At 42.8% G+C, this 65,929-nt stretch overlaps 2 protein-coding genes across 2 annotated transcripts; one reads left to right on the plus strand and one right to left on the minus strand.

The window, feature by feature from the left end:
- Nucleotides 1-8,453: 8,453 nt before the first annotated feature.
- On the minus strand, nucleotides 8,454-11,524 carry RPL7 (ribosomal protein L7). Its single transcript, XM_045398386.1, has 7 exons — nucleotides 11,491-11,524; nucleotides 10,540-10,645; nucleotides 10,101-10,267; nucleotides 9,607-9,744; nucleotides 9,386-9,495; nucleotides 8,875-9,084; nucleotides 8,454-8,519 (listed from the first exon to the last, which is right to left on the minus strand). The coding sequence occupies exons 1-6, from the start codon at nucleotides 11,502-11,504 to the stop codon at nucleotides 8,876-8,878; spliced, it is 744 nt and encodes a 247-aa protein (XP_045254321.1). The 5' UTR covers nucleotides 11,505-11,524; the 3' UTR covers nucleotides 8,454-8,519; nucleotide 8,875.
- A 974-nt stretch (nucleotides 11,525-12,498) lies between these two features.
- On the plus strand, nucleotides 12,499-42,693 carry RDH10 (retinol dehydrogenase 10). Its single transcript, XM_015454959.3, has 6 exons — nucleotides 12,499-13,475; nucleotides 15,432-15,667; nucleotides 36,515-36,613; nucleotides 38,317-38,462; nucleotides 40,065-40,196; nucleotides 40,298-42,693. Exons 1-6 carry the CDS (start codon nucleotides 13,187-13,189, stop codon nucleotides 40,419-40,421), a joined length of 1,026 nt encoding a protein of 341 aa, XP_015310445.1. The 5' UTR covers nucleotides 12,499-13,186; the 3' UTR covers nucleotides 40,422-42,693.
- The last annotated feature ends 23,236 nt before the right edge of the window (nucleotides 42,694-65,929 follow it).

Here is a 65,929-nt window from a genome sequence, read left to right on the forward strand (position 1 = left end):
TTCTCCATACTTTCTCCTTGCCTTTCTGCTGACTGGATTTAGACAAGAGTGAAATGCTGACGAATGGCAGAGTCTGGGTCCTTCTACCAAGTGAAAGCAAGCCGCTTGCTGACCAGGGACGCCTACCTTGAAATTGTTACGTGAGCAAGAAATAACTTTTCTACGTTAAATCAAGAAAATGTTGGGATCTGTTTGTCACTACAGCTAGCAATAGGCTAATACATGTGACTTTTTATTCTCAAATAATGTAGTAACTCACTTAAATATATTCACTAAGCATGTACGATATACACATCAATGTGTCAAGTGCACAAAAAAACACAAAAATAACTAAAGAGATTCTGCCTGCACAGAATTTCCAGTCCAGAAGAAAAAACAGTAGCCACTTCTACAACTCTAATACAAAGCAGTGTGTATAAATTAAATCCTTAGGAGATATATATAGTAGTAGAGGATTTAAAAGGAGGGAGATATTACTTTCAGGGGGAGGTTCAAAAAAGACTTTGAAGAAATTAGAAAATGGCATTTAAACAGGATTTAGATGGCAGAAATGTAGGTAGAGGCATTCCAGAAAAAGATATAGATGGGAAAGATGTCACAGAGAATGTAATGTAAGTACTCTGGATTGCCTGGAGGGAGGGGTTCAGATAAAGGCAGTGTGAGAAATAATTAAATGATAAATTGGATGAGATTACAGACAAATCTGAATGCTGGACAAAGTGGTCTGTATTTCCTTGAGTAATGTGGTACCACAGAACAGACGTATGGTATATATTCTGAACAGAGGTATGGTTTCTATTCACAGTTATGCTTTAGAAAAATTAATATGGCAGAGACTGGAACCCAAAAGAGAAATTACAAGGCAATCATAATAGTCCAGAGTACTTAAGAGTGGTCATAGTGAGAATGCAAGATTGATTATTGAATTTGGGAGATTCGGCAGCAAAAAAGGAGTCAAAGCTGACTGAGGCTGGGAATTGAGGTAACTGAGAGGATTATGGAACCATGAATTAAATTCAAAGAGGACATGCTAGTCTGGAGGTGGAGGGCAACAAGGAGTTCTGTCTTAGAAAAAAGTGAGTACAGGACATCCAATGGAGATATATAATCTGGATCTATGCAGTAGGAATTGAGGTGCACAGGTCTGAAGATGAAAATGTTAAGAGTTATCTATTTACACGTGAGAAATAAGGCCAGAGACTGTAATAAAGTTGGCAAAGGAGATTTGAGAGAAAGAAGAAAAGCCAGAGATTTCTTTAAAATATATGCAAGGCAGGTAGAACAAAAGGCAGAGAAGGAATGGAGAGGCAGGAAGTTCAGGGGAACTAGCATCATAGGAAGCATTGGATCATGTCCAATTCTACAAGTTATTGGAGAAGGGAATTATTAATAACATTACTGTAACAGCAAATGCACAATCCAATTTAATCCTCAGGTCACCCAATCAAACACAGATTCCAGTCAATGACCAAGCAGGGATTCAGACCCTGCAAAGAACCCAGGCACTCAAGTAAAATGAACTTGGATTCTAATCTTAAATGTGCCCCTCAAAAGCTGCAGAACCACAGGGTCAAGAAAAAAATAATCCTGCCTCTGCCTCTCATAAGGTGAGGATTAAATTTTAAAATGCATGTGAAGTGTTCAGCACAGTACCTGACATTATAAACACTAAGTGGAAGCTATTCTCCTCTTTTGAAGAATAAATACAGATTTTTCTCAATACAGTCTGTTGAAAAAAAGATAAATCATTCAAGATTCTTAAAGGCAAGATTCTATCAACATTTTTAAATGTGCGTACATCTGACTTAGCACTTCTGCTTCAAGGAATTTATCCTGTAGAACTGTTCCCATGTGTAAGAATGTCTACTGTGGCTGGGCGTGATGGCTCATACCTGTAATCCCAGCACTTTGGGAGCCCGAGGCAGGCGGATCACCTGACGTCAGGAGTGAGACTACCCTGTCCAACAGGGTGAAACCCCATCTCTATTAAAAATACAAAAAAAAATTAATTACCCGGGCGTGGTGGCATACGCCTATAATCCCAGCTACTCAGGAGGCTGAGGCAGGAGAACTGCTTGAACCCAGGAGGCGGAGGTTGCAGTGAGCCGGGACTGCACCATTGCACTCCAGCCTGGGCAACAAGAATGAAACTCTGTCTTAAAAAAATAAAAGAAAAAAAAAAAGATTGTCTATTGTTTCATTGTTTGTAACAGGGAAAAACTGAAACCAATCTCAATGAGGAATGGTCACATAAACTGATACATCTGTACTATGAAATACTCAGTGTGGACCTAAGTAAATTGATATGAATGGTATTCTCCATCAAATCTTTTTTTTTTTTTTTTTTTTTTTTTTTTTTTTTGAGACAGAGTCTCACTGTCACTCAGGCTGGAGTGCAGTGGCACGGTCTTGGCTCACTGCAATCTCCGCCTCCTGGTTTCAAGCGATTCTTCTGCCTCAGCTTCCTGAGTAGCTTGGATTACAGGTGCACACCACCACGCCCAGCTAATTTTTGTATTTTTAGTGGAGACGGGGTTTCGCCATGTTCGTCAGGCTGGTCTCAAAACTCCTGACCTCGTGATCCGCCCGCCTTGGCCTCTCAAAGTGCTGGGATTACAAGCGTGTGCCACCACGCCTGGCCCTCTCCATAAGTGAAAAAAGACATTTCTTGAAATAATTCATATATGATTCTGTTATGACCAAAAAATAAAAGGAAAAAAGTGGAAGAATGAACACCAAATTAATTCTAACAAGGATTAAAAAGTAAAGAAAGGCATAGACCTCTCCTTTCCAACTCCATATACTTCTGTACTGTTTCAATAAGTACTAATACATTATAATGTAATTTGAAAAATCTACGGAAGAACTTAAAAAAGGAAATGTCAGAGTATTGCTGAAGAAACACCATTGTAACAAGAGATTAACTCATTAACAATGTACATAACAAGTTAATAAACAGGAGCAAGAATTCTTCTGCTTCAGGGATTATAATACCCTAAAAGTGCTCACAAAATTGTTTGCATTTGTCTGGAGAGAAGTTCCAGTTTTTATGATGTCTATGACCCCAAAAAGGTTGTATGGGAGGGAAAATGACCAGTACAACAGAAAAGACTATCTATGTTACACAAATAATTTCTAGTATTTTTAACTGCTGGTGAGAAAAGTAACGCACACACAAACTATACGTAAATCAGAAATGGTTCAAAGTGAAGTTGGCAACAGAAACAGGGTTGTAACAATCTAACTGGGTTGGTTTCCCATGTCCCACTGCATGGCTGGGTGCAAGTGTGGGAGAAGGGAGACACAGGGGTAGGCAAGGGAAGAAAAGTAAACACATTCCCCCCGCACTCCAGTTTAAGCCTGGGAGGGTCAATCTGTAAGGGTGTGTCCACTTAAGGGATAGATATAAGTACTTACTTACCAGAGTAAGGGGTGCAGAAAGAATACACAGATCCGGCAGGCAGACCCGCTTCCCTCAATCTCATCCCCCGACCCCGCCTGGTAGCCTTCCTCAGGTCCTCATGCCCAGGCCTTTCTGCCAGCTCCCATCATAAAGTGCATCTAGAGCATCCTCAGAGTGACCCACGTGCCTCTCTGAGCCTCAGTGTCCCCTTTGTGGGAGGGAGTGGGACTAGATGACCTGCGGACCCGACCTCCCATTCAGCCCTGACCTGGCAAGTCCCCTGGCCCTCCCGCTCCTTGGCCAGGGCTCGTCCTGAGACGGGCCAGCCGTCCGCACTCACTGTGCCCGCAGCTGCACCGAGGGGAGGGACTTCTTTGCGATCCTGGCCCTTGGGGCCCAGGTCGGAGGCTCCGGCAGCAGCGGTGGCTGGGGAAGCGGGCACAGCGGGCAGTGTGGCAGCCAGCGGCAGGCTGGAGCCCACCCAAGCCCCCGGCCCAGTCCGGCCTTGTCGCGGGGCTGGCCACGGAGGCGGGGCTGGACAGGCGGTGCAGGTGGCCGCGAGCTCTCACGTTCACCGCTCCTGGGGTGAGCATGCCCCGCGGCCAGCAGCCCAGCGACGCTGGGCCCGGCCCGGCCAGCGTCTCCCGAGGCTGCAGCCCTGCCTGCCCGACGCGCACCAGTTGCTAGGCGCCCGGGGACTCAGGCCTCAGTTCCATAGGGCAAGGGGCCTGTTAGGGTTCAGGGCCATGATGGGTGCTTGGACAACTTGGGCAGCGGAAGCCACTGGGACCCCTCGACCAGCACTAGTGCCTCTGCCTTCAGGTTACTGCTGCCGGAGATGGGGGTGAGGTGGGGGAGCGAGCAGAATCAAGACTGGGTGAACACTGGTCAGTGGTGACACAAGGTGAGGCGCCCAATGGCAAACAGCACCAGGCAGCATGTATAGGGCGCGGAGGGGGCAGTTGGGCCAGTTTGGTGTAATTCAATTTTCTGGGTTGTTTGCACATCAGCTTGTGTCAAAGACTTATTTTTCAGGTTCAAAATAACCACGCTTTCCAGAGTACTGATGAGCTGTACCTTTCAAATGTTAGCCAGTTAATAATACCTGACTAGCCCAAATTAGGTAAATGACAATGACGAGTTCCCTCACCAGTCCGCCCAAATTCCATGTTCTGACTCCTTTGTTTTGGTTCCTTTGTAAAAGGCTAGGTGTGTGTGCCCTCTGGCTTGGACATCTAGCACCTTTTGCACAGTGGGTCTTAGCATCTCTACTCTTGCCAGATAAAGTTATCATATAAAGCCTCTACCTTCATGACTTGACTCCCCACTAGAGCTGCAAGCTTATCCCTGGTTAATATGGTTTCAGATCCCACAAAAACTCCTGCAACTGCTCTCAACACACTTTTCTCCATTCTTATTAAGCTCTACACTAACCTTTCCTAGGTCACTTGGTTACTTTTTTAACACTCAAATTAGGCCTGGAATTGTTAACACTGGCCCCACTACTTAGTTATGTGATCCTGGGTGAGGGAAAGTTAACCCACCTAACAAGGTGGGTTATTAAAATCACATGGAGTATGCATATTAAAAATCACATGAAGTACTTAATTAGAAAAAAGTCTAGGGCTCATCCCAAAACCAATTACGAATTCAGTTCTGGGGTTGCAATCAAAGTGGAGAAACACTAACCTAGGATTATGTGGATCAAGTGATACACTGGCACTCAGCAAGTGATCAAATGTTTATTAAACAGTCTCCTCTTTAGTTTTGCTATCACATCTCTACCTGACACTTCAGGTGACCAAATTCTACCTCTTCTGTGAAACTTTCCAATCTTCACAGCATGAAGTATCTACTGTACTCTCCTAACATGGTTTTCTAGTATTACAAATCGTTATTCATACAAAATGTAATTTCTGAGTCCTCCAAAGTAAATTATATATACAGACATATATCCATAAATCCACACTTTACCCCATTCCTCCTTTTGCCATCCCCCATCACCAAATACTCAAGGACTACAATATGCCAGTAATTGAAGTCTCAAGATTTTAAATGGCTATTTTGCTGATGAGGTTAGATTCCCTTAAAAAAGTGAAGTGCCTACAATGCACCAGGTATTGTTCTAAGTGCCAGAAAAGAGAAAGCTAAGACTCAAACCTTACATTGGAGAACGGCTGGGAAAAGCAAGTCAACAGTTTCAGATAGCAATTAATGCTATGAAAAACAGTGATATAGGAAGACGTGTGTCAGAAAAGACCTTTTTCCAGAATGAGAAAGCCAAGTACCCAGACCTGGAGGCAGAAGTCACTTTTGAACAAACAATATAACTGGGGAGCCAGAAATAAAATATCAAATGGGCCTCCCAGTTTCCATGCCCTAATTACAGGGACCTTTAAATATGTTACCTTATGTAGCAACAAAAGGGACTTTGTAGATGTGCTTAAGTTAAGGATTTTGAAAAGGAGAGATTATCCTCAATTATTCAAGTAGCCCAATGTAATCACAAAAGTTTTTATATTAAGAGGGAGGCAGGAGGAAGATCAAAGACGATGTAAGCAGAGATGCCACCAGCCAAGAAATGCAAGGGGCTCCTAGAACTGGAAAAGGCAAACAAGTTTCTCTAGTCTTCAGAAGGAACACAGGCCTGCTGACCCCTTGATTGGGCTGTGAAACCTGTTTTAGATTTCTGACCTCCAGAAAAGTTAAAACAAATTAAGTCAATTAAGTTTATGGTGATTTGTTACAGCAGCAAAAGAAAACTAATACATTCATTTAACAGTGAGTACCTACTACGTGTCAGCAAATGGGCAGAAATTAAAAGGCCTGGCCTTAAAGTATACTACCTAACAGAAGGGAGGTACACCTATGGGAGGAATGTGTTAGCTCGTTGACACCAAATCTGTAAGGAAAAACAGTGGGAGCAGAAAGCTGTCATCTTCACATGGAGGTGGGTCCAAAGATACCAGACACCCGCAGGAGGCTCTATCACATCCTATACATCCCCAAGGCACTCATTTCACTGTATCTGTTGCCTGTCTTCCCACTAGACCCACAACTGAAAGCAGAGGCTATTTTCTGTAATTCACTGTTATATGCCCACATTAAGTGCTGAAGCTATACTGCACAGCAGCATTGAGCACTTTCGAGCTAGGCACTGCTCTAAGCCTTTTACATGACCTGTAACATTTAATCTTCATTAAAATCCTATGAAATTAGGCACAATTATCTCCATTTTGCTGATACGGAAACCGAGACAGAGATTATTTATTGGCCCAAGCTAATAAACAAGTGGAGACTGAATATGAACCCAAGCAGTCTGGCTCCAAAGCCAACACTCCTAATCCAGCCAACCACAAATGAACCTTCAAAGAAGTTACTAGGGTAACACTGGTTAAAGGACACTGAGTCCAAGACAACTTTATAAAAAATGAGATAGCTAGGGGACGATCCACTAGAGAAAGCCAGACCTTAGAAGGATAAACAGGAAACAAACATATATGAGGTGAAATCTTGTAGAACCTACTGGGTGCCAAAACCCCTAAGGTTGGTTAGGCCTTCCAGAGGATCCCTTGAAAGTAATGACATTTATAAGAGGTGAGTTTCCCAATCAGGTGAATCTGCTTTTGAATAGGTTCCACCAGCTCATGAACATTTTCATACCTATTACTGTTCCTAACAATCCTCTTATAAAAGCAGATTGGTTATCCCACTTTACTCTCAAGAGTTCTCTATGGGAATCCCGGTTCTCTGCAACCCCTCCCACATTTCCCCATCCTCTCTGGCCCCAGGCCACACAGGCTATACAGTCAATACTTTGCCCACTTCATTTTAGGTATTCTTACACAATCTTAGCCCTCCCTGACCAGCTAAAACAGTTTTAAATACTTTGGGTGATAATGTATCAACGTAGGTTAATTGACTGTAACAAATGTACCACTATGGTGGTGAGGAGTCAACAGGAGGTTGGGCACATGACAACTGGACATGCAGGTTGGGCGACACTGGGCATATGGGAACCTTCTCTACTTTCCAGTTTTACTGTGAAATGAAAACTGCTTTAAAAAATAAAGACCATTAATTTAAAAGAAAAAAAAAAGCTTTGCTAAGTATCACTCTGTATATGAAGTGCTTATTCCTATCCCAAGACTTGCCACATTTCATGCACCCACCCATCTGCACCTAGATTAAGCAATATGCCATCTGTACAACTTCATCCCATCATTAGTCTTAATTCTGACCCTGCAGAGGCCACTGATGAAGAACTCAAAGAAATTCTATTTGTCTAGCAACTTTCGAATATTAAAAAGCAATAAATGACTATGGTGCAGTAGTACCAAAATATTTACTAAGGGAGCTGTTTCACAGTGCATCAGACCTTTGACACAACTAAATGAGGACCACAAAAATTTTTACTTTCATTCTATATACTTCATGTTACACTCTACATTGTTCACTAATCTAGGTGAGACAATACATGAAATATAAAGGAGTTATTTATAAAATACCAAAACCCTCAAGTTTTTGCCCATTAATTTCACCAGATGCTCTGAAATAATTTGCATCCCTGGGCACAAATTTCATTTTTTCCTTCATAATACCCACAGTATGTAACAATTATTAGTAACTCACATAAGTATGGCAAAAGATGCAAAACAAGAACACAAAAATGGAAGGCAAAAGAAAAACAACACATTTATATGGTAGTTTATAAACAAGCGAAGGCCCAAGAAATAAATTTTAGAAACTGAATTCAATTTTTTCCATAAACCAAGGTTGGATTACTGTACCTACAAATTATGTACAAATGCTTGTGAAACAGGCTTAGAATAAACCCATTTTGAATCACTCAGCACAGTTAAAAACAAAATCTTTTGTAGAGAAAAGCCTTTTAAAAACCTAAGAGATGTTTTTCACAGACTCGACCCTGATTTTGCACAAAACGGGCAGATGATTTGGCTTAGTTTTATCACACACCAGACTTACCACAATAGTTAAGGGAACACAGAGGCAGGCTAACCACCAAAAAAATCACAAATACAACAATGTATTTCATTTTGAGAGCAGGCACTGTTTATTAAACTGACGAGACTCGAAAAATAATCATGGTAGACACCTGAAAGGAAAAAATAAAACCATTAGAAAACACTTTAGCCAGCTAACAATTAACATAACCTAGACAGTTAAAAAGTAACGATTGAGTTTACATTTTTAAGATCTCCCAATTTCCATCTTTAAAGACTCCTCCAAACAGGCTTTTCCTTTCCTCCAGAAAGGTCCTCAAAAGCTAACCAACTGTAATCATTAAGTAAATAAACCAACTGTAATCATTAAGACAGTTGATCTCGCTCCCCACAAAAGCACTGATTAAAATTCAGAACCCCCTCAATATTTAATGGGAAAAGTATTCAAGATTACCAGCACTTGCACTCTAGCGTTAACTCGACCTTTCTCAGGATGAGGTCTCTCACCTTAGTTCATTCTTCTAATAAGCCTGTTGATCTGGTCCTCCCTGTTGCCAGCATCTCCACCTTCTACAAAATGGGTGGTCTTTTTCTTCATTCCACCTCGTGGAGAAGATAACTTGAAAGGCCACAGGAAGTTATTTGCCTCTTTGAAGCGTTTTCCAACAGTATAGATCTCATGAATCAGATCCTCCATGCAGATGATGCCATATTTACCTAAATATTTTAAGGTTAAGATTATTAAAGTTGCAAAAAGTTTTGAATTAATTGATAGACTTTAGGACACCCAACAAGAGCAACTGTAGGCTGTGACATAAAAACACACCAGGAATAAACAAGGTAAATGCATGGCTTTATGAAGATAAGGTTCAAGCTAATGAAACCATGCCTTACGTTTTCTTTAAGCTTAACCAAGAATCACAGGGAATATATGAAGATTAACAATAGTGAGAAATGTACAGCCACAAGAGGATAGGAAGTTATCGCATGGTCAAATTTTCCCCCAAACAGAACCTACCAAGAGATCGAGCAATCAAAGCGTTATCTGTCAAAGCAATTCGCTTCTTATTGATTTTGCCATAACCACGCTTGTAGATTAGCTCATTTACTGACTTCAGATTGGGGTACCTGAAGTGAAAAAGCAAACATAAATAAGGTGACCACTGTTAAAACATCTAAAATTCATGTTGACACACAGCCAATTTACCAAACAGAAATCAAAGGAGAAAAGAGACTTACCCCCATGCAATATATGGCTCTACAATCCTCAGCATGTTAATCGAAGCCTTGTTGAGCTTCACAAAGGTTCCATTGAAGATTTGACGAAGGCGCAAAAGCTGCAATACCTTTCGGACCTTTGGGCTCACGCCATTGATACTATGGTGAAAAGGGACCAGAAATGCATTTGCCTTTCATCGAAATTTTTATTAATACTAACCATTATAGTTTGGAATATCGAGTCCTACACCTAAACAGACAGGAATCCTCTCACGTTACACACTGAACTTCTGTATTCGATTAAGAGAAGGGATAGGAGCGTGAGGAACATGGCTTGCAACTAAACCATTAGTGATCACCACCCTCCTTGTTCTAGCTTCCCCTAAAATATTGTTACTCCAGTGTTTCAGAATCAGGGCTCCCAGAAGTAATGTGAAGTTTTTTTGTTTGTTTGTTTGTTTTTTACCGGTGCTAACTCTCCCTTTCAAACCTGAATACAGTAAAACTGAATTTACCCTCTGATCCTGATGACAAACGCCAATTTGGGTTCAGCAGGTACATAGAAGTTGCCAGCTTTTCTTGCCATCCTCGCCATTCGAATTTCAGTTCTGTACATCTGCCTATATTCCTTGTGATAGTGCTTCGCTTTTTCATAGATAAGCTTCCTCCTTGCCTTTCGAAGCTGAAAACCAATCATCAGTTATTCATGATTTTTAGCTCTCAATCACAATTAGCAATGCTAGTTATTAAAAAGAATACGAAAACGCGTTTCCTTTAAATATTTTCTTGCCACAGTATGCAATCACATCCCCCACCACCTTCAGATTGTAACATTAGGAAGCTAAGCAATTACTCGGTACAGTTACGAAGTAAATCTTGCCAAGAACATTCACCTCATTCTCAATCCCAACAAGGCGTCTCCTTATGTGCTAGTGCCTCAAAAAGTTTACTTACCATCTTTTGGGCAAACTTCTTTCTCAGGCGCTTTATCTTCAGCTCTGCGAAATTCCTTCGCTTTTTCTTAAGGGTTTCTGGCACAGCAGGAACCTTCTTCTTCTCTCTAACGTTAACAAGCAAAAACCTTATCAATAGCTCAAAAAGCTCACAGTCCTGTATTACTCCCGTACTGAGCAGTGTTGTTTAACAGAAATGCTGTCACTGACTTTAGTCACTCGTATAACTTTACTTGCTCTGGCATGCTACAGTGTAGGATGCACATTTTAGCTCCATGTCAGTAACTTTTAACACCAACCACGTTGCCTAAAACCCAATCACAAATATGACACAATAGCAATACGCTTTTACCTATTTCAACCAAGAGGCCCGGCCTCCGACGACTAAATTAAAAAAAACAAAAAACACACCAACAGCCGAATAACAAAATGTTCCTCCCCATAATGTTCCCAGGACGAGCCTCACGGGGACGAACTACAAATCCCAGCTTAAAGACTGCTGCAAGGCACTGATCCCCGGACTTTAAGCGCAAAAATAAAAATAAAAATAAAAGGCAAGCCACCATCACCCTGGTTCAATCAGGATCCACATGTTGAAAGCAAAGGCCTAGCGGCAGGGACGCCTGAGCCAAGCACCAGCCAAGGACGAACCCAATTCTGAGGTTCTGCGCCTACCCCCAAAGACCCTCTACCGAGGACTGGGCAGTCAGCCAACCAACGGGTTCCACACACATTCCAACTCGACATCTCGTTCCCGAGATCTCCAAAACCTCTGTCCTATAGCCGCCTGCATCCCCATCCTAGCCTCGGGTCCCCACTGGTGTCACAAAGCGTCACAAACAAGCAGGAAGGTGGGCAAAGGTGCAAGCTACAGCCAGAGAGAGAAAAAGTGACTCAAAAAGTATCTGGCTCTGGAGATGGAGAAGGATTCTCGAGAGGACGTCAAACTTACTCCGCACCCTCCATGGTTCCAGCCGGGAAAAGAGGAAGTTGGCGCATGCGCACTGTCCACTTAAAGACTTCGAAAGAGAAGCCCCACGACTCATAGGTGTCTTAGAATAAGCCGGAAAAGAATCCAGAACTAAAAAGCCTCCTTGCAGACGCAAAATTAACAACTCCCTGATTTAGCCTCTTTCAACCAACTTTCGGGTAAAACTTGTTTGAAGAAAATATATGCATTTGATTACACTTTTTAATCAATTCAAGAGCAAAGGATGCTGACACCTCGGCAACTCCGGGTCCTAATCTCCAGGCTGCGCTGACAAGATTAGGCTCGGGTTCCTCCCCACAATGTTCCCAGGACTAGCCTCATGGGGACGAACTACAAATCCCAGCATGCAGCACTCCTCGCCCGCCCGGCGGGAGGGCAACGCCTGACCCGGACCGCAGGCAAGCACCGCGGCGGCGGTTCCAGCCAGGAAAATGCGAGCCTTTTGGGCCACGTTCCAAACGGCTAGCTGCAATTCGAAGTCACTTTTGGCCGCCCTCCCAGCTCCCTGCCGCGGTAGTAGCAGACTACACCCCTTTCGCCGCGCCGCGAGGTCCTTGTCGTCTCGCCAGCCCACAGGGCTGTCTTCCGCAGCGCCTGATCGCAGGCGGGGCGGTCCGGAGTGCCCTGGTTAACGAAAAGTGGCGAGCCAGGGAGCAGCGGGGACTGGACGGCCGGAGGAAGATGGCCGGGGCTCTGCTGACTGCCGAGATCGGCAGGCGGAGGCCGGGACACCCCACGGGAGGGGGCGTGAGCTGCGAAGGGAGGTGCGAGGAGGGCTGAGGTTGCGGCCACCGCCGTGTGAGAGGGGCTACCCCGCTTGGCTCTGCGGACGCTAGCGGGCGGGGGGCTGGGCCGGGGGCGGGGTGCGCCCGGGGGCGGGGAGGCCGGGCGGAGGGAGGGCCGATGCCGAGGCTGGCGCGGGCTCTTCCCGGTCGCGGGGTTATATAGCGCGGAGCGTGGAGCCCGCTCAGAGCCGGCCCGGAGCGCTCCGACTTGCAAGCGGGCTGTGCTGCGGAGCCCGGTGCCCGAGTGACAGCCGCGGGGAGTTCAGGGCCGGAGGACGCGAGCCCTCAGGGGCAGCTGCAAGGCGTTGGGCAGCGCTCGCCTGCGCCGAGCGAGTCTCCTCTTCCTGGCGCTCCGCCGCCCCGCACCCCACTCTCCCACCCTCTCGCAACTTGGGTCGAGTTGACAACTCCCGCGGCGACCCGCTGGCCCGTGCCGCCTCCGCTGCGCACCCCTCCCCGGGGGTGAGAGAGAGCAGGCTCGCCAGCTCCGAGGACGCTCGGGCGGCAGCTGCTTGGCCATGAGGGCAGCGCGAGTCGTCTAACTCGCGGCTGTCACCGCCACTGCAGCGGAGCCGGCCGGCTGGGCGCTGCGGGACGGGCGGGCGGCTGCCGGCAGGAGGCGCCGAGCCGGGTGACTGCCGCGGCGGGCACAGTCCGGGGCCACAGCGCCGAGCCCGGGCGGGAGTGGCCCCGCGCAGGCGGGGAGCCGCGCCGCGCACTCCAACCCTGCGGGCACATCGGGGGCGGGCGCGGGGCGCAGCCTTCTCGTCCCGGCCTCTGTGACAAGTGCGCCGGGGCCGGGAGCCCGACTGCCGGGCTCAGGGTGGGCGCGGACGCAGGCACTGGGCTCGTGCGGGGCCCCGGGCGTCGCGATGAACATCGTGGTGGAGTTCTTCGTGGTCACTTTCAAAGTGCTCTGGGCGTTCGTGCTGGCCGCGGCGCGCTGGCTGGTGCGGCCCAAGGAGAAGAGCGTGGCGGGCCAGGTGTGCCTCATCACCGGCGCCGGCAGCGGCCTGGGCCGCCTCTTCGCGCTGGAGTTCGCCCGGCGCCGGGCGCTGCTGGTGCTGTGGGACATCAACACGCAGAGCAACGAGGAGACGGCTGGCATGGTGCGCCACATCTACCGCGACCTGGAGGCGGCCGACGCCGCCGCGCTGCAAGGTAACCCGGACCCGCGCGGGAGCATTGTTGGGTCAAGCCTCTTTCCACCCCGCGCCCTACCACGGCAGGCCCCAAACCCCGCTGTGGGGTCAGCCCGGCTGCGGAGGAAAGCAGCACCCCACCGGTCTTTCGGGAGACGAGTGGAATTTGCTCCCTGATAAAGGAACGCGATCACCTCTGTATTACCAGGGAGAAGGTGCCCAGTCCTCGCGGAGGTTCGGTCTCTTTGGGGACCACGGAGGCAGGGGCGGGTTCCTAAGCCCTTTGGGGTAGGGAAGGCGGAGGGAACTTGTTACCACAGGTTTGGATCCCAAAGAAATGTCTCGCTCCGACTTAGAAGCGGCGCGATGGGAAACTGAAGTGTCTTTGGGAAGTTCTGACTCGACTGAAGAAGTGTCTGTGTTACTGTGGTCTGAACCCCTTAAACGAGAGCAGTATTGACGATTTACTATAAGTTTAGCCTGAGGAACATAATTACATTGTTTCGCCAGCGATAAGTGCTTTAGTTACATTCCCTGAGCGTGATTGAAAGACGCCTTGCTTCCTAAGAGAAAGCTCTTGGAGAATTTAGGCTTCGTTGTAAATTTCTTGCATGTTTTTGGTCACCCCAGGAAATCTGCATTTCTGGATACTTATTAACTAACCTGAATCTGAGTTTTTTGTTTTGTTTTGTTTTGTTTTTTTAAGCCAAAGCAAAGTCCATAACCAAACATAAATATTGGTCCAGGAAATTTGATAATGGCTCTTGCTTTTTAACAAAATTTTTCATTTTTAGGGAAAACATTTACCTGTACGGAGAAAATTGACTTGGGCACTTCTCCCCTGTATTGATAATTTATCACCAAACTTATTGATACCTGCGTTTTTAATTTAAGGGTGAAAAGGTACCATTTTCATTGGTGGTATGGAGGGGTAGCAAATACAGATTTTTGTGCTCCCTGCCAAAACCTAAAAGATAAGGGTATTCATTTTCCAGGATACCGATTTTGGTTTTTAAATTGTCAAGTTCTTATGTGGTAAAATTGCATATTTACCTGTAACTTGATTTGTGAGAGTACTTCTTAGAGGAGTCAGCTAGCCCAGTTAGAACAAGTCAGTGACCCCTACTTCTTCATTAAAAATGGTGGATTCATTTCTTGGCTTTGGATGAATTTAGATTATTAATTGCAGTTTTGATTTGTGAGTCTTGAAGTGAGTTTCTATTTTGAGGGTTCTCTTTTTTTTTTTTTTTTTTTTTTTTTTTTTTTTTTTTGAGACGGAGTCTTGCTCTGTCACCCAGGCTGGAGTGCAGTGGCCGGATCTCAGCTCACTGCAAGCTCCTCCTCTCGGGTTCACGCCATTCTCCTGCCTCAGCCTCCCGAGTAGCTGGGACTACAGGCACCCGCCACTTCACCCGGCTAGTTTTTTGTATTTTTTAGTAGAGACGGGGTTTCACCGTATTAGCCAGGATGGTCTCGATCTCTTGACCTCATGATCCGCCCGTCTCGGCCCTCCCAAAGTGCTGGGATTACAGGCTTGAGCCACCGCGCCCGGCCTGAGGGTTCTCATACTAAAGACTAAGAGCTGTTTTTCTTGGGCCACTGTTTCCCCAAAAAAGAGGAGTGTGTAGTGTGTGTGTGTTGTTCTCTGAGCTCTGGGCTGAGATCAGTTCTTTGCAGGTGTCTTTAGCTCCAGCAAGCTGATCCCATGTGGTCTACTTGTATTGGGCTTGTCACAATTACATGGCTTTCCCCTAAGCAAAGTTATCCAGTAAATTGCTGTAATTCCCAAAGACTTCATGGGAGGAAGGCAGCTGTAAAGCTCAGTCGTTGGCAAGCCTTGCAGCGTTAGAAATCTGAAGCTCACTGTAGTATTTTTGTTTTGTGTGATCTTTGTCCTACTGATCGCCATGTGACTCACTTTCTGCACTCCCTTCTCTTTTGCATGTTTTCTCCTCATCTGGACTTCTGAGGACAGCTGGGAATGGTGAGGAAGAAATTCTGCCCCACTGTAACTTGCAGGTTTTTACGTACACCTGTGATGTGGGGAAGAGGGAGAATGTCTACCTGACGGCTGAAAGAGTCCGCAAGGAGGTTGGCGAAGTCTCAGTCCTGGTCAATAATGCTGGTGTGGTCTCTGGGCATCACCTTCTGGAATGTCCTGATGAGCTCATTGAGAGAACCATGATGGTCAATTGCCATGCACATTTCTGGGTAAATATAAACATCCTTGTTTTCTTTGCTGGGCCCTCCTCAATGAGAAGGTTGGGAAGGAGAGAGACTTCAGTGCCAGCCTGAAAGGAACTTGTACTCTTTCACCGCGAGATCTCCTTAGCTCTTACCTATGGTAAACTGCAGTGTATGCTGGTTACTATTAGTCGTTTTGTCCCCGCCCCCCCCCAGCCTCACCCCCCAACTCAGTATTTTTGAGAGGGCAGAGGATTGAACATTTTGAACTAGTTTGAAAGATTGCCATAAAAATAACAAGAGGGAGCGTAAAACCCTGGGTTTGTTTATTTTACTTTCTGTTGAGTTTATAAAACATTGGTTGTTCTTATGAATTCCTAAAGTCAGGATTTAGGCTTCCAAATTACTGCTCAGCCACATTTTGGAAAGTGCCAAAGATTCTGAAATCAACATTTGTGCTCTGTTGGGAGTGGCCAGGCCACCCTGGCAGTCACTTCGCATCCCCTGACCATCCACAGGGTCCAGGGCATCTTCCTGTTGGAGGACGCCTCAGGACTCTCTTGGGTTAGACAGTGCCTCGCAAATATCACCCTGATAGGACCCTAGAGAGGGAAGTGAGGTGGTGAAACCTGGTAAGCTGGGGATTTAAACGATGTCCACTTCTCACCATTAAACAATGTCAGGATCTACGGAGCGGGGCAGGGCCTTCTGCTGCTCTAGGGGCAAAGGTAATCCCAGTTTTTCAGTTCAACTTGTCTTCAGTAAAAGTAGGTGTGACTCTCTCCCCTATAACTGCACACTGCTGATCCACTTTGTGCTCTTTTTCCTCACAATATTTTCCCTTTACTTTTGTAGACAAATAAGAGTCAATAAAGAAGGAGTAAAGAAATAGGATTCTACTTTTTTTTTTTCCATAGGCGGATTAGCCTTCTAATAGAACACAACAAAGAACTGTTTCTCCTAAATAGGTCACATTAAACCTCATTAATTTTTTAGCAACTGCTTAAAAACTTAATCTGGCTTTAGAGGTACTTATTCAAATGTTGCACCTCAAACATCAAACCTTTTCTCTGCTCTTGGAGAAGCTTATTTTAATGTTTTATTTTTAAACATGAACTTTATTTATTTATTTATTTGTTTATTGAGATGGAGTCTCTCTCTGTTGCCCAGGTTAGAGTGCAGTGGCGCGATCTTGGCTCACTGCAACCTCTGCCTCCCAAGTTCAAGCAATTCTCCTGCCTCAGCCTCTCAAGTAGCTGGGACTACAGGCACATGCCGCCACACCTGGCTAATTTTTTGTATTTTAGTAGAGATGGGGTTTCATAGTGTTGCCCAGGCTGGTCGCGAACTCCTGAGCTCAGGCAATCCACCCACCTCAGCCTCCCAAAGTGCTGGGATTACAGGCGTGAGCCACTGCACCCGGCCTATTTATTTATTTTGAGATGGAATTTTGCTCTTGTTGCCCAGGCTGGAGTCCAATGGCGTGATCTCAACTCACTGCAACCTCCACCTCCCGGGTTCAAGCAGTTCTCCTGTCTCAGTCTCCCGAGGAGCTGGGATTGCAGGCATGCGCCACCACGCCTGGCTAATTTTGTATTTTTAGTAGAGGTGGGGTTTCACCACATTGATCAGGCTGGTCGTGAACTCCTGAACTCAGGTGATCCACCTCAGCCTTCCAAAGTGCTGGGATTACAGGTGTAAGCCACTGCACCCGGCCAACATGAATTTGATTTAATTCATTTACAAACCTCTAGAAATGAATATATAAATGACCTGAGCTTATATATGTTTTGAACAAGTAAGGAGATCACCAAATACAGTTGGGGGAACTTCAGCTTGCCTGTAGGTGTGTGTTGTGTTCAGTGGGGGTGGGGAACTGAATTAAAGTCCTGGCTGTGGCTGGGTCCCCAGGAACAGGCAGCAGGTGTCAAACGGATGGGTTAGATGAATAAAAGGCAGTCCAAACAAATAAACTTGACATAGAATTTATCAAGAATCTTGTGTGTTTATGACTACTCCTGAGTAAAACAACTACCATTTGAAATAAAAGACATACATAAGTGGGAGGCGGAGTGTCATTTTCCTATTTGAAGAATGATAAAGATGAAGCTGCCATAAAAACTGCAGTTGATTTAAGTCAGCCCTAAACAAGTTACAGCACTATCAGTAGGTTCATTATGAACCGCAGACACTGACTGGGATTGTTTTCTCCAATCATCTTTGACTAAGATGATACAAGATTACATAACTGTAAACTTTTACCTACACAAGGTATTCTAAAGTTTAGTCATCTTGCCTACTTTCTTTGCATGATTATTTTGCTTAATTGTAAAATATCAAATGTAATCAGGTTTTTAAGAAACCCCATGCAATCTGCAGTTAAATATTTAAAACAAGAAACCAGCTCCAGGAATACATCCAATAAAATGAGTGCTAATTTAATGTGTGTAAAGCACGGAAAATTTCATAGCCTTAGCTTTGAAAATGCACACAAATTGATATACCGTCTTTCTAATATTAGGCTACTTTTTAACATAAGGAGGAAGTCAAATCAAATCTCTAAATAGGAAAATTATTCTGGACCTGAATCTGTATACCAAGGAGGAGCATAGCACCTTCCTAGAGTCATCACTGTGCTTTGAGATGTTGCTTAACCACACAATTTAGGGAGTTCTTGGAAGCCTTGATGGTAATGACATCATTTTGTATTAAAGTATGGGAGGCTCCTGAATTCTCCAGCTGTTTTTCCCCTAAGCATCTAAACTTAAGAATTTATTTTCAATATTGAGTCAGAAAATTCATTTTAGAGTTGGAATTTCTGACTTCTTGCTGAAATTTACAAATCTTTTGAGAAGTTCTGATTCAGCAACCAAAATTTAAAGGAAAACTCAGTATAATTTTTACAGTGAATTTTTTAACAGGGGTTAAAGAACGTCGCAAGAGCCACCTGAATTCAGCTTCCCTTCCAGTAGTCCCCTTAGGCGAAGCATTGGTGGCAACTTTTCAAACATGTTGACATTGGCATGTGCTGTTTTCTTTCCAGAAAAAATAATGAGTGTGTCTTTTTACTGTATCTGGGTGCGGAAGTTACCCCATACATTTTTAAAAGTCCATCAGCTTAGAAAAGAACTGTTCAGTCATTTGAACAGACCATCCTGAGCCAGACGTTTAAGTAACAGTTAATATCTGTTTTCATAAATAACAAATAGTATTTTGATCCTGACTCAGAGCAAAAGTGAGTGAAATAGAAAACCATGTGGACTTTCACTGAAAAGCTGTGGGCACTCCCAAACCAGTCCACATACTATTCCCCCTACCTGAAACACCCTCTTCCTCCATTCCATGTGTCTTAAGGTGTAGCTCAAGTCTCAATATAACCTTTCCTCCCCACTGCAGCACTTCTGGCCTTTTCAGATATTAGAGTTGCAAGAATCCAGAGACCTTCTTGTTCAACCCTTTGTTTTCCAGTGAAGCAGGGGTTAAATGACTCATCTAAGGTTTTTCTTGCCTTTCCATTAATCTCTCACAGCATTTGTTATCATTCTCTCAAAGTAGATGGCAAGCTGTCTGAAGGCAGTTTGTTATATACATCTTTCATCTTCCTCTGCCTGGAACAAAACTCTATTCTTAAGTCACTCAATAAATATTTGATAATAATAGGCTTAAATATTTAGAAGATAACCTATTCAGAGAATACTCACATGGATCTATGTTCTGAAGTTTTAAAAGGTAAGCATTATGGGACGGGCACAGTGGCTCACACCTGCAATCCCAGCACTTTAGGAGGCCAAGACAGGCGGATCACTTGATGTCAGGAGTTCGAGACCAGCCTGGTCAACATGGAGAAACCCTGTCTTTACTAAAAATACAAAAAAATTAGCTGGGCGTGGTGGTGTTAGCCTGTAATCCCGGCTACTCAGGAGGCTGAGGCAGGAGAATTGTTTGAACCTGGGAGCCCAAGGTTGCAGTGAGCAGACATGGCGCCACTGCACTCCAGCCTGGGTGACCGAACAATACTCCATCTCAAAAAAAGAAAGGAAAAGGTGAGCACTGTGTTGGACTAAAGCTGTGTGAGACCATTATTGCAAAACAGGGCTGTCTCACCCTTGTTATCACTTACATTTTCTTTTGCTTTCCTACATAACTTTCCATTCTTCCTGTCCCACATGTGTTCTGATTTTTACTATTTTGTGTTAGAACTCTGCTCATTGGTGTGAGGATAGTGACTTGAGAAGGCTGGTGTTGGTATGCCTATTTGAATCAAGCTCACATTGAATGTGTAACAGCCAATGATCAGTCCTCAAAAAGAGGACCCCCATAGCAATTCTTTCCTTCCCTCTTAACCATGTACCATTTCTATACCCTTTGGAAGCCTTTCCTCAGCCTGGCATAATTCTGTACAGCCTTCCAGTCTGCTGTGACACTTCATCTTCCAATGCTGTTCCATTACCAGTAGCTCTCCTAGGAACCTTCTCCTGGTCACCAGTCAAGACTTAGTGATAGATTTGGGGTAGGTTCAAGTCAGTATAATCTACTGTGAAACACCCGGTACAAGACCATGGAAAATGAATGCACTATCATGCACTTTAACACTAGCAAAGAAATTATTCATGTGGGCTGTCTGTATCTGGGTGAGATGCAAAAACTTGAAAGATACCTCTCTTGGTCAGGGTGCAGTGACTCAAGCCTGTAATCCCAACACTTTGGAAGGCCAAGGAGGGGGGATTGCTTGAACCCAGGAGTTCAAGACCAGGGTTGGCAACATGGTGAAACCCTGTCTCTACCAAAATACAAAAATTAGCTGGGCGTGGTGGCACGTACCTGTAGTCCCAGCTCAGGAGGCTGAGGTAGGAGGATGGCTTGAGCCCAGGGGTCGTAGACTGCAGTGAGCTGAGATCACAACACTGCACTCCATCTTGGGTGACGAGAACCAGACTCTGTCTCAAGAAAAGGAAAAGAAAAATACCTCTCTGTACTCTACTTTGAAATATGGAAAGTTGGTCTCCATGCAAACCCATGTTTCCCTCAAAATACTAACATTGCTTTACTTGTTGTTTTTTAAGAAGAACAGAATCTTACCTTGCTATTTCTAAAAGCCAAAGTTTATCTGTAGATCCTTTTTGACCAAAGAGCTGCATTTGGCCTTTATACGTGAGCAGCAAATTGATCCCTGATTAACCAAAAGGGGGAAGCAAAAGCATTTAACTCCAGGCCTTTTATATTCTGAAGAATTTTTGCATGGTAAAGGACTAAATCTGTCAAATAGCTAGTAGGTAATTTACTTCTATTGATATGGTAGTCAGACAAGATAATTGGTAGTTAATTAATAGACCACTTAACTTAAAAGGTTTCACAGTTTTAAAATACTAATTACTGAATTAAGCATTTATCTATATCCAAATGTCTAAAGTCTATTTAGTTAAAATCTATCCAGGAAAAGTAAAAGCCCACCAGCTAGATCTGAGTAATGTAGCACTTAAAGACATTAGTGCTGCGGTTGTACCTAATATCTCATGAATGGTCCCTAATCATTAATGTTTAGGTTCTTATGTGATTTACTGGTTTTTAATCTCACATAGTGCATTCCTCTGTTCTCTAGTTACAGAAACCTAGTTTTGTTCAAGGCTTCCTACATTCATTTCTAAAGTATTCATAAAAATATTTGGCCAGTATTTCTTCTTCCTTACCATAATAGGTGTAAGACTAAATAGTTTATAGAGAGTATTGATTTCCTATCTTAAGATAGCTACTAAACACTTGGAATTCATGGCCTATTTTTAAAAGTCTCCACTAGAACTGGTTTCTGTTATTAAATATATGTCATGTATAAAAATGTTTGAACTTTAGAAGTACTTTCAATGTCTTAAACAGAGTTGTAAATTGACCTGGGGTCAATTTTATCTTATTCTTGTAGTCACAGTTGAAAACCGAATAAAACATCTCTTGATAGGAACTGCTTGGTACCTGGGACTGTATACGTGTATACACAAAATAGGATCACATGCTCAATGAACTTTGAGTTTTTCTGTATTTGATACATTACATGCTGGGCCCAAATCTGTTGCTACTAGAAATCAGAATCTATGACATGATAAAATATCACTTTATGTAGCTGGTGTGAATAGGGAACCAGGCGTTACATCAGATAAAAAGTTCTCCAACATCTTCAATGTGTTCTAATCTGTGTCTGTTTTTCTGTTGTTTAAAAAATACTCCTAAATAACCAATGTCATCATTTCTAACCTAAATGAAAAAAAACAGCAGCGCTCCCCTCATTGCCAAATCCAGTGTGCAGCTTCGTCTTTCTACAGAATGTGACCCTCTTGACCGTCTCCTTGAAACTCAAGTGCTTTAGCTTCCATGATAAGCCCACTTTGTCATGCTTCTCTGTGTGCCTTCTGAATCCTTTTAGCCTCCCCACCTCCAACTTGTAATGACTGTTTAGTATTGTACGCTCAGACCTCTTCTCAGAACCTCCATCTAGCTGGGTAATCTATTTCAGTGGCTTCAACTGTGATCTCTAGGATAGTTCCCAAGTTCACACAACTACCTTGACTGCACCACACAAAACTGAACAAACTCCTCTTTGCTCTTTCTTGCATTCTCTGGTCACCAGACTTAGAAACATCAGCATTATCTTCACCTCTCCAGCCTGCACACATTCATGGGTCCCTAAATCCTGACCATTCTCTTGGGCCCTTGTGCTTTGATTGATCCCCCCTTTCCTTTCCTACTTCCTCCTGTGTGCCTCCATCACCTCTTGCGTGGACTCTTGAAAGTGCCTCTGATCTTCTTTTCCTGTGTTCGCTTTTGGGTTTCCAACCTAGGGTCATCTAAGCAGCCTTGAGTTTGTTATCTGCCTGCTTAAAACCCTTGTATGACCATATTGCTCACAGTGTGAAGTCCAGGCTCATTAGCATGGCATCCTGGGCCTTCCAAAGCTGATTTCCACCTGCTTTTCCAGGTCAGCACCTATTTTATCCCCTCATCTACTGTAAACTTCAGATGGGCTGGACTCTTCACTGTGCCTGGAGAGAGCCTTGCACACACTTCTGCCGTTTGAGTCCTGTTTTACTTGAAAACGACAGAAGTTAAATAGTTCAGAAAAAAAAACCTGTCACTATTCCTGAGAAAAACAAATTCAAAATATTTTCATGTTCACTTAATATTTTTATATATTAAGGTGGCAGTCCCTGTAAAATAGTCATGGAATTCTCGGCTCAGGGAATGGCCCTTTCTTGTTTGATCATGGAGTGAGTTGTGCTATTTATCTCAATTCCTGGAAGGAAGCAAAGTTGGTATTTGTTGTTTTCTGCTTCATTATTTCTACATCCCAGGCTTTATCTATTATCTGCCCAAATAAAAATTAATCTATAGGATATGTCAAAGTGGAAGCATTGTGTAGCCTGTGCTAATGCTAATACTAACACTGACTGAATAGCTTTCTCAAAAAGACTGAATTCAGAATGCCCCGGCAGAGTCCTTAGCCATTCGTTGCAGGATTGGGTCACTACGAACCCTATAGTTTAATACTTAACTGCTCTTACTCTGCTTATTCTCTTCTCTTAAACATTTGTTTTTACTCTGATCATGCTTCAGATTTTCGAGATCTTTGGCAAATTCTAGTGAATCGATTTTAGTAACTTGAATATATCTAAGCCATGACAATCTGAGAAAATTTAATAGCCTCACTTGAGAGTTAGAAGAATTTTAAGTAGGAAACCCCTTTACATTTAAGTTTTGTCTTGAGTTGAGAAATATTAATAGCAAATTCATCTAAACTTTCTGCTTTAGTTCTTTCAGAAACTAAAATTAAGCCTGTTTCAATTATAATAAGTAGTCTATTTGCATGTGTCTAATTCAGATATCTGCCTATATGGATGAATGTGCAGATGACATGCTATGTTTGCTTGCTGGCTTGTTTTCGTATGCTCAGTAATAAGTAGAAGACATTATTATGGCGGAGTTACAGCCACTGGACCTGGGAAAGTCCTAAATACCTGGGATGTTTTTGGACCCCCAAACTGTACTATGCTGAAGTTCCACTAGGGGGTGTACTGGCAGGGTGGATTTGTATCTTATTTCCTGCACATGGAACCAGTATTTTCCTGAGAGAAAGGGTCTTTTGTAACTAATCTTTGGAGTATGACAAAATCTAATAGTCCTTAAGAAATAGAGAACTATTTCCTGCCTCAGCTGAATGGGTTAAGTTCAATGTTTTGAGCCTGTAACTCCAGAGATCAGATTAAAATGTGTTAATCTTTCTTATCAGAAGTCAGTATAGTAGTTAGGTATTCAAAGAACTAACACTTCTAGATTCTATCAACTGACCTAGAAGCTCCTTTAGGCTGAGACCCCATATAGACATAATTGGAAAATAACTCAGAAGATGGGGGTTTCTGATTCTTTCTGAAGCATACAGCTGGTCCCCATAATAGGTAGCCTTCGGAAGCTTCCCTGTATTGTGGATTATCGTTCTGTTAAGATACCACTGTTCAGAGCCTAGGCTGGCAGAGCATGGCCTTGGGATTCAGTCACATTTGCCTCGACATACCTGGCTGGCTAGTTTCAGTCACCTGCATCCCTGGGTTTATACAGGTCTATGCCATCCCCACACCGGAGGAGATATGAGGGGAGGCACACCTTTTCATGTGGTCTGAAGGAATGCTAACATTTTTCACTTGAAGAGCTTCCCCAGTGTATTTCATTCTTGAATTTTTTTTTTTTTTTTGGTCTTTTTTACTTTATTTGTCAATTCTCTTAAAACTGAAGTTCACACCTGTCAGGGACCATTTTCCTAAATGCTCTGAAACTAAAATGAAGTGAGCCACAGGGGGAAAAAAATGAATATCCTCTTATAATCATCGTAAAACTTTCAACACTGCAGCAAATGCTGCTAGAATATTTAACAAGTAAGGGCAATTACTGCCACAACCTTGAGTGCTGTCAAATTAGCCCCTTACAATGACAAGCCATTTACAATGAATTCACATTTGGAAACAAAACATTACTTGGTCTGTGAAACTTTCAAAGATCACACAAAAATGTGTGAAAGTGGCAGTGGTGTTAACATTGTATTTTTTGGTTTGGAAAAAACCACAAGTGTTTCTTATATGCTGCTTGCATAAAATGTGAATTTCTTGCCTTTCCTTCAAATAGGTTAGTACTGGAATTTTTGAATATTAACATGCTGCAGCTTCTTAGTGTTATCCTAAACAATAGGGCTCAAAATAACATAAGTGTTACTTACGTAAACACAGGGGTATTTTGAGGACAAATGAAACTTAAAATTCAAAGCCTGAGTTTTCCCACCTGTAAGTTGTAATTAACATACTGCCCCCTACTGATTTCTTAAGGCTTTTTTACATGGGCTAGTCCTACAGTCTCTTGGGAAAGAGAAGCATAAGGTGTAATGAATTATTTTTAAATGATTTCGTATTGTATCTTTATTATGTTTGCTGGACTGTTAAAGTGTTGCAATTTTTATTTATAACAGTCATTTTTTGCCTATAGTAAAATGGGACTGAATAAGAAGAATTAGAAAGGAGGTGGTGTTGGAAAGTTTTGTTGTTTTCCAGCGTCATCTAGGACTCGGGATGAAAGGGACTAGGCAGCTGAAGCAACTGCTTAGCAATGTTTTTGAGACTTCTTTTCTTAGGTCAGATACTGTGTTTTAACCGAAAGTATGGTCTGGCACTGCGTGGAGGGCAGGGAGGACTGGGAGCCATACATAGTAAGAACCAGGACTTGCAGGAACTTGAGGAAACAGCCTAACCAAAAATAGATAGCACTTATAACAAAAATAATCTGTAAATATATGCTTAATGAGCCTTGTGTACATTTACTGAACTTTTTTTATAGCACTTAAATTTACAAAGCCTTTTCATAAACACTTCTCTCATCTGAGCCTCACAGCAACTCTGAATTAAGTAGAGCCACTATCCTCATGTTTATGGATGAGGAAACAAACCCAGAGAGGTGAAGGGACTTCCCTAAGGTCACTGCCAGGGAAGGAAGAAGCTAGGACCCAAACCCTCAGCCTAGGCTTCCAGGTTAAAGCCTGTACAAATACTTAGCTGTGGGCTACAAGTTCAAAGCTCCTGGTACAGTAGGTAGATTTTCCTATGAGTCACTTATGGGTTTTGCCCTGTGGTATAAGAATTAGTCTTCAAATGTTGATTTTTTATTAGCATGGTTAGTTTAGCAATAACTGATTAACCCTAGCTTAATATCCCCAGAAAGCTTGCTCTGTAGATTAGACAAGCATGTAAAATTCAAGCCTGAAGAACCAATACTGTACTAGAATTTTATTACCAAAGCCCAACTTGCATGTTTCTGGGCCTTTTCTGTACTTTTCCATAGCTTGTATTGGAGAGAGTTATTTCCTTGAGAATAGTGTAGTACATCCTTGGTCACCCAGCTTCCTTCTTTCTCTTCCTAGTTTGCATATCAGTATTGACAAACTGGACACAAAAAAGTCATGAATGGAAAGGGCTCTTCTACAAGGACTGGCTGAACAAAGTTCTATTAATAATTGGTACCAAAATATCAGTTAAGCGTGGTTTTAGTTTAGTTCATTTTGTTAGCTTATCTCCTAACAAAATGTAAAACCTTTATTCTGTTATATAATATTCTTATGGGATCAGAATTCCAGATAGCTTCATAAGCTTTGCCTTTGAAATGTTAATCATGAATTTTCAAAATTGTGCACTTTGGGCCACTGGTAGTGTCCAAACTTATGGTCCAAGCATGTGATCTATAAAGGGGTAATTTTTCCCTAAATGAGGCTTACCAGAGTATAAAAGCCTCTATGGTTCACTTGTCCAAGGTAAAGTTGGAAAGCCAGTGAGGGAAGTGCTGAGGATGATGGAGTCTACAGTCCCTGTCTTGAATGGTAAGCCTTCAAAGCCTCTGTGGATGTGGTGGGGAAGACTTGAAGTCTTTTAGGTTTCTTCTTTATGAACTTTGTTCTAATGGGATTGGGTGGCTTGCTCATGCTAAAAATGGATCCAAGGCAAACAGACATAGAGTCAGTCCACAAAGTCCCATGGTCATTCATACCAGGGGCTCTTGGAGTTGATTTGAACCAGCCTTTACCTGATAAATGCTCAGGCTCACTCTAGAATCTTGTGCTTGGCTTGTGGTCCCAAGCAGCCGCAGCAGCACAACCTAACTACTGAGTCCGAGTCTGCATTTGCTTCAGAGCCCAGGTGATTCCTACGCGCGTATGTGTCAAAGTTTGAAGAGGAACTGCTCTTCCCACCTTTTCAATATTTCATCTCCCCCATACCCACACACACACACACTATTTTTTTTTTCCTGAGCTAACCAGCCCTTTAGGAATCTTGTAATTAGCAGGATGTCAGACTGCATACTCTGGGGCCCACTCTGATCTAGGTTTATTTTTTAAATTTTGATTCAGGTCCAGTGTCTGAAAGGAAGAGTCCAGGTGCCCTTTAGCTCATGCTTCCTCTTGGTTGCTCTGCCCAGGGTGAAGTTTTCACAGCTGCCCTAAGCACCACAGCAGAAAGTCAGGGCCAGCCAGTGAAGAACTGTGTGGTGTTGCTGGATAATGGAAGGAATGGTGTCTCGTGTATATTTGTTGTCCTTAAAAGGAAGTTTTCTTTTTTCAGTTCTCATAATTTAGTAATAATATTTTAGGTGGTTTAACCAGAGTTGTGATTGGTAAGTGATTGGTGTGATCTTCTATTACATTTCAATATTGTTCCTCTGTGAGGTAGCTAGAATATATCAGACTTGTTGGATCAGTATTATTGTCCTTAATTTCATGGTGGAGTGGTGGTTTGAAGTACAGAAACTGCAAGTGATGAAGTTTTGAGTCCATATTTAAGTTGTTGGCTTTTTTTTTTTTTTTTTTTTCAATTTCCAGCCCCAAATATATTCCCAACCTAGGAAAATGTCATTACAATATGAGAATGAAAACTTAAGGGAAAATCATCACTGGAGTATATGGGACTTCCTTTCCTAATGTACATGTTCTTTCTAGTGAGCAGTTCTCATGTGGGTGATTTTGCCCGCAGGGGACATTGGTAACATCTGGAGACATTTTTCTTGTCAGACTGGTGGAGCTGCTACTGGCATCTAGTGGAGAGAAGTCAGGGATGCTGCTTAAACATCCTTCCATGCATAGGGCAATCCTATGGCTTAAAATTACCCAGGCCCAAATGTAATGGTGCTGAGATTAAGAAACGCTGTTCTAGAGCACTGGTTCCCGAACTCAGCTACAAATGGGAACCACCTGAGGGACGTTGCCTTCTGATGCCTGATTCTCCCATTGGAGATTCTGGTATAATTGGTCTGAGATGTGTCCTGAACACCAGGAGGAAAAGCTGCCTAGGTGATTCTAATGTAGAAAACCACTGATTTATAGGAAAGTTGCCATCTGCAATCTTTAAAATCCTTGAAGAGGTTCACAAATATTTATTTTTGTTTTTTAACCATGCCTATCCCAATGTAGGTACCTCATAGACCCTAATATATGTTGAGTGAATTCTAAGTTCTAGCAGTGCATGTTTAAAAACAGAATAAGTTTTCAGCTGTAATCTCTTGAATATATTTACCCTTCATTTAGGTAAAGATTTTAATTTTTTTAAAGATTTCACAGTAAGCAAACTAGAAAGCAGGGAAGAATTTAAACTATTTACAATTAGAATTACAGGGGTTGATGATCATGGGCACATTGAGAGCCATGCTGTTGGAACAGGGGCTAGGAAGTCTGCCACTGCAGATGGCCTGAGCAGTGGCTAAGCTCACATGCATGTGTTTATGCGTCATGGAAGTAGTTAACTGGTCACTAGAGCAGAACCGAAGCCTCTGCCCTTTGGAAGATCTGTCTTTATTACAATTTCTAAGATGCAATTTGAGTTTGGGGCAAAGCAAAGAGATTAATGACAGCCTGTTGTTTGGCAAGCTATTTGGCTGCAATTTTGTGGGTTATTTTCATTATTCCATAAAGAGTTATTAAATAGGGGGAGGGGCCTGAGGCTTAAGGAGATCATTGAACACTTCATTTTATCATCTAGGGCCCAGCAGGGAAAAGATCAGGGAAAACAGCATTTCAGAAACAGTGCTGAGCATTCATTGTTTAACACATTGAGCCTCCATGGACTCAAATAAAACACAGAAAAAGGATGATTGTTTCAAACAAATAATTTGTAATTTTTTTAATAGATAAGAGGCATACATTCAAGTTATGTTAAAAGGCACAGCCGTGACATCATAGAAATACTCAATGAGATTTTTGCTGATCACTCAATGCTGGCCACTGCACTAATAGAGTTGATCCCTTATTGAGTCATTTATGAGAGTCTTAGGCAAATAATACCTCAGCGTGACCTCAGTATTTTGGGTGTGTGGTAGGAGTTGGAAAAATAATTGTTGAATATAAATCATAACATATTTGAGATGAAAAAACTTTGGAGATCTCCTCTTTTGTCTCACAAATGAGTTCAGTCAAGATCCAGAGAGGTCAAGTAACAAAAGGAAGGTTAAGTAATGGGCAGTCAGGACCAAGTGGGTTTCTGGATTCCAAAGGCCAGTGTATTTTACAGACAAATTGAGTTTTAAGTCACCTTATTTCTGGTATTTCTGCATAGTGAGCTCTAAAATGTAAGGGAATGTTGATATCTGAGTTGCTGCCTTGAGGTAAATTCATCCTATCCTTTAACAGTGTGAAGACAAGTTAATGAAGCATTTATTTTTGCTGAATAATTAATGGTGTCATCATCGAGGTGTTCATTTGAAAAGCCTGGCTCTTTTATTAGCTTCTTGGTTGCAGGGCAACTGTAGGAGTATTCTTGTGCATGTGCGTTGAGTACTAACTGCTGATTCTGTTCAAATGTTACGCTAATCCCTGTGGCCTCACAATAATACATGTTTTTAAAAGGATAGATTTAACATTGGCGCAAATTTGACTATTATGACATGTTCTTTAGTCTCTCCTGTATTATCTAAAGAGTGAATGTTTTGTCTCAATGTGATAGAAATTAAGATGAACATTTTGTTAAGTCTGAGACAGTAGTTCCAAGCTTAATATCTTGGGGCTCTGTTGCACAATTGGTCAGGAGACCTTTCTGTCTCTACAAACATACCCAAGTAGGAAAAAGAGGCTATTACGCAACAACATATGCATGTTAGAATTTCTGTTGTCAGCTGCAGCTAGAATATTTAAAGTTGGTACTGCTAGCAAATACAGATGTAGGTTTTACTTCCTAATTAAAGATATAATTTTGGAATGAAGATTGTTTTTTTCAAATAATACTTTCTACGGTCAAAGTAAAATGTCTAAAGTTTGGTCAGTATATTTAATAAATAGATACCTTTAGAGGTACTTTAGACATATTTTCCTTACCCAGGTGAGCTGGTAGTATGTCACCATTTTACATTTTTGAACACACTAATGATGTATCCTGTTAACTTTAACACAGTTCACTGTATTTTAAGCACCTTCAGGCATGATAGGATGTATGGTCCCCTTTGGAAGTGAATGCCTATTCTTTCTTGGATGTTCAAATAAAAGATAAACACTTCAAAACGATTCTTTTAAAAGATGGCTTTTTTGAATTGATCACAGGACAATGAATAAAACATTGTGAGGCTACAGGGACTAGTGGAACATTTCAGCAACATCAGCAGTTAGTACTTACCACATGCACAAGAATACTCCTACAGTTGCCCCGCAAAAGTTTGTGTTTTTGAATCATTTTCCAGGCACAGTGACTGAGTTCTCAGAGAAGAGTGCCACCAGATGTCATTTTAGCCTTGTAAATAAGCGGGAGAGTGTTCCTTTGTGATTCTGATAAAGATAAGTTAACTCTGGCAGCTGCACAGGCAGAAGGGGTGGAACAGTAGAGGAAAGTTGCCCAGCCATGTGATGGGTGCCGTAAGCATTTCCAGTCAGACGTTCTTTGTTCAGTGGAGTCTTGATGGTGTTCTTTTTTATTCAAAGTTTATATCATGCTAACATTTGGAAATTCTGAAAAACCTTAAGCATACGTGAGAAAACTGTACTGTGCTGGTGGTGGTGACCTTTCTCCCAGCGTTATATGATTTATGGTCCTCTCTGGAAATGAATGTCTACTCTCTTTCTTAGATTTCAAATAAGAGATAAACATTTCAAAACCATTCTTTTAAAAGATACCTTCTCTTGAATTGATCACAGGACAGTCGTGTATGTGCACAAAAATAATGAGGCCTTCTCCTATGGTGAGAAATTAACTTTGCTTTTCTCTTAGTGCTCAGGAACCTAGAATTGCTTACAAATATGGAAAACACATTCTGTTGTACCTACACCTTTAAAATGTCATCAATCTCAGAATTTCAAAAGTCAGACTTTGCCGGATACCACATTTCTTCACATTGACTTTTGTTCCACTTTAGGCTAATTTGTCCTGACACTGCAGCTGCAGGCTCTGGGCTGCAGTCTGTCATTAAGAGTACCAGTAATGGTCTGGAGAGTCGGAGCTGTTGGAAGTTAATTTGGCGTAAACTTTACTTTAAAAGATTTCTCGAGCTATGACATGTCATGTCTATGTGCAGTTACTTACACGTCTGTTTAAGAAGTTCTTGCTTATATCACAAATGTGACCTTTACAGTTATCTTTCAATGTGCCCAGTGCTTTGAAGAGGAGCCCTGAGGAGCTAAGGAGATATTAGACTTGTTAAGCATGTTTCGTAGGAATGTCAGTGTCCATTTGAATGTCCTTCCTTTTTTTTTTTTTTTTTAAATCACACAGCAACCCCGTCAGCTGGTAGCAGATTATGATATTGGAATCTTGTGATCAAATTAATCATGGTAATCAAAGTTCTAGCTCCACACTTAATAGACAAAGTCAGTTATTAAAAGTTTTCTCTTTTGCAGATAAGAAAATCCCTAGGCCCCTTCCAACTCTAAATTCTGTAAACTTCTTGGTTCACATATTGGTTACTGACTTCGAGACCCCCCCCAGATCAAGAGTCAACCATATTTTCCTGCGGAAGAACTTGATGTCTTCTTCTGTTTTTTAGACAGGCAAGAGGACACTGCAATAGAGTGCAATTCTCTGACTTACAGTTAGCATCTAGCAAACCTTGCCAACCAGCATGGGCACCAGCTCACTCTGGAGACTGATCACATGTACTGCATTTGGAGACCCCTTTACTGGATGATAACTCCTGATCTATCCATCCTTATAGTTGGTATAACTCAGCAGTCCTATTGGTCAGCAAATTATCTGTGCTGCCCTCTCAGATCCGCCCATGCCTCACAGGCATTAATTTATACTGAAGCCGTTTGGCTGTGTGTTTCAGATTTGCCCTTTATGTTCTTCTGACGACTCTTTGAGACAAAGTTAAAGATTATGAACCTTAGCTTGAACTGACTGGTGTCATGGCAACTAGCACTTCACCTTTTGCTGGTCTCTACCTCATACATGCTACAATATTTGTGCACATTAATAATTCATTGCAAAGTGCCAGATTTCTTTGTGCTGTCAAGCAGTGTCAAGGACAGAATATGCTGTGCTATCTCAAATGTCATCTACCAGACTGTTGAGGGCAAGAGTAATTAGAAAAGAAAACTAGTCAGGTTACTTGGGAAAATTCCTGAAAATGTGATGCTTTCTAGTCACCCAACTATAGCATTTTTCTTGCAAAATATGGAATAGAATTCATGTTGATCAAAGTTTGTTTAATAATGCGCCCCAGACATAAGGCAGGAGTTTGGAGTAATTGCTCGCCTCTATTCAGGCAGCAAAGGAAATGATTAACAGCCTTCGTGCTCAGTCACGTGTACTGGGCTCCAGCGGGAACCTGAGCACAGGCTTAAAAGAAACCCGAGTGGTCCTCATGTGGGTGCTCCTACCCCAAGCTTGCCTTTGCCCGACACAGAGCAGAGCTGAGTAAATGTTTGACACCAGCTTTAGAAACAAGCTGTCTGGGATCTCAGGCTGATTAGCGGCCCTAGATAGCTTTCTTCACCTCTCAGTTCCCACCGCGCAGCTCTTTGGTGGTTGTTGACGCTGTGAGTGGTTGTTATAGTAATTGCAGTGTTGCCTGTAATTAATGAGCCTTTCAAATAAAGAATATGGATCTTTGTCTTAAAATGTAGAAAATGCAAAGATACGTTGGATTTAATTTATACAGAAGGCCAAATTTGTCCTTGATTAGGCAAAGAAATCAAGTTTTAAACTGAACATTGACCCACCTGTGCTTTACAAAACAAAACAATCTCCCTCTCAAAAGAAACCTTCATATTACAACAAGCCAATCTGTGTCATACTTTACTCTTTAAAATTGGAATGTATTTCCCCAAATGTTTATAGCCCACAATTGGAAAAGATTTTTTTCACATAGCCATATCTGGATTGTTTGGTTTCTCTTTCTCTCTCCCTTCTTCTCTCTTCCCGCCTCCTCTCTCTCTCTCTCTCTCTCTCTCTCTCTCTCTCTCTCTCTCTCTCTCTCTGTCTCTGTCCCCCTTGCCCTTTTTTGTTTCCTTTTCCTTTAAACCAGTAGCTTAACTCTTCTTCAAACAATTTGGGGGTGGGGGGAGGGTCCCACAGTGGGAAATGTGTCCCCAAATCACATTTTTTAGAATATGCAGCCATAGTACCCTCCTTATGGAGAAACTGGAACTATTTTATATAACTTAATACCACCAGATTCATTTCAGGGCAAGAAGGGGAGGGGACATTAATCAGTTTCAGAACCTTGCAACAAATTACACTTAAAGAACAGTTAGGAACTTGTTAATCTTCTGTCACCTACCTTGATGTGGTGCTGGGGATCTGGATTAGTCATTTAACACCTGCAGGCAAGACCAGAGCACGTGAATACAGGGAAGTCATTAGAGCCAACCTGCTATGATATCCGAGTTTCTAGTCAGAGCCAGCCGCTGGCTTGAGTTAGAGTGGACATGTGAGTGAGTGATTCAGATTTGTCAGGTAACCAAGTACACGCCTGGCTAACTTTTTGTATTTTTTTGTAGAGTCCGGGTTTCACAGTGTTTCCTAGGGTGGTCTTGAACTCCTGGGCTCAAGTGATCCTCCTGCCTTAGCCTCCCCCAAAGCTTGGGGATTACAAGTGTGAGCCACTGTGCCCAGCTGTTTTCTAGTTTAGATTGGAATACATAAACTCCATTGCGATGTTACTTTTTTTCAGTTCTGTGATATAATAACCATGTATAAATTATAGAGCCTAAAGTTGAACCCATAATAACCTGAAGTACCAGTTTTTGACTTTTTTTAGTAACAGATCAAAATAATAATTACTGTCATAATTACTCTTTCTGTTTTTACTACTACAAAGAAATACAATCAAGCTGAAACATGTGTCTCTCTTCCTCAGCATTGTACTTGGGCAATGCAGTAATAAGGAGTGGGTTCACTTGCTGTATTAGTCTGTTCTCATACTGCCATACAGAAATTCGTGAGACTGGGTAATTTACAAAAACAAGAAGTCTAATTGGCTCATGGTTCTGCAGGCTGTACAGCAAGCATAGAGGCTTCTGCTCCATTTCTGGGGAAGCCTCAGGGAGCTTTCAATCATAGTAGAAGGCAAAGGGGGTACAGCAGTAAACACTGCGGAAGCAGGAGGAAGTGAGGGGGTGGGTGGGGGTGGGGGCTGCACACATTTTAACAACCCGATCTCGCAAGAACTCACTCATTATCACTAGAGCAGCACCAGGAAATGGTCCTGAACCATACATGAAAGATCACTCCCATGGTCCAGTTACCTCCCACCAGGCCATACCTCTGACATTGGGGATTATAGTTGACATGAGATTTGGGTAGGGGCACAGATCCAAACCGTATCACTAGTTCTCCTCCACAGTGCCTGTCTCTGTGTAGCAAAGTAATTTTCCCTTAATATTTGGAAGATTGATCTGGGTCTTCCAGCTTAGTCTGGAACAGTCAGACAAATAAGTATAAGACAATCAAAATCAAAACACTATTAAACATATAATCATGTTAAGGTGAATGGTACTGACTATACGTCTTACAGAAATATAGACAAAGTCAGGCTGACCTAGAATAATATTAGATAAAAGTTTAACACCCTAACTACCTTCAATAAAGAATTATTAGGAGACTCCAGTGACATAAAGCACTTTGAAAAGTATGAGAGACTATATAAATATGTGATGAATATTACACTTTGATTTACATAGGAAGGATCAGGGATAGATTATCAGAAGAGTTCCTGGGTCAAATGACACAGGTGAGAATAAGCATTTCATGGGTACTGATGAGGAAACTCAAACGGTATGAGTTGGGACTGGGGTGATGCATGATGACTGGGGAAGACCTTGGGATACTTCACAAAAATTCATGTGGCATCTGTATGAATAATTGATGGGAGCATAGAAAAACATCAGAATTAATGGAATTGCTGTTTTCAATCTTTACACATAAAAATTATAACAAATTAGATAGGGTCAAGGGCATTGGCTCATGCCTGTAATCCCAGCACTTTAGGAGGCCGAGATGGGAGGATCACTTGAGCCCAGGAGTTCAAGACTGGCCTGGGCAACATAGTGAGACCCCTTCTCTACAAAAAATTAAAAATTAGCTGGGCATGGTGACGTGCATCTGTAGTCCCAGCTACTCGGGAGGCTGAGGCAGAAGGATCACTTGAGCCCAGGAGTTCGAGGCTATGATTATGCCGTTGCACTCCAACCTGGGCAACACTGCAAAACCCTGTCCCCCACCCCCCCAGAAAAAACCCACAAACCCAAATTAGGTTTCATGCAAAAACTCAGTGATACCTTAGCCAGTAAATCCTCTGAGAAGGAATGCAGCTCTTCCTTAAGTCTGCTCTGTAGTGTTTGGTTGTGTGGGTTTTTTTAACTTCATAAATCATGGGAAGCTGTGCTGGCAGTAGGAGATAACTCAGCAGTAGACAGATTGCTCTTCACTGCTTTCTTTTAAGAAGCAGGTTATAAAACTGTTGGGAGCCTGGTAGAGTAGTTAATAGATCATTGTAAGCAATTTGAAGTAATTTTTTTTTTTTTTTGTCTGATACAGCCTTGCATTTTGAAGACAAGCGAGCTAGAGAGAAAAGAGTTTAGTGAGTAAGAAATCAGCGCCGCCTCTGATTTTGTGCCACCTCTAGCACAAGTTCTAGGGCCTCTGGGTCCCCCACCCTGGAACGTGTGCCACACTCTGCCTCACTGTGTGGCCAGTCACCTGCATCTGTGGCAGAGTCCTTGCAGTGAAACCCACGTTGGAATGTGACTGTTCAGAATGATACACGTTCTTGTCAGTGTACAGTTGGCATTATAATATGTTTTTCACAAAAATAGTTCTATAATTTACCCTGTTTTTTACATCCTAAAATACTTTGTCTCCTGCTAGTTCACTTTGGTGGTAAGCCTTGGGATTCCAGAGCACACTGCTGGAGTATCTCTTCATTGATGGGTCTGTTACTATGTAGACATCGCCATAAGGCACACATTAATACAAGGCAATGTTTGTAGTAGGCTGTGGTCCCTCCCAAACCATGAGATAGCTGCATTGAAGTGTCATGAGCAGAAACAAATCTCTGGCTTGGGAGTACTTTAAATTAGCAGATAACTGCCACTTGAAAGGTGATTAAGAACCTTCTGCCAATGGCTCTCTTTTCATCTCTAGACACTGTCCACAAAAGCTCTTACATTACAGTCTTGTCGGTCATGACTTACAATAGGCCTGCCATGCTGATGATACAGTGCTAAGCTAACCAGACAATTAAAAGATCTTCTTGATAAACATAAAATATTTTTAAAGGAATTGGGAAATGTAACATCATGTGAATAAAAATTTGTTTTGTGATCTTGGATTGGGTTTTAGATGAAATTCATGACGTCAGTTCTAAAACTTGAATCTAACTTTGTTTCAGACCACTAAGGCTTTTCTTCCTACGATGCTGGAGATTAATCATGGTCATATTGTGACAGTTGCAAGTTCCTTGGGATTGTTCAGTACTGCCGGAGTTGAGGTTTGTCAGATATATAGCATTTCTTTCATTCAATCTGTTTATCCTGTGATAAGTACATCAGAACCTCCAGGAGGGCACCTGCTGCGCCTCCATTCATGAAAGCTGCACAAAGGCACTCTGCATGTGTGCTGCGTATAGGATGTTCCACAGGAACCCAGGGCCAGCCACCGGAAGGGAATTCTAAGTCAGGTGTGGTGGCGTGCACCTGTAGTCCTAGCTACTTGGGAGGCTGAGGTGGGAGAATCGCTTGAGCCCAGGCCTTCAAGACTGCAGTGAGCTGTGATGGCACCACTGCACTTCAGCCTGGGAGACAGAGCAAGACCCTGTCTCTAAAACAAAATGAAAAAAGGGAATGGTCTTCTGCCATAAAATCTCTTACACTAGTTTGACAAAGCAGCAGCAACAAGAAAAGTATATGGGCCAGCCCTCAGTGTGTCCATTTTTATTAGCAGCTTCGCTTGACGATGGCAGGAGGCACAGGGCCAAGAATAGAACCATGGAAGGCTGCGGGAAACAGAAGAATGAGGCCAGAGGTTCACGTTCGGTTGTGGTCACCTTGCCAAAACTGAGCTATCTTGTATTAATTAGCCCATCAGATGAGGTGGTCAGGTATCCTGCATTGTAAGTTTGTAGAATTGTAGAACTGGATTTCATCAAACCCTGTTCTTCACAACATTCAGATGATAAAGCATGAGTACATATATTGTTCTGTCCTGTTTGTCCTCTGCATGCCTGTAAAACTGAAAACATCACTCCATGCAAATATGCAAAAGGACACATTATTTAAATAGCACCCATATCAAGGGATTCCATTTCTAAAGTTGGGCCATGGATAATAACTTTTTTCCTATATTGTGTGCCCTTAGGTTAAGTTCTAGTTTAAGATTACAAGGCATGGTTATCATTTTCATTTTAACTTCACCATACAAAGAAAGTCAAATCATAACAATTTATAGCCTAAGCTAGATTTGCCTTTATTCTTCTTGCATTAAACAAACTGGTTTTTCTTTCTCCTTTACTGAACAAGAGACCATTTGTAAATTTTCCAGACACTTCAAAGTGAACCTCTCTCCATTTTAACTTCAGCTTGTTAGCTTTCATAGAATCCTTTATGGTAGCTTCCCCAAAGTAATATGATACTTAGTTGATGTGACAAAAAGCATTCATCTGTTTCTGCTGTTGCTTTGAAAATATTATTTCTGCACTGAACCACATCAGGTATCTGTCTTTGTTTTTGTTTTGTTTTGTTTTGTTTTTTTGAGATGGAGTCTCACTCTTATCACACAGGCTGGAGTGCAGTGGCATGATCTCGGCTAATTGCAACCTCCACTTCCCAGGTTCAAGCAATTCTCCTGCCTCAGCCTCCTGAGTAGCTGGGACTACAGGCACATGCCCACCATGCCCAGCTAATTTTTGTATTTTTAGTAGAGGCGGGGTTTCACCATTTTGGCCAGGCTGGTCTCGAACTCCTGACCTCAAGTGATCCAGCCACCTTGGCCTCCCAAAGTGCTGGGATTACAGACGTGAGCCACCGCGCCCAGCCAGGTATCTCTTTTTTAAAATGATTTCCTTTTCTTCATGTAGTCACCTGTAACCCTATGTATTAGACATCCAACCATAGTAATAGGACCAGGGAGGCTTCAGTTTGGTTGGGGATAGGGGCATATGCTTAGTATTTCTGCTTTCTCCCCTCTTTAACTCAGGATTACTGTGCCAGTAAATTTGGAGTTGTGGGTTTTCATGAATCCCTGAGCCATGAACTAAAGGCTGCTGAAAAGGATGGAATTAAAACAACTTTGGTTTGCCCTTATCTTGTAGACACTGGCATGTTCAGAGGCTGCCGAATCAGGTCAGTGAGAACCTATATTATTACTGATAAAAAGAATAATATTGGGAGAATATGTGGAATTGGACTTTCAAACATAGCCTTGTATTTTAACTATCATTTGACAATCTGTGGCTTTCATTGGTCAAGATTAAGTTTGTAAAATTGGTGTATAAGATGGCAAGGGCGAGACTGGTGCCACACTGATACTAATTTGCAGAAATTAATCCAGAATCATCAGATAGGAAATGGCTTCTCTGTAAAGAGAAAACATAGATATCCAGTCTTTTCCTTAGAAGCTCACCTTTTGGAGTTACTTGTTTCTTTAATATTGGTATTGGTAAATAGGGATTCCAGAAGAAAATTCCTTCATGTGACTTGGGTCTGGATGTGAAACAATGTCACTGTCACAGAGATTAACGTGCCTTTCTTCTGAAAAGACCATTGAATATTACACTCCAGATTTGGAAACGTCCTTTTTGCAGCAAGCGTATGTAACTAGATTCACTCTGGCAGAATGAGAAGAACCATTTAGATGTACTGAAAAATGAAATAAAATACCCACACACACAGAAAGGAGGCATGTGGGAATATAAATGTCAAGTTACATCTGACTTGAGCTCAGCAGAATAAACAAAACCGTGAATCATTAAGAGGATGCTTGTGAAGACATGCTTACTTTGAAATCTTTGCTTGGGTGAATTTGAAAGGCAAAGGAAGATAACCAAACCAGTTCCCTGTTGGTTGGGGGCCATTCTTAACGTGTACTGAACTGAACAAGCAGCAAAATAGGTGAAAGGTGATCTGAATCACTCCAAAGTCAGGGTGACTCCAAGTCTGAACTGGAAAATGGACTCCAGCTCTGCCTCTTATCCCACACACGTGTGTGTTTGTGTGAACATGTGTGTGTGTGTTGGTGGTTTTTGTTTTGTTTTGTTTTGTTTTCCTCTTATGTACTTGGGAGGCAGTTGCTGAGGGTCTTGCAGAGCTCTGTTTCCTCCAGTGTAGCATAGCAGCAGGTGCAGGGGTCCAAAGCTATGGTGGCAAAATGAAGAATGAAAGGAATAAATTGCACACCATCATTTCAACATGTAACCTAGTGAATTAAACTGAAGGTAGGATGTCTATATGCCCTTCATTTCAGGGGCCCCTAGAGAATATACCTTAGCTTTCCCTCTTCCAGCATCCTGGAAAGTAGATACCTGGCCTTCCTTTCACTTTGAAAGCTTACCCCCTCATTTTGACTACACCTAATACTAAAAGCTTGGCATCTTGCTTGGGATTAGTGTTTGCTATGCCAAACACCCTCTCCTCTTTCTATTGAAAGCAAAACATAGGAAAATAATTTGAAATACATTTTAAGGCATCTTAAAAACATGACTTTTTCATCTTATGGAAAAGCAGACCAATTTTACTTTTTTTCCCCCAACTTGTTTTCTAGACTGTGCCAGTAAAATGTGTTCATAGTAGGAAAATTTGGAAAATACAGAAAAGCACTATGAAGAAAACAAAATGTACCCAAAATCCCATCACTCAGATAACGTCACTGTTAATGTTTTGATATGTATTTCCAGTCTTTTCTATTGTGTTAATTCTTCATTTTGTTTTTGAATAAATAACTTTCAGGAAAGAAATTGAGCCTTTTCTGCCACCTCTGAAGCCTGATTACTGTGTGAAGCAGGCCATGAAGGCCATCCTCACTGACCAGCCCATGATCTGCACCCCTCGCCTCATGTACATCGTGACCTTCATGAAGAGGTAACTGGGAGGGTTCCCTCACTGACCAGGTCTCTCCATGCCTGCCCGATGTCTTAGTTGAAACTTCAAGTTTGCTAACAGCTGTGACTTTCCTTTTTCAGCATCCTCCCATTTGAAGCAGTTGTGTGCATGTATCGGTTCCTAGGAGCGGACAAGTGTATGTACCCCTTTATTGCTCAAAGAAAGCAAGCCACAAACAATAATGAAGCAAAAAATGGAATCTAAGAATCTTTTTGTATGGAATATTACTTCTATCAGAAGATGATCCAGATGTTTCAGTCCAATGCACATCAGCATTGCTGACATTTTATGGATTCTAAACTTGTGTTGTTTCTTTTTTTAATCAACTTTTAAAAAAAATAAAGTGTAAATTAACCGACTAGAGTACTTGGAAAATGTGATCAGTAAAAGTGAACTTAGGTTGTTGCCAACAGGGTCCTTTTAGGCAGAACCCAAAAACCAGTCAAATCTTTAGAGAAGCACTGTGTGACATCTTCAGGTTACCATTATTTTTTTAATGAGCAGGAAGTCTAGAAATGATAACTAGACTGTATATTTCATGTGTGTGATTTTTCAGAATTCCCATAGAGTTTACTCATTCTTGTTATTAAACTCCAGCCAGTTGACATCTTCGCAATTTCAAGGACTGATAGTGCTATATTTTCTCATGTTTTCTAAGTTTCCGTTTTGCAAGGCCTAGGTGGCTTTTTCATGGTGTTTGTATGTTTAGCTCTTTTGAAAAGGAATTTTGAAATCTGCATCAACTGAAGTAAATGATATCTGAGTATTACAGTAAAGGTGACCAAGTCTCTTTCTTAAAGTCACAATGACTAAAGTATTAGCTGAATTTTTTTTTTTTTTTTTTTTTTTTTTGAGACAGAGTCTCGCTCTGTACCAGGCTGGAGTCCAGTAGCACAAACTCGGCTCACTGCAGTCTCTGCCTCACAGGTTCAAGTGATTCTCCCTTCTCAGCCTCCTGAGTAGCTGGGGCTACAAGCACGTGCCACCATGCCCAGCTAATTTTTATATTTTTAGTAGAGATGGGGTTTCACCATGTTGGTCACGATTGTCTTCATCTCTTGACATCGTGATCCGCCCGCCTCAGCCCCACAAAGTGCTGGGATTACAGGCATGAGCCACAGCGCCCAGCCTTGAATTTTTAATTTTATCTCTGAAATACTTCATTAAGTGTCTGGAGACCTAATTATCCTAAAAGATCATCCATTTTCTACCTATGAATTTTGCTGCATACAGAAAGTGCCCTTCCCTCAGGAAGTTGCTGTGTTTCGTTTCTTTGGATGGACTCTTACCTAGAATACATAGCAGCTCTGCAAAGAAACAGTTTTTAAAAATGGGAACTTCTACATTGAAAAGTCCCCATTTTTGTGCCAACTATAATGAGTGAGAGGGAGAAATCTTATTCTATGGCATATGTATGGAAAGGTGTAAAGATTCTTTTGAAAGTTTTATTCACGTTGTAGAACAGCAAATGACATTTTTACAGTATTTTTTTGTAAAGCAAACTATTTTGTGCCTTGAATTTGGTATATGTGTATTAGTGAAACATTGTAAAAGTGAACTTCTACCTCTGTATCTAAATGTATACCATCACTTGTAAATTACTATAAACTATTATGTGATTGCCTTTTTTTTTTTTTTTTTTTTTTTTTAGAATGTCTTGTTTAAATAGCAGCCAATGTTTAAGGCTATTAAAATAAGCCAACTTTTACTAATTGGGGAGTTTTATAAATGACTGATTAAATTTAAAGAATTAACTTACATGCAACTGTGTGATTATTAGTTATCAGCAGTGTTGTAAGGAAAATTATTGTGTTCTTTTTTAATGATCATTATCCCACTTTAGGTAAAGAAAAATGTTGGAATGGTATAGTGTTGGGAAACAGACATTAACAACCCAGGGTGCCTGCACTCAAATAGCCAATGTTACCGTCCCTAGATTAGATATTGATTAAGGGCTTGTTCGTACCAAAAGTGGGGAAACAATCCATGACCTGTGTTTTAGTTTGGCTGCACCACAGATCAAATCTGCACTGTGTCTACATAGGAAAGGTCCTGCTGTGTGCTAATGTTCCCAGTGCAGGACTTGAGGAAGAGCTCTGTTGTATGTTTCCATTTCTCTTTATAAAAGATAACCAAATCTTGTGGCCTTTATAACAATGGAGGCACTGGCTGCCTCTTAATTTTCAATCATGGACCTAAATAAGTACTCTGAAGTAGTCTCAGCAGTGCCAGGTGGGGACAGATATACTCAGAGGTTATCCAGGTCTGCCTCCCAGCGAGCCTGGAGTACAACAGACCCTCCTAGAGAAATCTGTTGTAATTTAACAACCCACTTATCCACCTTAAAACTGAGGAAAGTCTTCTTTACATCTAATTTTATTCTTGTGTGTTGTAACTTAAACCTTTTTCTATTTTTGTTTATTATTGCCCTTACAAGGGTGTCTATCTCCAAGTTCAATAAACCTAATTCATTTAACTTTTTTGTAGAAGTCTTTCATTCTCATGTCCCAGCCCAGTTCAATCACTTCTGTGGCTCTTCCTTGAATGTTGTCCAAATTCTCCCTCCCATCTTTAGCTGTGGAGTTTGAAAAGGGATACAGTTAATGCAGGTTTAGAAGTATGGAATTCCTACAAGTTGCATTTCTTCATCCCAATATCATGGTCTTACTAATGCTACATTGCTGATTGTGTGTGTGATTGCTTCTAAACATGAAATCTCTTCTAGACAAGTCTGCCTGTTTGTGTTGATCACTTATGTAATTGCCAAGGTTGCTTTTCTGGCTGGTTATTTATCTACACCTACTCCCACCCCTTAACATGAATGCTGACTCTGAATATATTCTCTTTTTTGTCATCTGGCCCATTCATATGGGCATTCAGGGCCACTGGACTCAAGGCTGATCCCCTAAGGAGCACCACCCCCACCTCATACTGGCACTCTCCCTTTCTCTAACCTTTCAACCAATTTAATGATAATTACATTGAGTGGGACCCAGGACTCCAAAGTTTTGAAGCCAGCAAAGATAAATTCCAACTATTGTTTCCCCCTTGATCTACCAGGTCTGCTGCTCTGTCACGAAAGATTAGCCTGACAGGATTGAGCTACGTAAAGCCAGGCTGGGTTTGTGTGTGTGTGTGTGTGTGTGTGGGTGTGGGTGTGGTGCATGTATGTGTTTGGTATCCTGTTTCCTTAGAAGGCTATAGCTTTCAAATTTTCTCAAAATGTTTTCCAACTGGCAGAAACAATTCTAAATTGACGTTGACCTGAATCTTGGAAATTTGCTTTTGCCTCCAACAAAGTATAAAATCAGTAGGGGTTGGGGGAACAGGGTCATTCTTTCTATGCCAAATGTATTGCCTGTGCCTGAATCAGAAGAGTAGGGAAAGCAAGGATGTAATGGTTCAGAAGTGGTGAGATGTGGGCCCTGGGCGTGCGTAGTCAGCATTTGCACACCAGGCATCTGCTAGGCCGAAGCACCCATCCCAGGGACTCAAGGAGCCTGCAGGTAACTCAAAAGTATACACATATGTATCTGTGTGCACATGCCACAAATGAAGCCTCAGAGTATGATGACATCTCATCTCAGTACAGAGAGAAAGGTGGCCTGGAAGGTTGGTGATGCAGTGGATGAATTTGGAAATGGGAGTTTGGGGATTCCAGGGAACAGAGTCTCCGGAAAGGCCCAAAGATAAAAAAAATTAGATTATACTCATTATGACTGAAGCATAGAACATGGGAAGAGAATGACGTGCATTCCCTAAGGAGATCCCATCTTGAGAATGGCCTTCATTCCAGGCTGAGGAATGGACCCTTCATTTGATAGGGAAGAGAGAAGCCCTAGAAAGTGTTTTTTAGCAGGAAAGTAACCGGAGCAGAGCTGTGAATTAATAGGATCAATGAAGCCGCTGTGAAGAATTTCAAGGCACAAAAAGCAGGGAGCAGTGAGGAGGGCAGCTATTGCAGTAGTCCACGGGGAGGTGGTAGGAATGGGCCCACAAGAGAGGGGGACAGGGAATGGAGGGAGAAACCCAGGCTGAGCAACTCTTCCCACAGGAGGTTGAACTTGCAAGGCCAGGTGACTGAAGATAGCTTATCACTCGAGATGAGCCAAGTGGTTTTAAGTGGGAAGAACAGAATTCACCAACAGTGAATCTGATTTAGAAATGTTGCATTTGAGATGCTGGGTGACAATAGCTGGCGGACAGGCGGATATTAACTCTGGTCCTCAGGAAACAGGTTGGTACTGGGATCCAGAAGTCATCTACATAGAGGCTGTGAAGTGAACAAATCTGGGAGGGGAAAGCACAGAATGAGTGGAGATCCAAGGACCCAGCTTGGGGAGTGTGGGGGAGCAGCAGCAGAAGGTGTAAAAGGTGACGGAGTAAAGTTAAGAAGGGAACTTCCTCCTCCCAAGGAGAAACCAGACTAGAAACAATTATCTTCTCTGCTTGGACCTAATCCCCAGGCTGAGTCACACTTGAGAAACCTCAGTCTGGCCCAAGAAAAAGAGTCTGTGTGGCCAGCCCTGGGGCAGAGGTCCAAAAGGTGAAGGGCAGTGTTAACAGATAGCACATGGAGGCTTCGACTGTGCACTCAGGTTTCTAGTAACTGAATCCATTGTTAAAAGAACCAAAGGAAAATTTCTTCCTAAGTGAACCCTGGAAACTGTTGTTCTTTGGCGATTTTCTTTGCTTGGCCTCAGAAGCATGACTCGCTTAAATGCGCAGGCAATGTTTCATCAGAACCCTGGGGAAAAACAAAATGCATTTCCAGTATCACCAGATGGATACATGTTAGTGCAAATGAACTATTTTTATGTGCCAAAAAGATGAGACAGGACCAGCTTCTATCAGGGTGCTGAAAAAGACGGGTTCCTATCTGGTCCTTGAAGCACTAAACTCACGGCGGGCCAAGAACCTTTCAGGCAGGTCCTGGATCAAGGTGAACATGCAGTGACTCCCAGCTTTCCCAGGAAACGTCACGGCAGAGCAGTGTGGAACCACAGTCTTGCTACTGTTTATTATGACGTTTTCTGGGGATTGTAGTTCCTACATTACAATAGCTATACCAAAGAATTTACACATTTCACAACTCATCTATTATTCGGGGGAACGCATTGACAACACATAGCCACACAGGCCAGAGAATCCTGCTCATTGAGTAATTATTTCTCATTTAACTTGCTCTGTTGCTATAGAGAACTTATACAATGTCTTCCAGGAGCTCCTCACAGGCTTTTGAGCTGTGACTCTTGAAACCTTTCTTACCACTAGCAAAATGCAAGAGAATAGATTAGCAAGAAAAACAAAGCATCTTCAGTCCAGATTCTAAGTTTGAGGTTTTCCTGTCAAGGTGATTGAAACCATGCTGCAGGGAGAAATGTGTGTGCATAGCAGCTATGAAGAATGCCCCTCTCCTTGTCCATACCTCATGGGTGGTCCACCTGAATGCCACTCAGCAGGCATCCCCTCCCCCTAGGGAGGAACCCGAGCCTGGCTCCTCCACCCTAGCCCTCTGCTAGCAGGTGGCCATCTCCTGGCCAGCCCAGCTCATCAAGGGCCTGAGTGGTCCAGGAGGCTAATGAGCAGATGGGAGTCCTGCCTGGACACAGGCATACTTACGTATGTTGACAGCACAGTATCCGGCAACCACAGAGCTCCTGCTTAAGAGCTCAGTGTTGTGGATTGGATCATGTCCCCTCAAAAGATATGTTGAAATCCTAACCCCTAGTCCCTGCAAATGTGTCCTTATTTGGAAATAGGGTATTTGCAGATATAATCAAGATGAGATCATTTTGGCTAGGCTCAGTGGCTCATGCCTGTAATCCCAGCACTTTGGGAGGCTAAGGTGGGAGGATCACTTGAGTCCAGGAGTTCGAGACCAGCCTGGAAGACATAGTGAGACCCCATGTCTACAACAAATGAGAAAATCAGCTGGGTGTGGTGGTGCACACCTGTCGTCCGAAGAATTGCTTAAGCCCAGGGGTCTGAGGTTGCAGTGAGCCGTGATCATGCCACTGCACTCCAGCATGGGTGACAGAGGGAGGCCCTGTCTCAACAATGAAAAAAGATGAGGTCATTTTGGATTAGAATAAGCCATAAATCCCATCACTGGTGTGTTCTTATACAAAGAGACACAGACACACACACAGAGAACATGCCATGTAACAATAGGCAGAGATCGGACTGATGCAGCTACAAGCCATGGAATGCCAAGGAATTGTATCAAGGACCAGCAGCTAGAAAAGAGGCATGCAGCAGACCCTTCCTCAGTGCCTCCAAAAAGGAACCAACCCTGCTGACACCTTGATTTCAGACGCATAGCCTCTAGAACTGTGAGAGCATAGATTTCTGTTATTTTAAGTATCACCCAGTTTGTGATGCTTTGGTACAGCAGCCCTAGCAAACGAATACACTCAAGGTCTGTTGTCAAACAGACTGAGTACAAGTCTAGCTCTGCATCTCCCTAGCCATGGATCCCAGGTCTTTGTCTTAACCCTCATAAGTCTCAGTCTCCTCATGGGTATACTGGGAATAACAGCAGTACCTGTAACAAGAGCATCGTGAGGAATGTGGGAGGACACAGGTAAAGCACTTAGGACTGTGCCTACTACACCTTGGAGGTGTGCAATAGATTGCATTAGGTTGAATCATATGAAATTGCTGTGACTGAACTCTTTTGACCTACAGAAAAGGCACTTTTATCTCGTTCAACTAACAGTGATGATGGGGGATAGATAGTGACAGTACTTAGATCAGAGTCTCTATTTATAGTACTGTTTTGTGTTTCCAACAATTCTCACTTCCTGACACCCACCGGATGTCCTACAGTTCAGTCCAATTCTGACACTCCCCAGAGTTAGTGCAGGTCCCACAGGTTAAGGTCTTGATCCCACAAGACTGCCTCCACTTCAGACACCAGCCAGAGAATCGCAAATGGGGTCCCCAGGCTACCCATGCTTCTGCCCAGCTGACTACAAATTCAGGGGTTCCCAAGACCTCTGCTCAGGTTTGATAATTCACTAGAATGATCCAGAACTCAGGAAAACACTATGCAGTCCTTAATTACAGTTTATGAGAAAGGGTGGCACAGGCACAGCCAGACGGAAGTGATGCACAGAGCAAGCCATGTGGGAAGGGCGCAGGCTTCCCATGCCTTCCCCAGGAGCCACCCTCCCAGCACCTCCATGTGTTCACCAACCCCGAAGTTCTCCAAACCTCCTTGGTAAAGAGTTTTTACTGAAGTTTTATTATGTAGAGGTGATTGATCAAACCATTGGCCACTGGTGAATCAATTCAGTCTCTACCCCTTTTTCTCTCCCCAGAAGTGACGGGGTTTGAAACTTCAACTCTTCCCTTGAAACTCTTAAGGGCCCACCCTGCCCACCTCATTAGCATAGACTCAGGTAGGATGGAAAGAGGCTGGTTATGAATAACAAAAGACACTCGTGTCACTCTGGAAATTCCAAGGGTTTTAAGAACTCTGTGCCAGAAACTAGGGACAAAGACCATAGTCTTTACTCTACCGCAAGTACCTAGCGTGTTGCAATTAGTTAGTGGTACATCTGAAGACAATGTCCTGTTCTATCGATCTCAGTAGTCTTAGTTCCAACACCTCACATAGACCCAAGCACACAGCAGATGCTCAATAAATGTTGATCTTCATGGCTCTTTGTGCTCTTCAAATACTTGGTGGTCTGTGAAATAGGAATACCCAAGAAAGTGGCTTTCCCAAGTCTGTGCACTAAAGAATTTTTTTTTCCTGCCCTGTTACTTCTACACAAGCTATGAGGACATAGGAATTCACTACTTACATGCTCTTTGAGGCTTTGCTTTGAGCAACCTCACCTGTACGCCAGAGGTTACCGAAAGCCAGAGAAGTCTGTAAGGCAACCGCACAGATGCTGCTTCTACCAAAATTAAACAAGCCCTCAGAATATCTGGCCAGTCTTGGAAAGTTCAGAGAGTAAAACAAGTTAGCCGGTTGTGAATAGGACAAACATTGAGGCAGATGCAAACAGAGAGAACTTCCATCTGACCCCTATAAACACCATTTTCTTCTGGCTTGCAGTGACAATGGAAAGCTTATCCTTTCGGGGGGAAGAAAAAAAAAGAATAAATAGTGGTCTGTATTCTCCAGAAGCCACCTTTATTTTCTGCCCTTTTCTCTGACTTTGGCGATGGCTTGGCATTGTCAGATTTCCTCAGACTCACTGCAGTACGCTGAGGGGGTCTTTGAATCACCCCCAGAAGTGGACCTGAGATGCTTTTCTCACCACCACTCTGGGAGCCCAATCCACTGCCCTGCACGCTCCTGAAGCGGAGGCCCTTGAGGACTGAGAGCCGGGAAATGCAGAATCTGGCCAGGGAGTGAAGAAATGAATAGGCTGTCAGGGAAGGAAGTAGATGGAGCAAAAGCTGCAGCCCCGGGGGAGATTCCCTAACCACAGTTCCTCCAGCTGCTCCAACTTCCTGCTTCACCGCCGCCTGGAGTCTGTCCCTGAAGACCTTCCCACAGCCAGCTGAAAGCCCAGGAACCATTTCTCCTTACCTGCTACAGAGGCCATAGGGAACTGAGCACATTCTGGAGAAGAGGGATCCGCCAGATTTCCCTCTCTGGCACTGGGCTTTTGGGAATGAGTTTCACTTGTACCTCAAGGTTTTAGCTCAGTGAGCCACGCATAAGAAATGTGTGCAATGTGGGTGCTTCTGGCTGATTCTTCATGAGGAAATGTCAGTTTGAAATGATTTATCTTAGAAGGGAAGAAGTATTTTATGTATGAGAAAAAGAATTTAAGTAACTTCAGAGATCAGTTAAATGTCAGCTTAAAAGGAAAAGGAGAAGTTCTGGTGGACTAGAGAGAAAAATGCACAAAATTGCAGGGTTCACCAGCCCAGTTTGCTTTGCTTTCCCTGGCAGTGAAGGCTTGCAGGCTGCAGTTGATTTCTTTATCAGCCTTGGGGTTTCTAGTGTTTTTTCATTGTATCAGGCCCCTAAAATTAGATCCATTTGCAATCAAAATTATTGACATACTGGAAATTTTGGGAAGCAGAAAGTTGTAAGAGACGCAGAGAAGAAAACGGTCTATATTTCCAACTTTAAGTGAAACCTATTTAGAGAACACACTCCACTCTTACAAGAGCTATTTAAAAGACTAGAACCCCTGGGTACTTTTGGAGGGAATATAAGATGGTGCCGCCGCTATAAAAAATAGTATGGCAGTTCCTCAAAAAATTAAACCTTGGAAGTGCCATATGATTTAGCAATTCTACTTCTGTGTATATATCCAAGGGATTGCAAGCAGAGTCTTGAAGAGATCATTCATACACCCATCTTTATAGCAACACTATTCACAGTAACTAAAAGGTGGAACCACCACATAGATCCACTGGTGCATGAACGGCTTAAACAAGATATGTCATACACTTACTGTGAAATATTATTCACCCTTAAAAAAGAAGGACATTCTTACACATACCACAACAAGGATGAACCTTGAGGAGATTATACTAAGTGAAATAAACCAGTCATAAAAGGGTATCGTGAGATTCCACTTATATGAAGTACTTAGAGTAGTCAAAATCACAGACACAGAAAGTAGAATGGTTGTTGCCAAGAACGGGTGGGAAAGGGGGAATGGGGAGCTATTGTTTAACAGGTACAAAGTTTCAGCTTTGCAAGATGAAAAAATTCTGGAGATTGGTTGCACAACAGTGTAAATATACTTAACTCTGCAGAACTATACGCTTTAAAATGATCCAGATGGTATATTTTATGTTATGTGTATTTTACCGCAGTTTTTCTTTTTTTAAGAAAAGACTAGAATGACCTGGCCTTTGGAGCCACTATTGAGAAGACAGCTTTCCATCTATAAGTAGCTGCAGCAGATGGATAGATTACAGAACAAACACTATTAGCTGATGCCACTTGCTGGGGACTGAAAACCCAAAGGGGGCCAGGACACAGAAGTCCCCTGTTCTCAGGGCACCAAAGGCCAAAATATTTAGATGAAATAATTTCTCTATGAACAGTACAAAGACTTTTGCTATTTGTACATTCTAAGTCATCTAGCAATGTCTTCCCTGGCTTCCATGGTTTCTCCAGCTCCCCTGACCACTCCTAGGCTGCACCTGTTACAGGCAGTTAGACAGGCATGAGCAGACCAGGAGAGGGCCCTCCCCTGCCCCTAGGAATGCCAAGTGACGGTTTCAGAATTATTGCTTTGCCTCTGTAAAAGTGATAAACTGGCACTGGGGCTAGGGAGAGGCCATTTCCTGATGGTCCACACTTATTGCACTAAAGTGTTAACTGAATGCAGCTGCCAGGGAGAAGCAACTTCCTGGGCATGTGCATTAAGGGACAAAATGGCAGCGTATGACCTTCTAGGGCATTCCACTGGAAAAGGGAAGAACGCCTCAGATGGGCATGCGTACAACTTCCTAAACACACTGCGCATGCTCACTTTCCAAGGGTAAGGAGGGCACTGCGCATGTGGGCAGCCCACTCTAAGGGAAGAAGTATGGGAAAGGGGCCAGCCTATCAAGTCCTAGGATCAAAGTTAAATATTGCACTTGACCTCTGTGTCCCGCTTGGGTCTCTTCCAAGTCTATTTTCCTTTCTTTCTTGTTCTAAAGCCATTTTAAATAAACTTCCACTCCTGCTCTGAAACTTGCCTCAGTCTCCTTTTCTGCCTTATCCCCTCAGTCAAATTATTTTTTTTGAGGAGGTAAGAGTTGAGGTTACTGCAGACCTGTGTGGATTCACTGCTGGTAACTCAGATACCTTCCACTGGTAACACACCCAGACATAAGGTAAAGCATGTACAAGGGGCTATAAGGCACAATTTCCCAAGTGTGTCACTTGGAGCATTGGTCTCATGAGATACTACTAGAAAAGCACTCCATGGGCCAGGCACCATGGCTCACGCCTGTAATCCCAACACTTTGGGAGGCTCAGGTGGGTGGATCACCTGAGGTCAGGAGTTCGAGACCAACCTGGTCAACATGGTGAAACCCCGTCTCTACTAAAAATACAAAAATTAGCCAGGCGTGTTGGTGCACACCTGTAATCCCAGCTACTCAGGAGGCTGAGGTAGGAGAATCACTTGAACCCGGGAGGCGGAGGTCGCAAAGAGCCGAGATCACACCATTGCATTCCAGCCTGGACGACAGAGCGAGACTCTGTATCAAAAAAAGAGAAGACAAGCACTCCATGGCCAAAGACTGTTCCCAGTCGCACCGTGAACACCCCTCAGTGCTGAGGGGCACTCGTGCAGAGGCTAAAGTAACTGCATCTTGGATGCTGATCCGCCATGTTGACTTCTAATTAACCCCTGTTCCAGGAATACCTCTAAGGTTTCTATTGTGTCTAGAGTTCCTTGTGTAAGAGCATGTACTTACTGTAAATCCTGCCCTTAGGTCAAAACAACCTTAACCATAAATCCTGCCCTTGGGCAGATTCACATGGCATTCTTGCTTTTCCCTGAGGTGTCAGCTTCAGCTTCTTTTTCTATGGTATATATAGGTTTTGAGTTTGAGAGGTAATGCCAAGCAGATCCACCATCTTGTCACAGACATGGTTTCTGTTTCTAAGTCTTTATTAAATGTTTCCTTCTGAGAAATGGAAGCCTCATACTTGGGCCTCTCAGTTTCCTCAGACTTTGAGGTAGGTTTGCTTAGACCTGTGCACTGGAACAACTCCGCGCTGAGCAACCCTGGGAATGCAGCTTTTATACTTCCTGGGAATGCAGCTTTTATACTTCCTGGTGTGTTTGATCCTGGCTGGATTGGGTAGCCTTTTGGAGTCAGGGTGAAATCTTGCTTTCCTTCCTCCCCTTGGAGTGCTTGGTACCCAGTAGGTATCCAGGGCACATGAGCTATTGTCCTCCACGCCTGTCTTCCTGCCAAGATAAGGAAGGAGTTTACCCAGCTGGAAATTAGCTCTCTGACTGGCCTGGGGTGGAAAGTAATGAAGCCGGGCTGGCTTTTTCCACAAGTTTTCTGGTCCTTCACTTCTGTGGGTGAAGATGTGTAGATGACCTGAGGTTTGACAAAGAGCCGTGAGGCTGAAGCACTGCTGGGGAACCGACAGTGCAAAGGCAGCTAGCAGAGCCAGCTGTGGCTCCAGAGAAGCTGAGCAGAGATCCCGGGGACAGGGAGTGATGCCACACCAACCATTCTAGGCCTTGCAAACCAGCCCGGCTATTAATGCAGACACTACCTAGTAAGAAACAGGACACCTCTGGGCTCCAAGGTCGCTGGGCCACCTTTTCTTGGGCATACTCATATACTTGAGTATAACAGCCCAATCACAGTTCAGCACAACCCACTTGTTGCTACATTTACAGGCAATTCTTGGCACCTTGCTACTCACGATCCAGGCACTTATGGTCATCAGGCAAAACTTCCCGTTCATTTTTTTTCTTTTTGGTAGTTTTACCTTGTCTTTTATTTACTTTTTTTTTTTACAAACAGGGTCTTGCTTTGTTGCCCAGGCTGGAGGGCAGTGGTCATTCATAGGCACCACCACAGTGCACACTGCAGCCTCAAACTCCTGTTCTCAAGCAATCCGCTCACCTCAGCCTCCTGAGTAGCTGGAGCTACAGGGTATAGCCTCACCCGTCTCCCTGTCAATTTATTTATTTATTTATTTTTTAGACAGAGTCTTGCTCTGTCACCCAGGATGGAGTGCAGTGACATGACCTCAGCTCACTGCAGCCTCCACCTCCAAGATTCAAGCGATCATTCTGCCTCAGCCTCCGGAGTAACTGGGATTACAGGAGTGCATCACCACAGCCAGCTAATTTTTGTATTTTTTTTTTTTTTTTTTTTAGTAGAGACAGGGTTTTACCATGTTGGCCAGGCTGGTCTCGAACTCCTGACCTCAGGTGATCCACCCACCTCGCCCTCCCAAAGTGCTGGGATTACAGGTGTGAGCCATGGCGTCCGGCCTCCCTGTCAATTTTTAACTGTGTATCATCTCATTTATGCATTTTCCTCTATCCATGTGCCTTCCTCCACCTCCACACTTGACATCCTCTTGGATTCACTGTCCCCCTGGGGATCCCTGGGCTCTGACCAGGCATTCCTACTGCTTTCCCACCTCCAACATGGGCTCCCAAGTTCACTCAGCTCCCATTTCCCTGGGCCCAGCTCAGGCCTTACTCCTTCCACAGAGCCCCAGAATTGGCCAGGTGGAAGTGCCATCTCTTTCCCTCCACTGACCTCTCAGCGTGTAGGGTCCCTTACTAGAGTCACTCACTGTGCACATGACAGCTGAAGGCAGCTGCGAGACATGGGCTGTACCTTACTCATCTTTGCATTCCTCCTCCCAAGTGCTACAGCCCCATGTCCGGCACACAATTTGTGCTCAGAAAATGTTAACTGAAGGATGCATGCCACCCAACAACAAAAATTCAAATGGCCCGATTAGAAGGTTGGCAGAAGACTCGAATATATATTTCTCCAAAGGAGATATATAAATGGCTAAAAAGCATGTGAAAAGATGCTCAACATCATTAGTCATTAGAAAAATACAAATCAAAACCACAATGAGATACCACTTCACACCCACTAAGGTGGTTATAATAATATTTTTTGAAAAACGGAAAATAAGTGTTGGCAAGGATGTGGAGAAATTGGAACACTAGTTCATTGGTGATGGGAATGTAAAATGGTGCATCTGCTATGGAAATCTGTTTGGTAGTGCCTCAAAAAGTTAACACAGAATTATCAAATGATCCAGCAATTCCACTCCTAGCTATATACCCAAAAGAATTAAAAATACATATTCGAACAAAAGCCTGTACACAAATGTTTGTAGCAGCACTATTCACAATAGTTAAAAGGTAGAAACAATCCAAATGTCTGTCAGTGGATGAATAGATAAAGAAAATGTGGTACATCCATACAATGGGATATTATTTAGCCATAAAAAGGAATGAAGTACTATACCTGCTACAGCATGAATGAGCCTTGAAAACATTATGCTTAATGAAAGAAGTCAGACACAAAAGACCTTATATTATATACAATTCCATTTATATGAAATGTTCAGAATAGGCAAAACCTATAGAGACAGAAAGAAGATCAGTGGTTATGCAGGACCGGACGTGGGAAGATGGGAGTGTGATAGCTGAAGGGTATGGGGTTCCTCTTTGGGGCGATAAAATTGTTGTAAAATTGACTGTGGTGATGGTTGCACATATCTGTGACTATACTAAAAATAATTGACTCACACTCCTTAAATGGGTAAATTGTATGGTATGTAAATTATATTCTGATAGAGTATTTTCTTAAAGACAGAATGAATGAACATGTTTAATAAACATTCAAGTTTTAGCATTCATGTCTAAGAATACGCATGTAATACCCCAGAGTTATATGATATGCCATCATTTAAAATTGCTGAGGTCCAATTTGAATTCCATAAGCCAAGAGGCTGCCACACTCTAGGGAGTCCCTGGGCCAAGTGGGGAGACTGGATGCCAGCTACATTCCTTCACCCGTGCAACATCAGTGTGCTTTATAAATTAAGATGAAAGAGCAGAGATACAAACTCTAATACTACTTTTTTTCCGTTTTTTGTTTTGTTTTGTTTTTTTGAGATGGAGTCTCACTATGTCGCCCAAGCTGGAGTGCAGTGGTACCATCTTGGCTCACTGCAACCTCTGCCTCCCAGGTTTAAGTGATCCTCCTGCCTCAGCCTTCCAAGTAGCTAGGATTACAAGAATGCACCACCATGCCTGGCTGATTTTTGTATTTTTAGTAGAGATGGGGTTTCACCATGTTGGCCAGGATGGTCCAAAACTCCTGACCTCAGGTGATCCACCCGTCTAGGCCTCCCAAAGTGCTGGGATTACAGGCATGAGCCACCGGGCCCGACCTCTAATACCACTTTCTTTTCGGGGAAAACATGGCCCTGATTGGGGTGAGAGGAAGACAGCCATAAAGTCAGTAAGTATAAACGGATGATGCTGTTCACTATTTTAGAGTTTCATGAAAGTCTTTGAGTTTTCATGTGAAATATTGAGATTCTAATATTTAGAACCCTGGCTTTTAGAGAAGGGAGGAAGACATTATGAATCTAGAGGCAGAATGTCAAGATTTGCAGTGCTCATTCCAGGAGAGTAACTCCAAGTTAGTATTAGAACACCAACAAAGCACACTGGCTGAAGATAAAGACTTTTCCAGGTAGGTAGCAAGCCTTTGGGGCCAAGGATAGCCACTCCTAGGCAACTGAACCTCACCTTTGGCACTTGATTTGCTTTGGGAGAAATAGGGGAATGAGACTTTGCTGGTGAAGGCAGTGCAGAATTGATAAAGCAAGATTGGTAGCAAGGAAATATGACAGCAATGGCACTTGGATTCTCTTGCACTTATAGCCAACCACTGCACGTTTACAGAATAACAAAACGAATTATTCTTTCTTGGTATGGTTGCTGAAACTATTAGTTCTTTCCCAAACCTGTTTCACATCCCCCACCTCTTTAAAACAGCTGGGCGAGAGGCCACAGACTAGAAAACTGCAGTAAAAGATCAATAAACAAATGTTCACCCTCATTAGAAACTGAAGTAATCAGGGGGATGCAATTTAAAACCACAAAAGAGGCTGGGTGCAGGGGCTCATGCCTGTAATCCCAAAAGTTTGGGAGGCCGAGGCAAGAGGATCACTTGAGGCTGGAGTTCAAGACCAGCCTAGGCAATATAGTGAGACTTTGTCTCTACAAAGAAAAAAACATTGCTTTAAGAAAAAATAAATTTAAAAAATTAAAAACAAACACAAAGAGATACCATTTCATGGCTATCAGATTGCAAAAGTGAACCCCAGCAATACAAATCGTCGTCTGGGGTAGAGAGCAACAAGACTCTCATAATTGCTGGAGAGAGCATATAACCTCTGACACCCAACAAAACTGAAGACAGCACATGCTGAATTATCCAACAGCCCACCCCTATACAGAAAGCCTAGAGAAATCCTCACATGTGGGCGCAGGGGATGTCAACAAGAATGCCATTGTAGCATGTTTACATAAATAAACTGGAAACAACCTAAATGTCTATTAACAGGAGAATGAATACATTGTGATATGTTCATTCAATTAATTGTTACAAAACAATGAAAAAAAGATTGAACTATTGGTATACGCACCAACATGGATACACCTCAAAAGGTACTGTTGTTGTTTTACAAAACCTATTATTGGATAAAAAAGTAAACTGCAGAAGGACACATTATACAATGTCATGTATTTACAGTTTAAAAGATGCAAAACTGGCCAGGTACAGTGGCTCACGCCTGTAATCCCAGCACTTTGGGAGGCAGATCACCTGAGGTTGGGAATTCGAGACCAGCCTTACCAACATGGAGAAACCCCGTCTCTACTAAAAACACAAAATTAGCTGGGTATGGTGGCGCATGCTTGTAATCCCAGCTACTCAGGAGGCTGAGGCAGGAGAATCACTTGAACCCGGGAGGCAGAGGTTGCGATGAGCCGAGATCACATCATTGCACTCCAGCCTGGGCAACAAGAGTGAAACTCCATCTCAAAAAAATAAAATAAAAATAAATAAATAAAAATTAGTAGGGCATGGTGGCATGTGCCTGTAATTCCAGCTACTTGGGAGGCTGAGTCACGAGAATTGCTTGAACCCAGGAAGCAGAGGTTGCAGTGAGCCAAGATTGCACCACTGCACTCCAGCCTGGGCGACAGAGCAAGACTGTCTCAAAAAAAAAAAAAAAAAAAGATGCAAAACTATTTTATATTGATTTGTGGGTGCACATATTAAATAAGAGTAGAAAAGCATACTCAAAATTCTAAGCACCAAATGTCAGGTAGTGCTTATCTCCTTAGAGGAAAAAGAATAAGATCAGATGAGAGACGAGTATACAGGGGCTTCCACTGTATAATGCTTTGTGTTTCCTTTTTAAAGTATGTGTAGCTGAAGCAAGTATGGCAAAATGCTAAGCTTGAACAGACTGGGTGATGAATAGCTGGGTTTTCTTTATATTATCTTTTATTCGCTCTTGCATGCTTGAAATACTTCATAGTTTTCTAAAAGTGAAAAGGTAAAAAGAAGGGAAAAGAAAGGGAGAGGAAGAAGAGAGAGAGAGGAGGAAGAGAGAGAGGAAGAAAGAGAATAGGAAGGAAAGAAGGAAGGAAGAAAGGGAGAAAGAAAGAAGAAAGGAAAGAAAAAGAGAAAGAAAGAAAGAATGAAGGAAAGCAAGAAAGAGAGGAAGGAAGGAAGGAAGGAAGGAAGGAAGGAAGGAAGGAAGGAAGGAAGGAAAGAAAGAAAGAAAGAAAGAAAGAAAGAAAGAAAGAAAGAAAGAAAGAAAGAAAGAAAGAAAGAAAGAGAAAGAAAGAAAGAAGGAAAGAAAGAAAGAAAAGGAAGGAAGGAGAGAGGAAAGAAAGAAAAAGAAAGAAAGAGAAAGAAAAGAAAGAAAGAAAGAAAAGGAAGGAAGGAAAGAGAGAGGAAAGAAAGAAAGAGAAAGAAAGAAAAGAAAGAAAGAAAGAAAGAAAGAAGGAAAGAAAAAAGAAAGAAAGGAAGGAAGGAAGGAAGGAGAGAGGAAAGAAGGAAGGAAGGAGAGGAAGAAAGAGAGAGAAGGAAAATAAGGAAAGAAATGAAGAAAGGAAGGAAAGAGAGAAATGAATCTCTTCCTAGTGTTTGCTTTCTAAACCTTGAGTAATTGACTCCTTAGAGAAAGGGGACACAGACAAAATTCTTGGGTTCAGGGGGTTTAAGGAAGATAAAGTGATCCCACTCATCCCTGACACTATGAAAATATGCAAATACATACAGGGCTAGCAGATGAAGAGAAGAAAGTCAGAGAGGAGTCGTCAAAAAAAAAAAATATGGATTTTTGTGGTTTCCAAGTAAAGAGCCCCTGTCCCTGCCCTCGCCCCGTGCAGAGCCCTGGGGAAGTGGCAACAGCCAAGGCGATTTTTTGAAATTTGAGCATAGAAGAGACCCGTACCCCTCTCCCAGGGACATTGTTTGGGCTACCTGCTGCCTTAGAGGGCACAGAGGCGGTAAACAACTCCTGGGCCCCCAGTCAGTTCTCCAGCAAGATTTGTGTTCTGAGTGTAGAGCTGAACAAAGTCATTAGAGAAGTGCAGAATCCAACTGGGTGTCATTAAATAGCTGAGAGTTGTCGTCCCACTAGACAGGACGGATATGCGGGGATGGGATACACTTGCAGGGAATTCTGAACAGAATCAGGCAATAAATAAAGCGAAGCAACCTAGGTATAAGGAGTTAGAAACTCAAACCTGATGGGAGACTTAGGCAATAGCATCATGTAAACACTAGAGATTCCAGCCCCCCTCTGCAGGCAAGGAGTTCCTGTTACGATCGTTCAACTTCCCTGTCAGTGTCGTGAGGAAAACTGGATCTTGATCCACAGCAAAATCTGCTGTATCACCTCAGTCCAGTGAGATGGAAACTGCAACTTGCTTACTGTTCAAGTTGTTGAATGTTTCCTCCATGAGTGTCTGTTGACCTTGGAAAGGGTTCAGATTAAGTATCAATGCTTTTCTATAAGGTTTAGCAAAGATCTGTTTATATTGGGCATTTTGAGGGTTTGTAATGTTTAAAAGGAGTCAGCATTAAATACTCTAGTATATTAGCCTCATGATTCCAATTTCAAAAGTGTTATTGAGTAATTGTTTAGATTTGTGATTTTACTAGGTTTGTAAACAATATTGGAATGTTCATGAGAACTTGAGACGCACTGTATTTTAAAGTTTAATTTATTATACTTATTAGAATTGTTTAAGTGTTTGGGAATGTTCTGATTGTTAAGGATTTCAAGTGTTTATAAATGAATTCAAATATACTAAATTTATAAGTTCAGTTTAAAATATATAAGGGGATTTCATTAACTAAGAGGTAAAAAGACCCCTTAAAAGTGATTGTTAAAATTTATTAGATTTATGAATAAAATAATGAGAGTTGTCAGTTGACACTAAAAGCTTATAGAAAATGAGGGTTCTTTTCAATGTATTAAATAAATTGAATATAATTTTTGAAAAAATAGCTACAAATAGAATCTCTCCTTTCACACACAAAGCTCCCCTCAAGGAGATTTAAACAATCAACTCACGGTGCCCACAGCACCTTACAGAAGTAGCACAGGGGCTGCCAAGGGGGCATGCGCATGAGAAAGAGGGACACCTGGAGACAAGCTGACATCAAGGCCAGGTGTTCCTGTCCTTAATCCCTGCTGTGCACAGGCACAGAAACTCCCTGGATTTTTTTTCCCACCTTCTTATGAATACTTCCAAATATGCAAAATCTTGAAAACATAGTACAATGAACATGCATTTATCCACCACCTAGATTCAACAGTGGTGAACTTTTTGTCACAGTGGCTTTATTTACTTGTAACTAGCTCTATCAGTCTATCTATCTATCTATCTATCTATCTATCTATCTATCTATCTATCTATCTAACTACATATAGAACTATTTCAATCACTGGCAGATATCATGACTTTTTTTTTTAGATGGAATCTCACTCTGTCATCCAGGCTGGAGTGCAGTGGTGTGATCACGGCTCACTGCAACCTCCACCTCTTAGGTTCAAGCGATTCTCCTGCCTCAGCCTCCCAAGTACCTGGGACTGCAGGCATACACCACTATGCCCAGATAATTTTTGTGTTTTTAGTAGAGACGGGGTTTCACCATGTTGACCAGGCTGGTCTCGAACTCCTTACCTCAGGTTATCTCATGACGTTTTATCTCAAAGTGCTTCAGTATAAATCTCCTGGATGTTTTATTTTTTTATTTTTTTATTTTTTTGAGATGGAGTCTCGCTCTGTCGCCCAGGCTGGAGTGCAGTGGCCGGATCTCGGCTCACTGCAAGCTCCGCCTCCTGGGTTTACGCCATTCTCCTGCCTCAGCCTCCCGAGTAGCTGGGACTACAGGCGCCTGCCACCTCGCCCGGCTAGTTTTTTGTATTTTTTAGTAGAGACTGGGTTTCACCGGGTTAGCCAGGATGGTCTCGATCTCCTGACCTCATGATCCACCCGTCTCGGCCTCCCAAAGTGCTGGGATTACAGGCTTGAGCCACCGCGCCCGGCCTGTTTTATTTTGTAATCATAATGTTACATCACACCTGACAATGGTAACAATTTCCTAATGTCATCTAAATCCCAGTTCCCATTCAGATGTGTCCAAATGACGGGTTTCTTCTTCTTTTGAGTCTGGTTTATTTAATTCATGTTATGTTTTTGAGATACATTTATGTTATATAGTACATCCTGTTTCATAGCTGTCTAATATTTCATTATATAATATACATGTTTATAGATCCATTCAACTGATTATCTATATTATTGCTGTTTCTAGTTTTTGCCTACTCAAATGATTTTTTCTAACAACATTCCAAGCAAATCATTATGCATCACATGTATCTTTATATCATTTTAATCTAAAACAACCCTTCACCTTTATAATTATTTTTCTGAAACTAATGTGTGTGCAGTGGCTGGGCCAGTTGTCATGAAAAATGTCCTAAATTCTGAATTTGTCAGCTTTTCCTTCATAGCATTGTTTTAACATGTTTCTCTGTTTCTGATTTTCTTGTAAACTAACAAAAGGTTTGTTTAGGTTCAGGTTAAATATTTTTGGCAAGAATACTTCCTAAGTGACGATGTGTACTGAATATTGAATCACATTAGGAGATGCCTAATAACAGGCTCCCTCACTACAACTCAGTTAAGCTGGCGATGCACTTGGTAAGTGCCCGGAACACAGAAAACACAAAATAAATATGATCTATTATTAACCTCATTCCACAGATGAGAAAACTGAGACTCCCACACTTTCAGCTAACTTTCTTCAGGCAACCTGGTTTTCAAGTGACAAAGCTGGAACTCAAACCCAGGCCCTCTGATTCAAGATCCAAAATTCCAGCTTCTTAAAGCTAATGGATACCTTACAAGTCATTCATTCCCTTATTAGTTCATCTAGCAAATATTTAATGAAAGCCCACTATGAGACAGATGGTTAGGGACCATCTCAGGCACCGGGGGTACAGTGGTGACAAACCAAGTCCCCAGGGAACTATGCTGTACTAGAGAGAGAAGGGCAGAAAACACAAGAAATAAGACAATTATAGAAGATGTTACATGACTTGGAGGGAAATAGAGTAGGGTCAGGGGATAGAATGGGTGTCACTGAAAAGGTAACTTCAAAGCAAAGGCTTGCAGGGGTGAGAGTGTGAGCCATGGAGAAGTCTGGGGGAGAGTGTTCTAAGCAAAGGAAACTGCCAGTGCAAAGGCCCGAGGCAGGAGCATAGCAGCCATATTTGAAGAACTTCAAGGAGTAGACCCTCCAGCCCCCAGCCCTGAGCTTATCCAACAGAAAGGTCATCTCACAGCTGATCACAGATATGGAGACAGAGGGACATATCCCTTCGCTTCTTTAGACTCCATGGATGGGTCCCCACTCACATACGCACAGGCGCATTTGTGTCTCCCTCTCGTCAACCTGTCCCAAGGATCCTCCCAAGGCCCAATCACATGGTGTGGGATTCTTTGTACCTCTACAAAGAGAAGATGAGGGAAGAGCAGTGCACAGATTTGGAGGCTGCAAGCATTTGTGTCAGAGTTTAAGGCCAATGCCATGTATGGAGCTGGAGCACCACCTCTTCCCTTCCCTTCTCTGAGGTCTTCAGGCTTCCCTGAAGCCCCCACCCCAGGTGATGGCATCAATTTGCTCCAACTCAGTCTGTGACCTCTTATTGGTAATTCTTTTCTTTTCTTTTTTTTTTTTTTGAGTTGGAGTCTCATTCTGTCACCCAGGCTGAAGTGCAGTGGCATGATCTCAGCTCACCACAGCCTCCACCTCCTGGGTTCAAGTGATTCTCATGCCTCAGCCTCCTGAATAGCTGAGGTTACAGGTGCCCGCCACCACACTGGCTAATTTTTGTATTTTTAGTAGAGATGGGGTTTCACCATGATGGTCAGGCTGGTCTCGAACTCCTGGCCTCAAGTGATCCACCCACCTTGGCCTCCCAAAATGTTGGGATTACAGGCGTGAGCCACTGTAATTCTTGAAAGATAACATGAGGAGTGCTGTGACCAGCAGGCTGAATGATCCACTAGTTTAAATCAATAAGTAGGTAGAGGCGAATGCTCATAGAGGAACTTGGACTTGAAGCTGTGGGAAACTTGAGCTTCCAGTCACTGCAGACCTGCACCCCTAACGTGCCACACTGGAGCCTGGTAGATTCCGTGGCACAGGCTGGGAGGCAGCTCTGGAACTCCTCAGAGGAGACTAGGGAGCCTATGTGTGTCTTGAGCCTGCCCTGGAAGTGCCCAGGAATCTTCTTGTGTTGGGTCTGGGTTTTCAGGATGGATTTCTACACATATCTGTGGAACTGAGAGCGTGGACTAGACTGTCTTGGGTCAGTCATTGAAGAGTCAGATTAAAGGCCAATGCATTCATTAGACCCCACTATTACAAACAAGGACAAAGTTACAAGTAGGTAGCTGGGATTTGGACCAGAACCCTTGCTTTCACGGCCTGCCTAGCTCCAGAAGCTAGCTGAAAGGGATCCCTAGGTGGTGAACCTACTCTGCTGTGAGCATGAAGGGCACCCAGACACTTTTTTAGACCAGACCTGGTGACACAGCCATGGGCAACTCCCCCTGCCCTCCGTCTCCCACTCCATTCAGTACCTTGCTTCCTCTCCCCAGCAAGAATGTGCTCCACCATCTCAAACAGCTGTTGCTCATTGTAGTCAGGAAAAAAAGGCTGCAAAAGGGATAAAGTAGAAGTTCAAAGTGATTTTCTTCTCTTCCTACAAAGTAAGAGTTTTCCTGCCTAAGATTTCTTTTCTTTTTTTTTCCCAGATTTTAAGTTCGGGAGTACATGTGCAGGATGTGCAGGTTTGTTACACAGGTAAATGTGCGCCTTGGCGATTAGCTGCACAGATCATCCCACCACCCAGGTATTAAGCCCAGTGTCCACTATTCTTCCTGATCCTCTCCCTCCTCCCACCCCTAACACATGCCTAAGAATTTTGAGGCCCAAAATGAGGGTGTGAGTAATCAAGAGAGCTGAAGGAATCACAGATGCGGCAGAGGAAGCCATCCTTAGGGGAGGCTCACGGCGGATTTCTCTAGAAGCATTTCCTGGGATGTTTGGATTAGGTTGGCTAAGCTGCATGCTGAAGGGACTGGGGCAGGATTCAGAGATAAAGCAGGGAGGCCTGTGCTGGAGGAAGAAGCAGATTTTCCCCTCTGTCCTGCAGTGCCCGGGCAGCTGTGGTCTGGGGGGTTACACTGGCCTTTCAATTTGACTTCTCCCATTCTGTGTTCCAGGCCTATGTCTGATGATCAGAGGTGCACAGTTTTTAAAGGGTTTTATCAAAGTCTTGCTTGGACACAAGATGAGCTATTAAATGAGACCATGCTCTTTTTGCTTTGAAGACTGGTACAGACAAATAGCAGATAAGAGAGTTCTTATGTAGTTCAAATGGAAGACGGTCCATAAAGAACACTGAGGAGGCTTTTGGGCAGAACAAACATGAACTTGATAGCCCGTGTCCACCCGAAGCTGAAATACGAAATGCTGGGGATAATGATAACCGACCCTGACTGAGTGTTGGCTTTTAGATATTAACTCATCTAATCTTCACGACAACCCTGCGAAGCAGTTACTATTATTAAACTCAGTTACAGACATGAAACTGAGGCAGAGACATTGACTCATGTAGCCCAAGGTCATAGTTAGACAAGGTAGAGCCAGGACTGGGATGCCAGGCGTCTGGTTTCAGTCTGTACCCTTAGTTACTCCCATATCTCATGTGCTATCCCTCTGAGCCAGGTACCACTGTCCCTGTGTAACAGACGGGGGCGGTCTCCAATTCCTGGGCCCACGTGGAGGTAAAATAGGGCCCAGGAAGCCAATCCCACGCCCTGGTATGAAGGGAAAACCAAGGGGGAAACATGGAATTCTCCAAATGCATTTCCTGCCCCTGGTTCAACAACACACAGTGTATGAAAAGATGCTTAACATCATTAGTCATGAGAGAAATAAAAATCAAAACCACAATGAGCTATGTTTTCACACCCACGTGGATGGTTAGAATCAAAAAACCAGAAAATAACAAGTGTTGGTCAGGATGTGGAGAAATTGGAACACTCATATGTTGCTGATGGGAATGTAAAATGGTGCAGCCACACTGAAAAACAGTCTGCCAGTGCCTCAAAAAGTTAAATATAGAGTTACCATATGACTCAGCAATTCCACTCCGAGAGATATACCCAAAAGAACTGAAAACAGGTATTCCAGCAAAACTTTGTATGCAAATGTTCACAGCAGCATTTCTGTGACAGTCCCAAAGCGGAAACAACCCACATATTCCATCAAAGGATAAATGAATAAAAAAGATATGGTGTCTACCTACCATGGAAAATGACTTAGCCCTAAAAAGAGAAAGTACTGACGCATGCTACAATGCAGACGAACCTTGAAAACGTGATGCTAAGTGAAAAATGCCAGACACAAATGGTCACATATTTGTACAATCCCATTTATATGAAATAGCCAGAATAGGTAACTCTATAGGGACAGAAAATAGATAAGTGGATTTCCAGGGGCTGGGGGAAGGGAGACTGGGGAATGGGTACCTAAGAGGTAGTTACTAGGTGTGGGGATTCCTTTTGGAGCGAGGAAAGGTTTTGGAACTAGATAGAAGTGGGGTTGCACCATATTGTGAATGTACTCAATGCCACTGAACTGTACACTTGAAAAAGGTTCATTTTGTGTTATGCAAATTTTGCTCTGATTTTTAAAACTTACTTATTTGTTTGTTTATTTGAGTCAGAGTCTTGCTTTGTGACTCAAGCTGGGGGTGCAGTGGCACAATCACAGATCATGGCAAGCTTGACCTCCCTGGCTCAAGTGATCCTCCTGCTGCAGCCCCCAAGTAGCTATAATAGAACCTCAGGCACGTACCACCACACTTGGCTAATTTAAAAAAATTTTTTTGTAGAGACGGGTCTCACTATGTTGCTTAGGCTCGTCTCAAACTTCTGGCTCAAGCAGTCCTCCTGCCTCGGCCTCCCAAAGTGCTGAGATAATAGCTGTGAGCCACCATGCCCAGCCTGGTTTTTAATTTTTATTAAAAAAATTTTTTGTGATAAAATTTAAAAAATAGAGACAGGGTCTCACTATGTTGACCAGGTTGGTCTTGAACTCTTGGCCTCAAATAGTCTCCCACTTCGGCCTCCCAAAGTAGTAGGATTACAGGCATAAGCCACTGCACCTGGCCTCTTAAAAAAAAAAAAAAAGTGGCAGAAAAGAGTAGAAGTGATATTTTGTTATCTGCTCTTTTGAAAACTTGAGCACTTTTACTGAGTGTGCCTTGGTATAGTCCACAAGTGCCATCAGCCGACTCTGACACGTGCAGGGTTTCCTCTGCCTGGGCCCTGATGCATGGACTTCACAAGGATTCACCACTGACTCTTGCTACACCACAAAGGCCAGGCCCAGAGGCTGTGCAGGTAGAAAAGGGCAGAACTGGGACTCGAACCTAGGCACTGTGCTCTGGAGCTCATGCTCCAACCCAAATGACTCTGCTTTGCCATGGTGATATGATAATGTTAAGAGTCTCAACCGCCACCGTTTAGTGAGTACTGACTGTGCGTCAGGTGTGTGCTAAGTAGTTTGTTTATTCACACACTCATTTCATAAATATT

The sequence above is a fragment of the Macaca fascicularis genome, chromosome 8 (genome assembly GCF_037993035.2).
Source record: "Macaca fascicularis isolate 582-1 chromosome 8, T2T-MFA8v1.1".
Lineage (NCBI taxonomy): Eukaryota > Metazoa > Chordata > Mammalia > Primates > Cercopithecidae > Macaca > Macaca fascicularis.

Bases quoted from the DNA above. Each gene is read 5' to 3' on its own strand.
- RDH10 (XM_015454959.3), top strand. From the start codon at position 13,187: ATGAACATCGTGGTGGAGTTCTTCGTGGTCACTTTCAAAGTGCTCTGG. The intron at 13,476-15,431 runs GTAACCCGGACC...TTCTGAGGACAG, and splicing joins CGACGCCGCCGCGCTGCAAG to CTGGGAATGGTGAGGAAGAA. The intron at 40,197-40,297 runs GTAACTGGGAGG...TTCCTTTTTCAG, and splicing joins ATCGTGACCTTCATGAAGAG to CATCCTCCCATTTGAAGCAG.
- RPL7 (XM_045398386.1), bottom strand. The intron at 10,268-10,539 runs GTAAGTAAACTT...ATTGGTTTTCAG, and splicing joins AGAAGTTTGCCCAAAAGATG to CTTCGAAAGGCAAGGAGGAA. The intron at 9,496-9,606 runs GTAAGTCTCTTT...TTTTCACTTCAG, and splicing joins GAGCCATATATTGCATGGGG to GTACCCCAATCTGAAGTCAG.